Source organism: Rhea pennata, chromosome 14 (genome assembly GCF_028389875.1).
Source record: "Rhea pennata isolate bPtePen1 chromosome 14, bPtePen1.pri, whole genome shotgun sequence".
NCBI classification, from domain to species: Eukaryota; Metazoa; Chordata; class Aves; order Rheiformes; family Rheidae; genus Rhea; species Rhea pennata.
In genome coordinates this window covers 20,134,470-20,196,511 of record NC_084676.1, presented here as the reverse complement: position 1 = coordinate 20,196,511, position 62,042 = coordinate 20,134,470, and the positions used below count along the sequence as shown (strand labels likewise).

The 62,042-nt window shown below is 41.4% G+C and overlaps 1 protein-coding gene across 5 annotated transcripts; it reads left to right on the top strand.

Annotated features, from left to right (window-relative positions):
• The first annotated feature begins 9,133 nt into the window (after nt 1-9,133).
• Nucleotides 9,134-39,271, top strand: P4HA2 (prolyl 4-hydroxylase subunit alpha 2). 5 transcript variants are annotated; one of them, XM_062587209.1, is made up of 17 exons: nt 9,134-9,192; nt 11,443-11,546; nt 17,800-17,899; nt 20,046-20,142; nt 21,111-21,262; nt 22,702-22,839; nt 24,073-24,312; nt 25,597-25,796; nt 26,556-26,732; nt 30,770-30,840; nt 31,089-31,188; nt 32,292-32,345; nt 34,627-34,686; nt 34,753-34,818; nt 36,846-36,914; nt 37,377-37,473; nt 38,744-39,271. In XM_062587209.1, the coding sequence occupies exons 3-17, from the start codon at nt 17,818-17,820 to the stop codon at nt 38,812-38,814; spliced, it is 1,674 nt and encodes a 557-aa protein (XP_062443193.1). In that variant the 5' UTR covers nt 9,134-9,192; nt 11,443-11,546; nt 17,800-17,817; the 3' UTR covers nt 38,815-39,271. The 5 variants fall into 5 exon arrangements, with proteins under 5 accessions (XP_062443193.1, XP_062443195.1, XP_062443192.1 ...); XM_062587211.1 differs by lacking the exon at nt 9,134-9,192 and adding an exon at nt 9,602-10,023 and having other exon boundaries at nt 22,702-22,827; XM_062587208.1 differs by lacking the exon at nt 9,134-9,192 and adding an exon at nt 9,603-10,023.
• Nucleotides 39,272-62,042: the final 22,771 nt, after the last annotated feature.

Genomic DNA, 62,042 nt, shown 5'->3' with positions numbered 1-62,042 from the left:
GCAGATGTAACTGCGTCAGCGTGCTGGGAGGCAGCAAGCACTCGCGCCTCTGCAGTTCTGCTTCCTTGGCCCGCTGAGACTCGTCCCTGCAGGGCAGGAACGATTTACCCCGGCCGTGCTGAGCCAGCCCAACGGGCAGCACGGAGACGGGCTTGTTCTGAGCGCCTGTAGCAAGACAAATGTTCGTTATTTCAACGCTCAGTTTCAACCATGGAAACGTTTGTGTGGGAAATGGATGCACGGAAATGACGGGCTACAAAAGACATCTAGTCTTTCGCTCTGCTTCCCAAGGTGAAAGACTCAGTTGATCCCGCTGTTTTCGAAGATGCCAGCCCAGCCCCTCCGGGAGCTCGTACCGGGGGCCGCGATCTCCGCGGCTGCAGCGCGCGGCCCTCGCCTCGCTCCGCCACGGCTCCGCTGCGGCTCGGCAGGAGCGGTCCGGTTCCCGGCTCGTCCCCGCTGTGAGATGCTCCCGGCGCCTCTCAAAGCGGATCAGCCTCAGTGTTGCTCCGGCTCGGTGGCAGAGAGCCGCAGAGCAGCTCCTCGCCTTGCAGCCTGCAGCCCGGCTGCTGCCGCGCGGAGCGGCCAGGCCGGCGCCGCGCTGGTCTCGCGTGCTCTCTCCTGGCCGCGCCGGTAATCGCAGCCCGAAAGCACCGGAGCATCCGGCGAGGCCCCGCTGCCCGCGGGCCCCGGCGCCGCGCCGGGAGCAGCCTGGTGCCCACGCGAGGGCTCCGCTCTCCCGCCCGGGTGCCCCAAACAGCACCGGCGGCCGAAGCGGCAGCTTCCAGCACCGCCTCGGCCGAGCCGTCCCCTCGCTCCCCCCGTCGTGCGCCGCGTCCCCGGGTGCCGCAGCTCCGCGGGCACCGAGTGTAACGGGGCCGGGGGGGCAGAGGAGCCCTATTTGCAGCCTGCCGGGGGGAGCGGGAGGGCGACCCGCGCTCCCGGGAAGGGCAGGGAGCTTCCCTGTGCCGGCGCGGGTATGTTTTCCAGGCTGCAGCGAGCGCTAACGGGCCCCTGAGGAACGCAAAGCTGAGCTGTTTGGTGGCCCTGGGGTGAAGATTAGTGCCGGCTTGCACAGAGGCACAGCTCCGAGAGGCACAACTAATGAGGAGCTAATAAAGCATTAGGAGCTGTATTTGATTTTACACCGTGAAAAAAAAAAAAAAGAGGCGTTTTGCCCTCCGGGAGAGGGGCGATAGGCTGCGCTGGCCAGCAGCCGGGGCCTGGGGGAAGAGCAGCTCCGACACCTTCCTCGGGGGAGGAAACGCGGTGGGGGCCGCTGGCGCTCGTTTCGGAAAGCCCAGCGCTGCCTTGCGCGGGTAGCGTCGCCGCAGCACAGCGAGGGCAGCTGCTTCGCCCAGCCTAAGGGCTCCGAGGGAGCCCCCCAGCAGCCCAGGGGCACCCTGCGATTCCCCGCGGCGCCGTGGCCCCCGGGGCGAGGAGGACCGCGGCTCGTGGCGCGCGAGGCGCTCGCGGAAGCGGGCGGCTGCGGCCTGGCTCCTCTGCCGCGTTTCGCTGCTGCGCGTCCGGCCGGCAGGCCTCGCGCTGCAGTGCGAAACCACAGCTGCTAAACTGTGCCGTGAGTCACACCCACAAAGAAAACCTAGGGCAAGTACTAGTTTTGCCCAGGGTGATTCATTTAATACTTGGCTCCTCAAATCACTTCCAGGAAAGCGTGTCAGGCAATGGTGCCGGGGTCTGATCCGCGGGGGATTAAAAAGAGCTGCGCCTCTTGATGCGTAGTGGAGCTCCGCTGGCTAAAGCATTCATTCTCCTAAAACTAATAGGGGTTCACAGTTTGTGCTAGTTGAAAATTTGTCTGTTGGGCCAAACATTTTCTCATTGTAGTTTTTTCCTGTCACATGCATGCATGTAGTAAAAGCAAGATTCTGCAGCCTGGAAAGGTTAATGAAGGCTGTTTTCATGGTATTTTAATGTTTGTTGAATTACAAAAGAGAAAATAGCATTTCATTTTCTTCTGAGTTTCCAAATAGCTCTAGAGAAAGTGAAAAAGCCAAGGGACATTTTAATTTTTACAGCAGATTTTGTTATTTAGCATCTTTGTTATTTTTTTCTACCTATTGGTTGTATTTTCCAAACATACTCTTTTTCTGCATTATGCATGAACCTTTAAACCTTCATTAGTCATAATGCCTCAGCTCAGTGCTTGCTAAATAGAGCTGAAGTAAAGACTGTAAACAACATATAACAAAGAGCAAGCTAAGAAAAAAAACCCCATGCTCATATCACCATAATTATTTCAGGAATTATGAAAATTGCTATAAAATAAAGAACTCTTGAATCTGCTCAAATTTCAGAAATTTTTAAATTTATTTGCTCTTTACGGATATGGAATTAGGTTTCCTGCAGCTGCAATTTAAACCCTTTGCCTGTCTGCTTTTTTATTTCTTTTTTTTTTTTTTTTTTTTTTTTGATGCTTCTGCAATATAAGGGAAGAACAGCCCCCATCCTGTTTTAAAGCTCTTTGGTTTATTCAGATTTACTTAGGAAATGAGAAGCTGTACGCTGTTTCCACCACACACTATTTACTGTATAAGCAGGTCCTTCAGGAGAAGATTTAGATTTCTACACTTCCACTAGATTACACCAGAAATGAATTGGCTTTGTCCTAACATTGCCAGAGCAAGGAAAAATACTTGCTCTGAAATAACTCTAGCAAGTGCACAGTGTGGATTTACTTGTGGAAGTGGAGCATGGAGCTGTGCAGAAGATGTGCTTTCCCCTTCCAGCAGCTCAACTGAAAGGAATTCACTGCCTTATTTAATACCTCTTTGTGAATGTCCATGCTCAGGCATTCACTGTTTACTTATGCTGAGTATACAGTGCACACGGTCTTCTACTGCCCAGGAAGGAATAAAGATCTACTGTTCAAGTCAGCCAAATATTCTTAAAATCCAGTGACATGCCAGAAGGGATTTCTGGAACTCTAAAAGTTAGTAATTCCACCACTGCATTTTGCTGTGCCGATGTGACTGCTCAGAGGAGGGGCTGAGACCCACGCGGCCAGGGTGGCAGCGCTTCAACACTGAAGAGGGAACTCAGAAAAGGTCCTTCGCGAGAGCAGCTCCTGATCCGCAGGGAGGGGAGGGACTGCTAGGAAAAAACTTACGCGAGCACCTCGCTTCCTAGGAGGCTGTGTGAGAGCTACGAATGATGCGAAACACAAATGAATTCTCACAAATGTGTGAGCATGACGAAAAGCTGAAGGACGAAATGCTCTGCAGACGGAGGAAAGACGTGTTCCCACTGCTGATGGACCCAGAGGCTATGGGTAAACGTTGCTCCATCAGTGTGGAAGTGACACCTGTGGCCAGTCCAGTTGAGGAAGGATGTTGTCATACTGATCTGATTTCTCAGAGCTTGCACAAAGCTAGCGAGTCTTTTGCATGAACATATTTTTGATCAGCTGAGTTTTCCTTCTGGGGCGTCTGTAAAATATGTTGTGTGCAAAGAAGGGGTGTGACAAGACAGCACAGGCTGATGCAGAACGAGTAAGAGTGTGGAGCTAATAGTTAACCCTGTAGCTAGTTGACAAAAAAAAATCCAGCAGAGCTGCTAGCAATGCTTGGCTTGGCTAGTCTAGTATAAAAAGAGAGATGCAATGACCCTTCCTTGTTTATGAAATCACTTCTGGAGAAACATGCCTCAGCTCCGTGTAGAAAACCCACGCAGACCAAAAGACTTAAGCCCTAGAGAGAATAGCCACGTACCCCACAGCGACTGCAAATTATCCTCTGTCTGGAGAGAAAGGTTTCTTTCTGATCTGACATCAGCCTGGTTCAATATGTTTTGTTAAAGCCTGGGTTTTCTTTTCATCCACTAATCAGAAACCTAAATAAAATGCAGGTTGGGCTTTTTTTGGTTTCTCATGGTCTTGTAATGTCTTTTACCCACATTTCTTAACTACATCTTTCCCTGAACCTAAAACGAATAGTGTGGCCAAGCGGCCTTTCCTATTTCTGGATTTGATTTATGCTGGAGTCTGCAAAAGAATGACTCACAGAGTCTGTTTTACATTGGCTGCACAGTCATGTATGAAATCTATGTTAAAACCCAGGGTAAGTGGGGAGGGAGGGCTGCACAGCACTGGATTGCAATTCTTTTCCATGCTCCTCCTTGGATTTTCTCTGTTCTCTGTCAAAACGTGCTTCACGTCTCCAAATCCCCATGTCAAAGGTGCTGCAAGGCTAAACCTATTGCAGGTTGCTTTCTGAGCTTCGGCTGGAGGTGGCCTGGCCGCGCTGCTTCGAGACCTTTGTTTCTGTGAGTTGTTATCAGTGAAAGTCGCTATTACACAGCAAACACACAGGTCAGCCAGACCATGCCCCGTGCTCCACAGCTGCGGGCCTGCCAGCGGCCCAGGCACGCTTCGTGCCACTTGAAGCCCCGTGTGCAGTGACACAAGGGGATGGGAAGGAATCCTTCTGCCACAGCTGGGGCTGCTGCTGAACTTCGCTGCAGCGGCTCCCCCCGAGTTCAGATGCCTAGCGGTATTTTCCCCTGAGTTCAGGCAGTGGGAACACAGTGATTCATCATTCCGGCTAGCCAAGTTCACAAAAGAGCTTACTCATTTGCTAAGGAGGAGACTAAACTTTGACTTAAAAAGAAAAATGGGTAAGATTTAGAAAATGTTTCAACCTGGACAGTGCTTGCTGCGCACGTAAACTATCTGCAGTTGCTCAATGCTTCTGCAGTGCAGTCCGCCTCTTTGTGCCTATTTACAGACTTAGAGGCAGAATATTAAGAACATCTTTTATAAAAGCTGCCTTACTCCCTGCAGGCCTCAGCAGTGCATAGTGAGGGCTACGATTTGCATCCCAAAATCCCTTAGCTCTTTTGGGCATCCCTGGGTAGTTTCAAAAATATTTTTAAAATATGGCAGTGTCATTTAAAATAACAGAAGAGGGAGAATACATGTGTCTTTCCCTTCCCTGTAGTCAGACACTTCTAATTTTGTATGGTTGCATTTAGACTGTTTAAAATAAGCTGGTCAGGCAATTGCTGGTTATTTCTATGTTTCCAGAAGTTTAAATGACCTTGTAAACGTGCAGCTGGGCACGGTTCAGAGCACTGCCAGCGCAGCCTTGACTGTACCATAATTACGTTAAATAGGAACACGAGCCGCCGGATTGCTCCCTTGGCTTGTCCTCCCGCTTCTCCTAGTGAATCCGTCTTCAGTTTTCCAAACCTGGCACAGAGACAGCTGGAGTTACTGCTCTGCATGACAGACCTTTTCCATCTGAACACTGTCCGTTTATCTCAGATTAATTTTCATCTAGTTTATCTGCAGCAGAATTTAACAAATAAAATCCGTCTTTTCTTCTTTTTTTTTTTTTTTTTTTTTTTGATTGCACTTTGGTGTCCTCAAGGGGTGCAATCCTGAATAACACTGAACGCTGTCTGCAGCATCCCTGCATCCTCAGCTCGGCTGCACACCAGTGTCAGAGAGGTTCAGGACCTCACCGGACTGAGCCTCCAAAGTGGTGTAAGTGCAAATGGTCTTTTGCCCATGCCAGGAATCCCTGGTGCAGATTTGACTTCTTGGAAAAGCTCAGAGCAGGGGTTTGTTCGCAGCAGAGATCTCTGAGTTCTGTGAGAGGACAAAACCTGACGTATTTGACACATCATTGTTTCATACACCGTGGGTTTGTTTAGACTATGCAATGCAGCACTGTACATACCTGAGCTCTGTCTGAACTAGCTGTTGGACTCATTTCCTTGCAACGCAGAGAGCAGCTGCAGAGGGGACGATCAGAGTGTTCACTAGGAGCAGTGTGGCGTTTGGGCTGTAGCACTGCTCCGCGTGTGTGCAGGAACCTGGGGTAGCTTTCTGTTGCTGCTGTACACATACATCATTAGAAGAGGAAGTTAAATTAAAGGGTGTTCATAGTAAGGTGTGTATGTCTTGCCACGCAGCCTCTCCTCTGGCCAACTTTGGATCTTATCCATCCACACACCTTTTCCTAGTGATGGCTCATGTCTCTCTCACGCTCAGGGCTTATGGCTTGGGATGGCTCCCTGACAAATGCCCGCGGAGCAGAGCAGCGCCTGTGATTGCGCTATCAGATGGGTATCAGATAGTGGCTGAATAACACCAGCTGTTAAGCTTGCAGGTGCAGCCAGAGCACAAGGACAGTTTTCAGAGCAGGAGGCTTGTTTGAATACTATTCCAGCGCTCTCCCTCACTTCAGAAAACCTCCTGCTTCTTCACATCATCCACAATGGGATTTGCCTACATTTCCTTTAGTGCACCCAAATCCTCACTCTGCATGCTCTGAAGTAATGCTCTGACCAATAATTAGATGATACTTCAGTGGACACCACTTTCTTGGTGTAGTACGATCCTCAAGTTAAGGTAGTTATAAAGACATGGTCAGATTTTTGGCTGGGTCTTTGAACAGCAGAGAGATGATGATGGCATGCATTGGCTTCAATTCCCACTCTTCTAAGCTGTAATGTGATTTTTTTTTATTCATAAAAAACATAGGAAAAGCAACAGGCACACAGCAAAATTTAGAATTTGTTCTTGTACTAGCTCTTTTTACAAACATGCTTTTTAAACTATGGTTTCAGTGAGAAACCTGAGCTCTACTGAGGTCAGAAAGAGTTCTGTTATTCAGACATGTCCCTGCTTCCTCAGTTTTGATTCACCACATTGTTTTATGGGAAACCCTATACCGTATTATGCATGTACTCTTAGGCAGTTTTAATGTTTCCTCTGCTAAGAACTCAGACAAAAGCCTCGCAATATGATAGATAAGGAATGCATCTAAAAATATTTCTGAGTGCATCTGGCAGCTAAGCTCTCTGCAAAGTGATTTTCACTCTACTTTTAGGGAAAGTAATGCCTTGAAACACTAGCAGGATGTTGATGCGTCTGTTTTAAAACCAGATCTCTGTGTCCCAGCTCTTTAGATGCCAGCTGGGACTGTACTGAAGGGAGATCAAACTGGATCCAGCCATTACTCCCTCCTCTCCCTAGACCTTGGCTGAGTGGGCAGTGTCTACTCCTCCAGAAATATCTCACGCTTGTTCTTGGGGCAGAGGCAAAGGAACTGTTTCTAGCTTGGTGCATGCTCCTGGTCCCAGCCCTGGCCATGCTGCAGGCTCAGGCTAGCTCCTTCAGGGCCGAGTGCTGTTCTCCAATTCAGAAGAGAGCTCACAAAAAGACCTCTAAAATGAACCTGCCCTGCTAGCGCTGAGACCTGTTCCCATGCCTGCCTGTTCCCCTTAACGAGTTCCCTGGCAACTCTCTCCCTGTCTCAGACCCTCATCTTAAACCAAGGCAGAGATACAAAAATTCATGTAGAGAATAAAACTGTAAAAATTTTGAATACTTATTACTAGTCTGTATAACACTATACTCTGGTTTCCCCAGACATGTAAGTCCATCAAGATGAGAATTAATTTGTAACATGCTGTAAAGCACATACTGACTATCAAAGTGCACTGCATATATGGAATGTTAATAAAATAAATCTGGTCGCTCCCACATCCTTAGAGTAGGTCTGGAAATTCACACAACTGCAGACCATCCAACATTGCATATCCATGGTGATTTACCTTGAAAACCCCCAGTTTCCTAAAAGAGTACATTACGTGGATGATAACTAACTAAATTTAACTTTGTGTTTTGCAAAATTCATTAGAATTCATAAAAAAGAATTACAAGGCAAACATAACTAAAGCAAAACTGGTACTTTGTATGGACAATCTTTCATACAGTGCTTAGAAACACGAAGTAGTCAAGGCTATGCCAATATTACATCATATGGTCTAGACATACAGTTAACTGCACGACTGGTTATTCACATGAGCAAATACTGCAGATTCATGTCCTAATCCCTTTTAAATCCCTAAACCCGCTTTTAGCCCTTTCAACTAAAACAGAGGAGAATACCTATTTCTTTATTAATAATATGAAAGCAAAAAGTCTATCATAAAAATAGGTAAAAAAGAGCATCAGAGCTGTATAAGAATTCTGTCTCTGTACTGTCTTTTAAGATATTGCTATTATTGCCTCTAAAATGTGCTAGTATCTTTAGGGCTGTCACAGACTTACAGATTGTTTATATCATTGACAGTGATATAATCCTTTCTAAACAGGAAATAATCTTATCCAAATGAATTGTGACGTGTAAAGTATACATATGTACAATGTATAGAATTTTGCTGGAAGCTCTGGTGACAGATGACTGGACCCTTTGATTATGGTTCATGATATTCGTAGCTGCTAGAAGCTTCAATGCAATTATATCTGTGGGTTAGATACTTTTCTTTTTTCCCACTTTCTCTGTGAATTCTGATATGACTTATTTCCATAAATCTTGCTCTCTCAGTGCGATATATTGTATATACAGTTTGCTAGATCTCTGTTCAGTGAGTTGCTCTTGTGATGGTGGAGTCTTCAATGTAAGAGATCAGCCGTTCTTCGTGTCTTGCACGGTCTGCTTCAGTTTCTGATCCTACTTCATATTTAAAAGATGTTATTTTTCGGCTGAGAGAATCATTACCATGATGTGTAATGAAGGTGGTCACCGTTAACCTGTGCGTTTAGGGGAAAGAAATCAGAACAGATGAATGTCCTGGGGGGGGGGGGCTTATTCATGCCCTCCTCATCTCGTAGGGGTATTTCAGTGTAGAAATCGCCTTTTAATCTACCTTTTAGACACCGGCTTCCTCCCCCCCGCGGCGCCAGCGGCTGCTCGAGGCCTGGGGGGAGGCGGGCGGGGAGTCGCCCCGGGTAACGGGCGGCGGCGGGATCCTCACATGGAAACCGCCGTTAGCGTGCTGAACGGCTCCTGCCAGCCCGAGGGGGCAGCGCGCCGGTTCGCCGTCCCGGATTTTCCCTCACGCTTCATTTCCCTGTGAAATTCGCTTCCCAGCGGGGAGCCCCGGCGGAGAGCGGCGGCAGCGCTGCCCAACGGCCGCCGCCTCAGAGGGGGCGCCCGGCGCGGCGCTGCAGGAACAGGGTGGGTAGAAGGGTGTCTGGCTGCGCAGCTACTCGTGGCACTACGGCGTGCCCGGGCGGCGCCTGGCGGGAGGCGGCGCTTCCGACGTGGCGGCGGCTCAATAGGAGCGGGGCCGGGGGGCGGGGCCGGCTCGGCGGCGGCGGCTGGAAGGGCCGGGGCGGTTCTAGAAGCGCGTTGAGAGGGGTCGCGCGCGCCGGTGGTGAGCGGCTGCATGCGCTAGGGCGGGTGGCGGGAGCGGCGCGCGCGGGGGTCTCGCCTCAGGGGCGGGTGGCGGGAGCGGCGCGCGCCGGGATCTCCCCTCAGGGGCGGGTGGCGGGAGCGGCGCGCGCGGGGGTCTCCCCTCAGGGGCGGGTGGCGGGAGCGGCGCGCGCGGGGGTCTCCCCTCAGGGGCGGGTGGCGGGAGCGGCGCGCGCGGGGGTCTCGCCTCAGGGGCGGGTGGCGGGAGCGGCGCGCGCGGGGGTCTCGCCTCAGGGGCGGGTGGCGGGAGCGGCGCGCGCGGGGGTCTCGCCTCAGGGGCGGGTGGCGGGAGCGGCGCGCGCGGGTCTCCCCTCAGGGGCGGCGCAGCCACCGCCCGGGGTGCCCGGCCGTTAGCGCAGCTCTGTGGCGCGGGAGGAGCCGCCCGGCGCCGCGGCAGTGCACGGGGAAGGAGGGCAGCGGCGGGAGGGAGGAAGCTATGTGGTGCGCTCGGAGCCGGCGGTGCCGCCCGGTGCCCTCAGGGTTTTTCTTACGGGCTCCCTCGCGTCGCAGGCCCGTTCTTTCTGCGCTGAGGGCTGCTGGCGGGTACCACGCAGCGCTGCACGCTGCTGTTTCGGGTGTAGGTGCGCGATAATCCGCAGCCCGCCCTGCTCTGGCAGCCCCCGGTGAGACGGGGCTCGGCCGTGGAGCGGCCCCGGCGTTGCGGCAGGGGGCAGCAGCCGGCAGCTGCTCTCCCGGAGGGCGTTTCACGGAGCAGGGAGACATAAACGGCAAGTCTGGCCTCTCCCTCGGGAAAAACGCAGGAGGTAGCTGCCAGCTCTCCGTAAGAGAGAAGGTGACCTGCAAGTTCCCGAGGGAGTTGAATATCGGGCCAGAGGGTTGTTTGACAGCGAAAGCAAAGCTGTAGTTCGAGTTGCCTGAAAACTGAGTTCCAGTTTTAAAAAGTAACTAAATAATCGACCAACTTCCAAAAAGCGCATTCTGCGTTTGTGTGTCTGTAAATCACGACCAGCTGCCTCTCTGAGCAACACCCATAATTTAACTGCTAATTACTGGGTTTAGCTCTGGCGTTAGCAAGTGAAAGTCTGACCTCTGTCCTTGTGTGGTTGTCGCTCGCTGTAGCTGCTCCAGCACTTCCTCTGTCTCCTGTGGGGTGGCCTAAGCCAGGAAGAAGTTCAAGTTCCCTGGAGAAAGCCAAACCCACCATTTGTTAATAAAAGTTCGATTTTCTTCCTCCCCCCCCCCCCCAAAAAAAAAAAAGTAAAGAAAAAAAAGAAAAGAAAAAGGAAAAAGAAAATGCCCTGCAATAAATGAAGGTCCACTCCTAAAAAAATGGAAGAGTAGAATCCTTATTTCCTTGCCTTTGAATTTAACTATGACTGGTATTGTCACAAAACTTAGAAAAATTACTGCGTGTGGGTTGCTTTAACAGGCTGTATGTGTGTTAGCTTTCAGGTAAAGCAACTGTTGACTTAAATGTCGTATGAAGGAGTTCAAAACTCAGTTGTTCTGTTTCCATCTTTGATGGATTAAGAGCGTGCGCACAGACCACTGTAGCAGCTCAGCTGCTGTGCAGTAACTTTTCTGAGCTCTGAATCGTAACAACTGGGTTGTCTGGAAAGTTCCTGAGTCACTTCAGAATTCCCGTTCTTATCCTGAAATAAATCTGCATCGCTAGAGATACTCAGAACCATTGACATTATTTTAAATAACTCCCAATTCATTTTAATGTTTCAGTATAGGTAAACTGTTTTTCACCCTTACCCAACTTATTTTACCTTTTTTTTTCCCTGAAAAATGTTTTACTTTTTTTTCCTATGTAAAACACAGATGTGCAGTTGAATTCTTGCCTATCAGTTGATCTGTGGTGATAAGCTAGAACACAGACAATTGTGAATTTGTGGTACAGTGCAGTTGTTCTAAGCCTTTGTGAAAAAGGCTTGTGCAAATACAGTCGAAGTCAGGTGGGCAATGTGAAACCTAAAAACATTACCTAGAAGGTTACCACAGCTCAACTAGGGGACAACAGTGTGCTAGGCTGTGGTAATACAAAACATGCCTTTGAGGCCAGACAGGCATAACTTTGCTTAAAAGAGCACAGAACGTCATTATCTTAGAAGAAAGACTTTGAGCTGCTTGGCTTTGTAGTATTTAGTATTCATAGCCAGTAATCACAGATGTTCCTGAATAGTAAGCATTCAAAGCAGGTTTCTCACAGAAGACCTTTTACCTAAGGCTTCTTGTCTCTTTATAGGTGCTTTGTAAGGACAAAGCTGAGCTGAAAGGACACCACAGCCATCTTCAGCAGGTTAATACTTTGACTTTCTGACACCAAGAACCTAGGAGATAATCCCTCAGGTATGTAAATACATAGCAGTCGATAACTGCCACCCCTGTATTATAGGTTGGAAATCGGTTAACAGCTGTAAATTAGTGTTGCTCAGACACTAGGAAATGAGAACTTTATTTCTTGTTTGCATACCTTAATTTCTTGTGTGTGTGTGTGTTTTTAATGTAGCTCTTCAGTGCAGGAATTACATACAGAGTATGATGGTTTATTTCAAAGTCAGTAACTGAAGGAGGAGTGTGATTTGCCCTTTATTAAAGGAGTTTTTCAGTCTAGGTTTAAGTCACAGATCCAGCCTGTTTATTATTTCCATGCTGTTATATTGGCAAACTTCCAAGGGAGCAAGCTATAAACATGTAGATGGATATTTTTCCTATGACTAGTTAAGATTTTTTTTGTGTATAGTTTTCCATATGCTTGAGAATATAAGGCGTGTTTGGAGGCACATTCTAGGGTGATTTTAGAATATATTCAACCCCCAAACCTTTGAGATGGTATCTCAACTTTAACTCAATTTCTGATGTCAATTGAAAGAAATAGTTCATTGACAGTAGACCTGCTTTTGTATAAAAATTATTTCTCAACACGGAGATTGCTTTTAATGTTGCGTGAGCATATGGAAGCTTATCTGAAGCTCTTGATATGCTAAAATTCTAGGCTCTGTGCAGTGAAGTTCAGCCTAAATTTCAATGATGAAGAACATGCTCTAGTAGGAAATGATAAAAACATGTTGTTTCCTACAGGCCTGTCTTCACTAACAGAAAGGGATTAGATTGCTTCATATGGGATGAGCTTACTGATACTGCAGAGTAAGATGCAGGAAGATTTGCTGTGCCTTAGATTAGCATGAATTTTCTGTCCCAGTGCCAAAGTTGGTTTCTTTTTTTGCTATGCTTTTAGGAGCTAATCCAGATGCTTATAGTTTCTAAGCTTGTATAACTAAGGATAATGAGATCCATTTTACATTAGAGGGAACACACCCAATTTTTACTAAAAGTACCGCTTCCTTGTTGATGCGTGCAAGCAAACAGCTTTTCCTTTTGTCTTTTGGCCTGCCTTGAAAAATACAATCATGTTTTATTAGTCGTTAGGCAATTATAATTCTTTTCAGATGCACATCAAGTGCTTTGGCAAGAAAGTTAGTGATGTAGGCATACATTGCTTTAAGCTGTAAATCTGAAATATACTGGAGGAAGGAGCTGAAAAGCAGTTACTTGATTCATAAGGGAGAAGAACTCATGTGCTGAGGCATCTAATATTGAAAGGAAACAATGCCTTGAAATCTTGGGTTTGGGGGAATCTTGGAAAGGGGAAGAAGTCAACCATGCAGTCAGTTTGGTACTCCTTGCTGCTTCTGCAAGCAACAAGACAGTAGGTAGAAAGTGCTGGCATTTGGAGAAACCCCTAATAGACTTGGCTCATCCAAGAGCCCAACTTCAAATTGCTGTTTGCATAAGGATAGACCGTTCTTCAGAGCCTGGCGTATGAGCCTCAACTTTGATGTGTACACCACGAGCCAGTCTGTGACCAGAGGTGACTTTGAAATAGTGATTTGTTAGACTATTCTGTAATAGTTTAAATTTAGATTCAATGTGGAAGCAGCTTTCTTAATTGTGGTTTTCTAAGTGGATTTTTAAGCATTGGCAAGCACACAAGGAGAGCCAAATTGTAATCCTTATTTGTCATCAGCTTGAAAGTAGTTATGCAGTGCTGATTTACTGTGTAATTCAAAGAAATAGTGTTGATGAGATTTTGACAGCATCTTGTTGCAAGGTATTTTGTTTCACAAACTTTTTCTCTGTAGCAAAGTCTGGTTATGGGACTGCTACTGCCTATTTATGTTCCATTCTTCCTCTTGTTCCCTTACAAATTCCCTTATAATGCACTGTTGTACCAACTGACTAAAACTTACTGGGAGTCTCGTGTGTGAAGGAGGAGGAAAAGGGATTCATGTTCCTAAGTAACTCTAGCTTTGGCTTACTGTGAAATCCAGCCTAATGGCTCCAGTACTCCCAGGGGATGGGGGGCAAGTATTGTAGGTGGATTTGCTGCCTCCTGTTTGAAGGAAGGCTCCTTCCTGAAGTGTGAGGGTCACACTCTTGTTCTGTGGCCTACAAAGCAGAATGAGGCAAACTATTTGATAAAAGGTAACAGGTAAGTTTTCGTGTCTGACCTGAAGAAAGCTTCCTTTTGGCTCTCATGGAAGCTGGCTTGAACCCCTGTGACTGGATATGAAATACAGGATGGGGAAAAAAATGAGAGGCCTGGTAGATATGTAAACAACTTTAGGTCAGATCAATTCTTTTAGTATTACTGAACAAGATTTTTTTTTTAGAAGGACTATTAAATAAAGAATTTAGTCTTTAACTTTGAAGAAAATTCCATCCTTGTCTTTTTTTCCTTCTGCCAGTGCTCTCTGAAGTCAGACGGCACTCTTTCCAGAGGGAGCAGTGATTCATTGAGGTCTTTCATTCCTAAAGAAGTGAAATGTTTGTACAATATGCATTTGGTTGGCTTTTTAGCCCTGCTAGCTAGGGATATTCAGGAAAGGAGCAAAGCAGTTGGCATCTGTTATGGTATGCAGCAAAGTTCAGCTCAGTGTTACTAGAGTAGTTTCTTGCCAGAGTGAGAACAGTACGACAGGTAAGGCAGTGGTATAAATGCTCCTCTAAGAGGAACGTGCTATGCTGATCTTTGTGCAGACAACACTTAACACAGCTGGACAGGCCAGGAGAGAATAATAGTTGTCTGGGACATTTTATAGCCTTAGCATAGAGCAGTGTGTGAACTGTCTGCTCTCAGTTCTTGCATGGGATTTTTCTTATAAGCGCAAGATTGAAACTGAGCCTAATGGAGACTCAAGTTTTTTCCAGTTAGTATTTCCTTTTATTTATGTGTCCAACATGACATGTTCATCTTTTAAAGATGCTATTGAGGAAAAGCCAGGAAGGCAGGCAGTATTTATCCTACATACATCTATTTTCTGCAGAGTTTAGGCATTTCTATACAAGTAAGTTCTTTCAGTCTCTGTTTGAATAGAACATACTGGATTTATAATCATTTATTTTAATCTCTGTTATTGAGGTAGGAGGTGTTAATGTCCCTTCTTCCTCTTTCCCCTCTGTTAGCAGATGGTTATCTGTAATGGGGGTGGGCATGCACACATGTGCTCACACATGCTTACACTCTCCAGAAACGTGGTTGTAACATTGTGCTCGCTCTCTTGTAATTCATTATTCATGCTGTTTCTCTGAGTAACAGCTGTGAAAAGAATGTGTATAAACAATCTGAAAACCCTACAGCCAGGTGTCCTGCTTGTTTAAGCAAGAGCTGATTTCTCTGTTTACTGAGAGTTTCTGTTTATTGACTCAAGTAAATCTGAGTAGGATGGCAAAGCTGTTAAAGATCTGCTATAAAGACAAGCTGCTGTAGTAAATGTTCTTCTTGGCAGATTTCCTGAGCCATGAGAGAATACGGTGGGGAGGTGCAGAGGGTGTAGAATCATGGTGTTTCAACTGGAAAATTCCCTTATAGTTATTTTGCCAAGCTTTGCATAGTGCGTCCAAAAAACTGCTTCATGAAACAAGAACAGACTATGCAGATGGACAGTGGTGGCTTAATATCCTTAAATCTATGTACTACTTGAATGTTCTTGACATGCTGTGCTTTCTGCTATATCACTTATTGTAGCTTTTAGCATTGGCAGACCTCTGTGTGGTAGTATTCATTCAGCTTTACTCATTTCTCAGGTTACCCTTGTACAGCTTTGAACCAACTTAAACGAGCAGTTTGGGAATACATGGTTTGAAGGGTGAGAAGAAGAAGAGGGGAGGAGAAGGCATTATGATGCTATGAGTTTTTCTTGCTTATTTGTGCTTGTATACTGTTGCAGTAAATGTTTCTGATTTCTCATGTAGACTTCTTAAAGCAAGCAAAACCAATAATTTGAAGTTTATCTCACAATGTGATATAGCAAAAAATAGAGCTATTTGTAACTCTTACTGGTGGTCTTGTGGACAGTTTTTGCTGTTTATTTTCATGGCACCTAGGAGCTCATTAAAGGGTCATAGTGCCTGTCATGCTATATGCTTGAAAAACCCAGAAAGAAAAAGCAGCATCTACCTGCCAACTTCTGTTTCACATTGTGCAAGAAGATGTGTGGAGGACAATACGTTGGGACAATGTGTTTTGAATAAGTAGAGTTGGTAACTTTCTACTTTTTCAACCTTTGCTGTCAATTCTACTCTGAAAAATGCTATTTTTCTTCACTTGTTTTTCATTATTTCTATTCCTAGAAAGTTTTTATGTAACTGAATTTCCTAGCATGCTGAGTCTAACTCATCATAATTTAGGATTTTTATTATTATTATTGGAAGATAGAACAACTTTGTATACTCTTATTTTCCAGCTATAACTATGTGAAATGGAAGGTATTGGGCTGCACCCAAGGAAAGGCTAAGTGGAAGACTATTTTTGAGGGCTCAGTACTTCTGTGTTGGCTATGTGAAATGAAATTCGTTGAAGTTATTAGAGAAAATGTACACTATCTTTATAAAACCAAAGAAGAAAAAGTTGTGCTATGTTTTGTTCTATTTTAGCATTAATTTTGAAGAGACCAATCTTCTTTTTCTTTTAAAAAAAAAAAAAAAAAAGGGGGGGGGGAACTCCCACAGTAGAGGGATTTTCTTCTAAGTGTTACAGGAACACATTTTTGAGCATAATTCTTCCTCTGACATTCTCCCTTATGTTTTTTACTTCTACTTTGTTGTAAAACATGTTACAATTGCAGTAGTACTTCAGATGCTTCGTTAATGTTCTAGGAGAGACTTGTATGTGCTCTTTGTTTGAACCTTCTAGTCCTCATCACTTGCTGCATATTGGCTTATTTTTTGGGGTGTTCAGGAAGAAACTGGTGAGGAAACTAACCCAGAGTCTCTGCTCCGAGCGCTTGCTGAATTCACTGAAGGAAAACACTGAGCCAGTGATTGGACCTACATACAATTCCAAACCATGTGCATGGGTGGGGATGTTCAGTCCAGGGAACTAACTAAATGAGGTCTTGAGTAATCCCCTCTCTGCCAAGCCACAGATCTTGTAGACGTAAGTGTCTCCATATAAAAAGTGCTGGTCTGCTGTTACGACACCAGAATGCTTGCCAGTGTTGATAAGACATAGTTACCTCTTACTTTCTCTGTTCCACTGCCTTGAGCTGAGTAATGAGGAGTTAAGTGCATGTGGCTACAAACTTCCAAAGTGTTAAATGTGCCAGTGAATTTTTTCACTGCACGCTGTTGTAACAAATGACAGTGGCATCCATCTAGTTCTCCTCTTTCTCCTAAGAGAGCAAAACCAAGCTTTTCCAGCTAGTTGTAGCTGCTTGCATCAGAATACTGAGTGGAGAGATCTAATGAAATTTGCAGACTGGATTTTATGATAGGAAAGGTTGTCTTTGTTTCTGATCTCTTGGGTGTGTTTTATTTATTTTTTATTATTATCATTTTTTTTTTTGAGATCCTGATGTAACTGGTCCATGGAACTGGACCTCAGCACAACACCTGGTCCTGAATCTGTTCCAGGCTTTGTTAAACTTTGCTCCTGGCCACATACTTGTTAATGTTTGTTTAAAACTTTGAGAGATGCAATTTTCTTGAAATACCTCCTTCCTACTATGTCTCACTACTGGGGAAATCTGTCTAACTTATTGATTGGAAACAACTTTAGTTGCTATATGTGTCTTAAATATTGCATGATACTGAGGCATCTGTAATGTAGTTTCTGGGCCTTAGTGTGTGCACTTGTCACATGGAGTAGCACCTGTAGTGTGCAGATAAGCGTTAGGAGGATAAGAAGCCAAGACACCTTATGGGCTAAGCTGAGTGCTGGCATTTGTGAAACTAAGTGTTGATCCTATCATGCTGAATGAACAGAAGTCTTTAACTACTACCAACTGTAACACCCTTGTTATCTGTCTAGGGTCTCATTAAGCTCCCTTTACTGAAACTTGTACAACTAGATATCATCAGGTGGCACAGTTCTAAATAAAACTCCTAATTTTACAAAAGAAATTACTTAGATTTTTTTCCACTGTCTTAGAGTTCAGTATTTCAAGGACCTAATTCATTTTTCACCTAATTTAGGTTCAATTTGACTGAAGATGGTGATTAATGCCTTGTTGGTGTGGTGTGTATATGTGATTCTCCCCTTGCTATGCACAAATTGGTTAACCCTGTTGACTTTTCCTCTTCCTCTTGTAATGTATTACAGGTTAGAGCCGTCTTGAAGATGAAGCCCTGGCTGCAATTGGTGCTCTTGACCTGTTTTTGCTTGTTCTGGCAAACAGAAGCCGAGTTTTTCACCTCTATAGGTAATACACAACATTGTAATAATGCAGCTAATACAGTTGCCAAAACTCTTTAAGTTTCAGTTGAAGCATGTGAGTTTGTTCATATAGCCCTATCAAATACTATCCTCATTAGGAAAAGTTACTCTTCTTCCTTCTCAGTGTTACTCTGTGTTGCAGATCACAGAATCACAGAATGCTTGAGGTTGGCAGGGACCTCTGGAGATCATTAGTCCACCCCCCTTGCTCAAGCAGGGTTACCTAGAGCATGTTAGACAGGATCATGTCAGGCAGATTTTGAACATTTCCAGAGAAGGAGACTCTATAACCTCTCTGGGCAACCTGTTCCAGCGCTCTGTCACCCTCACAGGAAAGAGATTCCTCCTCATATTCAGGTGGAACTTCCTGTGGTTCAGTTTGTGCCTGTTGCATCTTGTCCTGGGCACCACTGAAAAGAGTCTGGCCCCATCCTCTTTACACCCTCCTTTAAGGTATCTGTAGATGTTGATAAGATTTCTGCCCTTCCCCCTCCTCCCCCCCTTTTTGACAGTTCGGTATCTTAGCGTATTATGATCAACATAATGCAAACTTCTCTGTGGGCTCTGTGAATAAAGATGCACAATTCCTGATTTTATTAAGAACTGTGCACCTGATTTGTCTTGAGCACAGCAGAGATTTTGTGCAAAACTTATTAAAAGCAATATCCAAAACTGCTGACTCATGGAGAAAACCTAGTGATAAAAATGTGAAGTACTTTCTTTCACAAAAGCTGAAATCCCTAATCCTCAATAAAAGCTAGGGTTAGGAATGGTAAAGGAAAATTAATATCCCCTTTACCCTGTGGGTGTTATATAAGACTTCAGTAAATCCCAGAGAATTCTCATAGAATTATTTTAAATCCTGAAAGTTATTTTGATGTTTTAGTTCTTGAGTTCTAACAGCTGTGATGCAATCATTTGATTGTGGTACACCATAAACATTTAAAGACAAACTGAACTCTGCTGTGTCTTCAGATCTAGTGCTTTCCCTTGGAACAGTGTTGGGAATTCCCCTCATATATAAAAAGAAAAATGCAGATTCATTAAGTACTTCTGCCTGTTCTCCAGAGCTTAGTGGAGCTATATTTTTATAACGGCAAAACTCAAACTTTTAGCGGTTTACTTTGTGCCTCTCGGTGGAAAGGTACCTCAGTGTATCTGCATCCCTGTGGAACTTTGCAGTCAGGACGAAGAATGTTGTTTGCTACGACCCCCAGCATGTACTACCCTCGCTCTAGAGCTGGCTAGCTAACATTTACCTGGACATGCATTACTTGATTCTCTCTTTTCTGTAAGTTAAAAGTAGGATTTTGTACTCACTTGGCCATGAATCATCATCTTTACATTTACCCATTCCTGTAACTTACCTTAGGGGGTAGACTGAAAATAGAACTGCCTGCTGACTTCCATCTGCTTCATTATGCTTCATTAATAATTACTTTGGAATGCTGAAAATAAAATCTGTTGCTGTATTTCTAAATCTCTACTTTTCACAGGCTAAACACTGAATGACCCAAAGTTTTGTATAATAATTTGGATAGATATGCTAGCAGTTTCTGCTAATGTTAATTGGGAGAGATTTTGCATGTTAGTCTATAAAATTAATCTGAAATTCCTCTGCACTTTAATATTAGGTTGTGTTTCCACAGTTACCCATATTGAAAAGATGTAATTTTGTGTGATGCCAGTGGTTAGACTAATAAATTACTGGTATGACCTAATCTGTATCCACATGTGGAACAGATACTATGGCAACTATTTGGATTGTTCATTGCTTTGACTCTAGCTGTATTGATGTCAAACCTTTCCATTGATTGCATTTTATGTAACTGCAGTATTAAAAATAATTCAGAGATGGTAAAAAGGTCATAGCAAATCCTTAGCCATAGCAAATGAGCCATTAAGGTTGAGATTTTTAAAAGCTATGTGAAGTTTTTGAGTGCCAGATCTGCTTATATAATAGCTTTTGTGGCTTGCAGACATCAAAAAACACCAATACTCTGAACCTTAGTTTGTCTGTTCTTTGTGGTGGCTTTAACAGCCCTAGAGCACCCGAGGTCAGCCTTCTGTGCTGTTGGAAAGTGATTTCTTGTTTTAGTTCTGATTAACTTTTCCTCATTTTCCATTTTTAGGTCAAATGACGGATCTGATTTATGCAGAGAAAGACTTAGTGCAATCTTTAAAGGAATATATCCGAGCAGAAGAATCCAAGCTTGCTCAGATTAAAAGGTAGGAGGAAAGGATTGCGTTAACCAAGATGCCTAATAAAATGGCTAATCCACTGTGCTGATTTATGTAAGACCTTCTTGTCGCAGTCTCTGTCACTGGATCTAGTTAATGCTTCCTCATAGACAATTGCAAAGTAGGACTATAGGTAACAATAACATGGTTGTAATTCTCTCTAGTAGAACTAGAGAAAGGTGTGCCTGCTTTAGAAATGTATTTAAATTCTCTGCTTCTTTAGTAATTGTCACTTGCTGGGCTTTTTCCACTTCTTTCCCTGTTCTTGTACTACCAGAAACACTCTGTGTAGAGTGACCTTGTGAACACTCTATGTAGAGTGACTCTATGTAGGAGACCTTTTCTGATAAGGGATGGAGGGGAACAGAAATTATTACTGTAGTATTAGTAGCATAAATGGCAGTTCAGATACCCTATAATGCAGAGCGTAAAGTTTCCTAATGTTAATTTGAAGTTGAAAGAATGTGTTCTCGTCAGTGGACAGCACTGCTATTCTGTTACCACAGAGCATTTTTCAGTCTGAAAAAAAAATCAAAGCTTTGGGTTTGGTTTCCATAAAGCTAACAAGTTATTGGGGGTACATAAAGGTTTGTGGTGTTACTCCAAGATGAATAAATAACACTTGCAGTGGTTGTGTGTTGTATATCGTTATCTTTATTTTCCAAACTGCAATAAGCTGAAAATTGGTGGCTAAGACTCATTGCAGGTGAGACTTATTTCCTTATCAGTAGATAAGTAGTAAGTTTTAAACTTACTACAACAGAAATACATTTAAGTTGTGATTAAAAAATTGGTTGTACTTCACTTCATCCCTGTGAAGTTGAATGCTCAGCAACGGGTTATAATGGCAAAAGGAGCGGTAAACTGGTTCTAGCCGTGTAATTGGGATGACTTAATAAGGAAGATATGCATTCATAAATCTGGTCTCAGACTGAGACATGTACTTCTTTTTCCAGCTGGGCTGAAAAAATGGATGTACTGACTAGCAAATCAACCTCCGATCCTGAAGGATATCTGGCACATCCTGTAAACGCATATAAACTGGTGAAGCGTTTAAATACTGATTGGCTGGAATTAGAAAACCTAGTTCTTCAGGATACAACAAATGGTAAGGAGTTTTAGAGGAGAAAATATTGGTAGGGGGTAGCCTTACAATACAGTTACTTCTCTTCCTTGTATTCTGAAAAGGTGCAAACTCAATAGTGATTTAAATGCTGTTGCCAAGTCCGTTTGAAACTTAGGGTAATGACTGGCCTCTTGTTACTGGCTACCTAGGAGTGGCAGTTGCCATTCAAATGCTTCTGAGTAAAGACTCAAAGTTGTCACATGACTAAGATGGGTAACATTTTGTCTTGTGCTGCATGGGAGGGGAGACTAGGATATCCCCCAAACTTTCAGTTTTGTTGGCAACTATTGTTTTATGCTTTATCTTGAGTTTTATGTTCCTTTAATTAAAACTTATCCTTCTGCCTTCATGATCTACTTCCTCCCTCAGCAGTTGTTTTTGATCACTTTGATCAGACACTGTACTGTATTGGTAAAGGAATTTCTGTCAGCTCCAGCATTAACAGTTGGCGAATGCTGTAGTCTGTCTATTGATGCAAGTGCTGTATTATCCTATTATCTATCAAAATGTCAAATATGTCAAAAAGTCTGTATGCCTAAATCTTGCTTCCTTAAGCTTATTCTTAATGTACATTTATTTTTACTGGGCTCTATGAAAGTAAGGGGGAAGAGGGAGTATTTCATGCGGAACACCCGGCATGATTTCAAGGCTTTTTCCAGCCAAGATTTTTTGGATGGAAAAATCATCTTAGGTGAAAAGAAAATAGACAATTGTATGAGGTACCTTTCTCTTAATTCTTTTTCTAAAGACTTTCTTTGAGAAGTCTGCTTGCCACGTGACTAGAAATAAATACTTTCTTCCTTCAGCTGCTCTCTCCCTTGCCCCTCAACCTGCTATACAACCTTGATTTATTTGCATAGCGCATTTAATCTTATTTCTTCATGTGTCCTGCCCTTTTAGTTGCTAGGTTTAAAGCCTCTTACCAGATAGCAAGCCCTTTAAAATCCTGTGTAGGGGATTCTGGTTCAGGGTCTGTGTTGCCTGAGCTGAGACCCAGATCTCTTATGTCTTAACAGATTGGTGGAGTGCAAAGTAGAAATCATTGTGGAATGCCATGATCTGCAGTTGTCTTTGTGGATATTGCAAAAGAACTGAGGGAAGCTACTAAGCTTTCATACTGGAAAGTGATGTTGCAGGAAACTGAAGATTTAGATGTACATTATACCTCAGTAACTGCAGCACAAGAAAATTGCTTTTTTAGTTTTTTCTTGCCTTTTTCTTTTGTCTCAGCTGTAATTCTTTAAAATGGGGCAGAAAACAATGTTTCTATAAATCGAGCCTGATATGAGGCTCTGATTCTTACAGAATTCTAAAAACAAACCAGATGTGATCTCTCATGTTAGTAGTGTGGTAGTATGTGTCTGTGTTCTTAATTCATTCAGACTCCGGCAGTAACAACTTCTTTCCCTTTTGTTGCAAAGGCTTTATTGCAAATCTCACAATTCAGCGTCAGTTTTTTCCAACTGAGGAAGACGAGACTGGAGCTGCAAAGGCTCTGATGCGCCTGCAGGACACATACAAACTAGATCCTGAGACTCTCTCTCGAGGTAACTTACCAGGTAATTGCACTGGGGTCCCTTCTGCCCTTCAGAAAAGGAGGTGGCAACATCTTAGCACTTTTGAGATTTTTATCTGTTCTCCTTCAGTGATGGACTATTTAAGAGCCATGGAATTAAAAATTTGAGATATACGCTTGGATGCATCTATTTGAATATTTGAGAACAACCTCAAAGTTGTTTCCCCTCAGGCCAAACAGCCATGATATACAGTGACCTTTTCAAGTAGCATGTTTTTTTTCTCATTACTCTAAAAAGCAAATGCTTGTTTCACTAATTACTAATACTAAAAATAAAAGCTTTCTTGTGCTGGCTGATGTAGTCTTCACTGTGCCAGTTACAGTGTAGGCAAGTAAAAGGGGCGCTTCCATGTCCCAGAGAACTTGCAGTCCAAGAGGGGGAAAAAAAGTGCTTCGCAACACATTGCTGTGCTGGCTCTTAGGATGCATGGCTCTATTTCTTCCCTCTGGTCTTCCAGTGGGGCTTTGCTACTGTTGTCATCTGTGAAATGAGGGTTAACAGCATATGCCACAGAAAGGTGTTTTGGAATCTATATAGATATTTTGTAATGCTTCAGTGTTTTGGCAGTTGAGCCCAGATAACTGTTCATAGTTTCTGCTTATAAGAGATTTGTTAGCAATAAATAGTAGTGTGGGTAGATGACTTCACAACATACAGTTCTAGTTGTTACCTGCAGGTGATTAACAGCAAACTCCTTAATTCTTAAAACTCATTTACCTATGCATCTGCTTAGCTGGAGCAAACAGGAATCTGCACAGTGAAAGTCAGTTGGATAGTTAGTTTGTCTGTAAATAACAATCAGTAGGAAGCTTATGCATAAACATGTTCCTTATTAAAATCTCCTGTAAAAAGCAAAAGGTATTTTTAGCTAGCTCTGTGTATGGCTGGGCTTCTCTGATCATCTAACTCCATTAATTCTTGGATTCAGCAAAATCAGCTAAGCTGTAATTTCTCTGCTTTTGTCTGCAGCAGAATAACTTAATGCTAACTTATGTTAAATTTCTCTTGGTTTGCATAGGAATTAATGTCATAGAATTATGACAGAATGTAGCCTTTAATTCTTGAAGGTGATCTCTTTGGTGTAGAACTTCAGACAATGTTTGACAATATTTTAGAAACCTTTTTAGATGATCAGTGTTTGTTTACAGCTGCTTCTCCTAGGTTTTGAAGACAAGGATGTGTTTATAGACCACTTAATTTTCTTTTTGTTACCAGGAACAAAATATAGATCCTCTTTGACAGTGGGAGACTGCTTTGGCATGGGCAAAACTGCTTATAATGATGGAGACTATTATCATACAGTACTCTGGATGGAACAAGCCTTAAAACAGCATGATGAAGGGGAGGATACCACAGTCAGCAAAGTGGAGATCCTAGATTATCTCAGCTATGCTGTTTTCCAGTTTGGGGATTTACATAGAGCCACGGAACTCACCAGACGTCTGATATCTCTTGGTAAGAACAAAAGATCCACTGTGCCACTAAAGCAACAGAGCCAAGAATGCTCACAGTCAACACAATAGTGAGTTAACAGGAAGAATGTTTTACAATAAGCATAGCTCCTGGGGGAGAAAGTCTGCTTTTGCTTGAAGTGTCTTCAGCAATGTATCCTGTAGTCCATGCTGTTATTACCTGAAGACTAAATTAGTCTGACTGAAGTGCTGAGACATTGTGTTTAGTAATTGTTAAAACCTGGGTTATCTCGTTCTCAAACTGGAATTCCTAGATTAAAGTTTACAGGTATATGAACATGTATTGAATCCAGCTCATTTTGCAATGGGGCAGTGCACTGATAGCAGTACACAAATCCTTATCAGCACCGTACAGTGGAATAGATTTGGCATTCTCTTTTGGAAGCAGCAGCTTCCTCTGCTCTGGTTTAACCTTCCTTATCTAGCTAATACCAGCCTATGTTCTATTGAGTGGTTACTTCTATGGCCTTCTGGATTAATTACATAAGATAAACACAGTAAGTTTGGTAGGGTGAAAGAAGAAAACTGTTCTAGGTACTAATAACTAAAAATACTTAGTAGTGAACAGGGAATTATTCTTTAGTTATGCTGGCTAAAAAAAAGAGATCTAGTGTTTATTGATTCATACAAATATCCAGTAATAAATCAGTAATGGTAGGTCTAATAATGCATAGTGATCCATGATACCTTCTTTATAAAAACTTATTATAAACCTCTAGAAATGGATGTTAGAGCTAGGCTGCTAAGTGGTAGCCCTCACCTCTGAGCTTTCTACCTTTAGAGGAAGCCTTTGGGATTGAAGTCTGCCTCAGGGCTCCACTACAGTCCTTGTGCAATATCAATGAGAAGCAGTGGAGGAATGGGGAGGATGGGAGGTGCAACAACTAGATTGATCTCTATGTACAAGCGCTAAGGTCTGCTTATCCTAGGCAGAATTGGACAGATGAAGCTTGGAGGAAAGGAGGGATGTGAAGATCCCAAAATTCTTTTTCCCCCTGAAATTCAAATTTTTGTCATAGATTCATCCAGAAACTTCTCTTGCAGGATTATACCTAGCTTCCCTTTGCAAAGAAAAGGAGAAGCTTGTCCAGTGCTGGTTTTCAGTGCAGGCTGGAGCTGATGTCTTTGGCCGTCTCATGATGCTTTTTGAAGGGGGGAATTATTGTAGCGTCTTGATGAAGACTTGTATTATGCAGTCTCAGTAACTGCTTAAGTCACTAGTTCTGTCATTTTTGTTTTATTTTGTTTTTTTCCCCTCCTAACCAAGACAGTACTCATGAGAGAGCAGGCAGTAATCTCCGTTACTTTGAGAAATTGCTGGAGAAGGAGAGAGAAGATAAGTCATTAAATAAGACAATAACTACAACAGAACCTGTGGTGCAAGGTGGGGCCTACGAGAGACCTCTTGACTACTTACCGGAGCGTGATATCTATGAGGCCCTCTGCAGAGGTGAAGGGGTGAAAATGGTAAGAGACTGTCTGTATTGCTGCTGCTTAAGGGTAGGGTGATCAAGCTTGATAAAGCATGTTAAGTTAACTGGTTATTTTTTGGAAAAAGGTGTAGTTCTATCTATGCTGAGATTTGTACCCAGTTATATCTTGGCCTCTGTATTGTTAGCTCTTAACCCAAATGGAAAAACAGTTCTCAACTGTTCTTCTTAGTGGTTGCTGAAAATTAATTCTCCTGACTGTCTATTCAGACATTTTAAATGCTACTGTATCAATATACTACAGGCTTTCTCTGAGAATGAACTTTGCAGCTGTTACAGAATCACTTTAATCCTTTCCCGTTTGCAGGTCTTAAAGACATCCCTCTGGGTGGCCATTTTGATCAAACAGTTTCTAGTACCTCTCTTCAATTATGGCTTTAATTCTCAGTTCAGGGAGAGGAATTGGTGATTGTTCCATCTGCACAGTCTTACTTAAAAGATACAAAGTTTTTACAGCTGTATGCTTACATAGTTGCTGAGTTTCTCTAATCTGTAACAGATTATGATTCTATTCTAGAGGTTAGTAGTCCAGGTGTTGCTCAGTGGCATCTTTTAGAGAGTAATATACGCTAGTTTTTACTCACAGGATTAATTGCATGCTTAATTCTTAAATTTGATAGTCAACTGACACGGTTGCTTTTCCAGTGTGTTTGTATAGTGGTATAAGACATCTCGTTTATGCTCATGAAAAGTGGTTGAGCAAACAATGCATCTTGCTTGGCACTTTCCATTTCAGACACCTCGAAGACAGAAAAGGCTGTTTTGTAGGTACCATGATGGAAACAGGAACCCTCATCTGCTAATAGCTCCCTTTAAAGAGGAAGATGAATGGGATAGCCCTCATATTGTACGATACTATGATGTCATGTCTGATGAAGAAATTGAGAAAATCAAACAACTAGCTAAGCCAAGGGTAGGTTTTCACCCTTTTATCTCAATGTGAGTTGCAATTCAGTGTTGTAGTCTCTATTAGCAAAGACTGGGCAAAGGATTTGAGAGATTTGGTTTGATTCTACAGATGATGCACTGCAGCTGTGAGCCGAAGGGAATGATTTTGAAGTTGCTTGGTGATATACAACCATAAATATCTTCAGGAGCCTGGGCTTTATGCAGTATTGCACTTAATTAAGTGAAGTTTTCAGTATATAGTTTAAGAACTTTTAGGAGACTAGGGACCAGACCTGACAAGGTAGATTGGTGCCTGACTGGCTTATAGTGGTAGGAGTTAGCTGTCTAAATATTTTCAGTTTCATTTCAGCAGGTAAACTTAACTTTAAAACAAAATCAAGAAGACCTCAGATATCAACAATACCTGATGTGTGGATTTCTCTCAAAGCCTGTAGAAGAATATCTAGATGTTTGTGGGTTTTGCTTATTGTAAACTGAAATCTACCACTTGTGTGTTAAACTATAGTCTAGACCTGCTTAGAGCCAGACATTTTAGATGCCATGGTTGCATGCAGGAATGGAACTGCAGTGTTCTCCTAAAGCCACGCGTTGTGTTCATTGGCACTAATGCAGTATAGGTGATGTACAGTGGAGCATTCTTTTGTGCTCTCTAGTAGTTGACAGTTTTGGACACTTAGGAATGGCAGAGTACTTCCAAGGATGAATGCATAATGCAGTCTTTTTCCCTAGAGCACTTTGGATCTGACTTTTCCACCTAGATAGTTGCTTAGTGGGCAGCAGAGAAGCAGGTTCAACAGCTTGTCTCCTACATGTAGATCCAACTCAAAAGGCAACAGCTTTGAATGAGAATTTCATTTTTGATGCAATAGCTCTTTACCAGTGCTGTGAATTGTAGTTGCTCTGTACACAATAGGAAAGCACCTAGCTAATGGAAAATTTAGAGATTGTATTTTGTAGCTGTTTGTTGTGTGCATGTGTATAGGGGTTCTTCCCCCTCCTGGAAGTAATCGGTGTTACTCTGGCTTTCCTTACCAGTGGAAAAAAAAAATTATGGCAGCTCAGGGTCAGTAATAATGTTATGCCTTGCTCACTACTACTTGTCAGATTAGATAAATTAAAACTAAAAGCATATATAGTTATGAATGGTTCAGTAGCATTTTTCATCTAGCTACTGCTATAAGCCACGGTACTAAAAGTCCAGGCCACAGATACGTGCAGAAGGGTAATTCTTAATGTAAACATAAAGATCTAGTTAGAAATGGATTGAGAAACTCATACTTCCTAAGCACAGGAATTTATTTGGTGTGCTTATGAAGTTGGACTTTCGTGCGTATCAGCTATGAGGAGTGCTGGCAGAACACTCCTCTCTGCATGAGGACTCTCACTTCCATAACAGATTTTTTTTTCCTATTATGTCATACTGTAAAACTATTCCTGGAACTTTAGGAGCTTCAAATAAAATGGAAGCATCCAAATGGAACGTGTCATTTAATCTAGTTTATCAAATTAAGCACACTCTAATTTTGTTTGATGTGCTGTGTTCAAAATTTTATTTGTGGAGTTAACTTTGCTCACTGTGAATATTGATTATTATGTCATTAATGTTAGAGAAGTTCTTGTTCATGTCATTAATGTTAGAGAAGTTCTTGTTCATGTGACCTGTGTAGTAGAAGACGCGGATAAGTCCTGGTGAAAGCATGTAAATACTATAGTCTTTGATCTCTTGCCTTTCCTGCTTCTCTTCCTCCATCCCACCACTTCCCCAATTGATCTATAGCTCAGTTGCAGGAGTAGCTCTGAATTCAGCAGTACCACTGAAAGAATGGAAAATAAAATCCTGTGATGAGATGGTACTTGATAAATGTAGCTTAATTTCATCCAGGAAATTTTAGTTGGTAATCATGGAAGCTTTCAGACAAGACTCAAAGTAGTTTGTTAGTTTTGGGCTTGGAAAGATGAAGACGTCCTTTGTACAAAAATGTAGTTACAAGAAATCTCTACTTCTGGGCCCAAACACTTTAACATTATCTGCAGTTTACATTTGCCAGTATTTTTGTTTTGCTGAAAAGTAACATCTGTACATGATTGAGAGTAACTGTATTCAACTTTGGTTTCATGCTTGTTTTTCAAAATGCATTTACTTTTACATTTCAAAAGAGCAGTTCCAACTTTACAGGCTTCACAGCTTTTTCAAGGCTGACTTGTCAGCTGCTAGCAATTGGGAGGGGTCAAGAAAATTGCTAATTTTATTGGTGTGGTTAGCATTAGGACAGGTCTATCATGAAATTATGGAAACATCCAGAATTTCAGCAGTGAGGTTGCATGTGATATGGGCATGCCTGAACAGAAAAAGATAGAGCATGGAAGGACTCTTGGAGTTCTGAACATTGTTATAGGTTTTCAGCAATACAGAATTTTATAAGGAAAAGGTAGTTTTAATGGACTATGCTAAACTGAAGTAAACTAAGAGGAAGAAAGGATGAAGCTTTTGACCAGTGTGGTGTTTCATAATGATTCTTCACAGCCCAGTAAACATCTATAAGGCTCCCTGAGAGAGGAAACCACACCAAGGAGCTTTTTTTGAATCGGTGTGTATTATCATGTGAGCTGTAGTTTGGATACTTAAAATATGTTTGTGTTAGTAAGTGGAGAATACTACATCTCAGAAATGAGATGTGTTCTGTTGTCAGACCAAGGAGCTAATATATGAATGCTCTTGTATTGAACATATTGTAGTTTTGATTTATTTAGATCAACAGCTAGGTACAGAAAGCCAGCAAGCATATTCTAGCTCAAAAAATGGCATCATAACAAAAAATTTGGAAAGACAGACTTTATCCCCAAGAGCTATGCTTCATTGTACGAATGAAATACTTTCAGTCAGCCTGGCCTCTCCTTTGATTTATACAGGAGAAATTTGGAACAAAATACCAGATTGAATGAGAAGTATGAGAATAGTTGTGCCAAGAACTCTTGTACAGGGAGAAGTTAAAATGAATTGTAAAGCTGATTGGAAAGGAGACTCACTTGAGGAAATGTGAAGGAAATAACGATAGCATACTGTGATGAAACTATGAAAACGAAAAAAGGATTGTTTGTGACCTGTAATTAAGTGGAAGGAAGCAGGCGTGACTTGGAGTGTTAGTGGTTTGCAAAAGAGAACTTAAAGATGGTCTGAGCTGGTGCAGTCAGATTGCATGATTCTTGTTCTCAGTTGCAAGTATAAATACAAAGTGACCTATTATCTTGTGCTAGCATTAATCTATCACTTTGACACTGCAGCAAACCTAATCAATCTTCTAATCAAGTTTCAGACTTCTGCCACAAATAGTGATGTGGCAGAACAGTGGTGATTTTTAAATACTGATCAGTAAGCATAAGCAATGTCCTTTTGCGTTGTGTCTTTGTAATGTTATAATACTACCTCAGACTGTCTCTGTGAATTAGCTGTTCCAGATATCTTGCAACTGGAAAATCTGAGCACAGTGATGTTAAGACTTGTCCTAAGGAGCCTCCTACTGATGCAGATTTGTGGCCCTGTAACTTAATTCATTTCATAAGTTATCATCTCTTTTTCATCTCTGAGAATGAGGATGAGCATGAGGCTCAGGCTGGCTGTATTTATGGAGTATCCAACCACTTACTTTCTGCCCAGGATTTAGGATTCATATATTGTTAATTTTTGTTGCAGTTTCCTTTTGCTAATATTGACTCCGGTTGTCTGAAAACTACCTTCAAAACCTGTTCAGCAAGCTGTGTCCACTTGTGGATTTAAAGACTATCGTAGCTTATGCAGTCAGTCATACTCTTTTTCCAGGATCTACTAGAGGTGATGGGTTGCACTTGCATTTCTGCGTGCACCATTCTAGAACAAAATCCAACTCTAGATTGGAGCTGTGACTTTCTACTAGTGATAGGTTTAAATTGGATAAACCTCAAGTGCTGATTTTGGTTAGGATGAAAAATAAATTTAAGAAAAAATAATTTTTAACCTGTAGTTGATGGGTTTTTCCCCGTTGGGATTTTTTGTTTTTGACACAGCTGGCACGAGCCACAGTACGTGATCCCAAAACCGGTGTCCTTACAGTGGCTAGCTACAGGGTATCAAAAAGGTAAGCATACAGAAAAGTTAAGCGTTAAGCTTTTTGTACCAACCAGTCCTTATCTACTACCTAGAACTTAAAACTTTAAATACTTTACTGGTAGCAAAAGCCTGCAGACCAAATGCATGTTAAATGGCTTTTTTTAGCCATGTGATTGAGGGCAGAAGTAATCCTTCTCTTTTGGGAAATGAGTAGTTCTGGCTAATATTCCAAAATTACATATTAAAATCCATTTTCCTTTTCTTTATCCTACCTAGCTCATGGTTGGAAGAAGATGATGATCCTGTTGTGGCCAAGGTAAATCACCGAATGCAGCAGATCACTGGCTTAACAGTAAAAACAGCTGAACTATTGCAGGTTGGTATGGATGTTTCTTATCAGGATGAAATCTGCTCATTAGCTGTCTGGATGTTGTTTGTACAGAAGTAACTACAGGCATGGCTTTTATTCAGTCCCTCTTAGGGATTCTGTCTGCTGACCAAACACCTATGTTCCCATGAGTAGGTGAGGAAGGTGGTCATGAAAAGTGCAGAGATGTTTTCAGCTGTATTTAGCCCTAATGACCTGACAGATGCATGTTTTGCAATTCTGTGGCATACAGAGAAGGATGGAGGCCATATAAAGGGTAGGAGATAACTGTGCAGGGATCTGAGGTTTACAAAAAAACCCAAACTTTCTAAACTGTAGCTTGTTTTGAGCAACATGCTCACCGTTTATTTTAGTCTGTTAAAGTTGAGCCTTCTTCATAGACCAACCTTTCGAAGACAAATGTTTTTCATAGTCCTGCTATATTCTAATGAGTCTGATCCTTAGCATACTGTTGGAGTGAGAGGAGAGAGCAAGTGAAACAACTTTACCAAAATAGTTATGACATGTTCTCCTTCTCTATGCTCCTTGAATTCCAGCTTCAGAGTATGACTGAAGTGCTGTTGAATTCTGGCTGTTGTCAAGAGCCAGGTAACTGTGCTTACCTGGGAAGCATATTAAGTGCAGCCTGAGAGTTGTTCTGAATTATGAAGTATGTGATCCTCAAATAGCTTAAGTGAGCAAAGAGGCAGTTTTAAACTATCTTGTACCTTCTGTGTTCTAGATTGGCATGTGTATGTGACAGATCATGTGTGTAATATGGAATCTAATTCTAGGCTGTTCATCTCCTAGACTGGATGCATGCACTAGAGAAACACTTGTATTTTGCCTTACAAGAAAGCAAGCAAGTGTGAAAGACTTTCTGCTTTTCCTTTCCATTTTTCTGCTTATTCATATTGTGAGAGATCATTTAAGATGATGCTTCTTGTCTGTGTACCTTGTTGCTGGCATTTTTAAGAAAAATGAAGTGAAACATGCTGTGGTGGATGAAAACCTTGCCACAAAATGCTGTTTCTTAAGGAATGTTCTGAGTCTTTGAGAGAAAAGTGTCTGATTTGCAGTTCAATGTTTGTTTATGCTCCCTTCTTCAACAGGTTGCTAATTATGGAATGGGAGGGCAGTATGAACCACATTTTGACTTTTCTAGGGTAAGATCACACTTTCAGTTACTCTTTGGGGGGAAAAGGGATTTCTTTGGGAGAAAACGGTGTGAGAAACCTTTTGTATTGAAATGTATTTTCTGTTAAAACAGTAATCTAGAGCCCAGTTGCGTGAGGTAGATGGTGACCTTTGGAAAGCCTTCATAATACCTTGTCTGATGCTTAAAGTTCAGAACAATGAACAAATCAGACTGCCCACTTATTTTTGTCATCTTGGTTCCTTGCACAGTATAGAGATAATGAGTGCAGCAGTTGAATATGTTCTTTCCATTACCTTACCAGGAAATTGAGGTCTGGGAGCCCTGGACTGCAAGTGTACTGAGTTGTTCCATTAAGTACTTGAGTTCAGCAAGGCTGTCGGAATTCTCCCTTGTTCATTTGGCTACTTGATGCTTTGCTGGAGACTACGAAGCATTTAGCAGGAGGTGCCTGAGTTGTCTTCCTCCTCCCCTCCCCCAGCCTTTGAGTCTCGGAGCCAGGCTGGCAAAGCCCTTAGGATGCTCGCAGCCCTACAGGGTGAGGGGAGCTGTCTCAGCTCCCTGTTCAGGAAGGCAGTGCTAAAAATGAGAGCATGAAAACTGTTGATCTACACTAGGGGGCTCTACCTAGCTAGCCACCACTCTGGTTAGCTGCAGCAGAGGGGAAAGTACAGGGACAGATTCTTATTTGTTGTTTTAAACACTTTGTGAATGCAGTAATAATACTGAAGAGCTATGGCAACTGGCAATTTAAAATATATAATCTATTTATGATAGATTCCTGCACCCAGAGAGCAACCCAGTAACTTTGAGCGCATGTCAGAATGGAAGCCACCATACTTAACAGTGTATTTAAGGGGGTTGGGTGGAGGAGAACCCCTGAACTTCAACACTGTGGAACCTCATATTCACAGCTTTGGCCTGTTGAAAGCAGTTTCTTAACTTTAAGAATGCCTGATATCCTGAGTCAAGCAAATACTCCTAGATTTTTTTTTTCTTCAAAGCTTTTGAACACAAGGAGCTCAGCTGTCAAGTTGGCCAGCATAGTCTTTACTTTTGGATTAGGCAACTGGGGCAGAGCTCCACTTGGAACATAACCTTGGCTACAGTCATCAGTTAAGGCAAGGCAATCATAAGATTTGCTGTGGATTTGCACTGGTCCTCCAGGCTCTGTGTGCATTGCAGATTTCACTATTGAAATCCAGAGATGTCTGTCTTGCAGTCTCTTGATCAGCCTTGCAGGTTTTTATTCTCCTGCAGGTCTCAAACAGACACTTTATGTTACAATATTGCTCAATGTTGTAGGAAGTCTTTTCAGTTGAGGTCTAGAAATGTATGGCTGAACCTGAGTTTTGCAGTGGTTTAGAGAGGCCAGGGAGTCTCCTGTATTTCAGTGCTTTTATGGTTGACTGAATTTACATATACAAAAGCAAATCCATTTGAGGGAAGACCTTTTAATAAAACTTACTCTTCAAGCAGATTAAACCACAACACTTTAGAGGTGGTGGCTGCAGGGTTTTTCTTGCTATTCCTGTTTTTCCCTAATCCTGATTTCTGATGTTCAGCTTGAAGTTAACTACTGCTAGCAGTATAAACAAACACTCCCTTGCATCTTTTGAAGGGAACAGGGACATACTAAGATTCCAGATGTTTCCCCTCCACCTCTCCCCTTCAAGCTGGCTCTTGCCTTTCAACAAATGAAGCTGAAAGCTTCTTAAAGTAGAATAAAGACAATTGTATCTTTTTGATGTGATCCTTAATCCCAGACAGGCACCCACCTAAGTCCATTATTGCTATTCTAATTCATCGCTGTTGGCCCAAAATACATGTGGTGTCCCCCCCCCCAACATTGACACTGTTTCTAATGAGCATCAGTATTGTATGGACACTTTATGAGAACGTAATTTTATCTAAAGCATGCTGAAGTTAATAGGAATTTTCATATTGACTTTGGTTGTCTTTGCATCAGTGTTCAGTGCAATAAGCCTGTTGATAATGTCATAAGACTACTCAGATACCAGCTATGCTGCAGGCTCTAAAAGCATTGCTTCTGATCTAAGAACTGCTTTAGGACTACTTTTCCTTATAGCATCCAAATGCAGTGTGCATGCATTTGTGCATTTTGTTTGGCTGCAATATGTAATGGCTTTAATACTGCCCTATATGAATTGTCCGCTTTTTTAAAATTCAAGCCTAAATCAAGCTTGAGGCTCTTTTTGCAGAGAGCTACACAAATGTAACGCTAGTGTGAGCCTGTTTGGAACTTGGGTTAAAGTTGTTGTCTGTTACAGCGACCCTTTGACAGCACACTCAAATCGGAAGGAAATAGGCTAGCGACGTTTCTTAACTATGTAAGTACCTCTTTGTCTGCTGTCTGTGAGCTTGAAGTTTGCAGTTATTCTCATTTAATTTTATAGAAAGATGAACCAGATGCTTTCAAGCGGTTAGGGACTGGAAATCGTGTGGCCACTTTTTTAAACTATGTAAGTATGATGATCCTTTTTGCATTGAGTGCAGCTTCTAGTAGTATCTTGTTTACAGCTTGTGTAGTTGTTTTTGTAGAGACTTCCTGGCATCTGGAAGTAGGGACTTCATTGTTTTTGCAGCATCAGGTGCTGTCCCATTTGAATTATTAGGAATCTGATGTTCTTTAACCTCAGTGCTGAAAGTCTAATTTGAATAGAGCTCAGTTGCTTGTTCTGGTGTCACTACTGTGAAGTCTTTGACTTTATTGGATTTCCATTGGTGAGAGAGGAGAATTTGGCTTATTTCTCAAAGGTGAGTGCTTGGAGCACTCCTCATACTGTACTATGTTCACAGTATTGACTATTGTTCAATTACTGTGGGATAGTCATGTTTTCTACCGTGGTTTGGCAGCACTTGATGTTGTGATCTGCTGGCAGTCTCCATTTTAACAGTTTGAAGAAAACTAGAATTACTCTGGCATAGCTGTCACTAGGAAATGAAGACAAAGCTAACAAATTCAGTGCAACTGGGGAATGGGGTCCAAATGCAGAACTGAAAACATTAATTAGTGCCTGCATTATACAGCCTACAGACGATGTACACTGGAATCATAGACAAATACCAGTGATAATAGTGGCATAACATTCTGACAACCATTTTGTTCTTACAACACTTTGTCAGCCAGTAATTGGGATCACCTAATCTGGTATGTCTAACTTTTGAGTGGAAACAACTTCAAATTTAAAATTTCATGAAGTAGTATTTTGCTGAACTGGCATTTAGAGTGAAATGTAGTTCAAAACATAACCATTCTCAGCATATGAGTGAAAAATATCTTATTCTGACTCTTGTTTTAGGTAGGTAATAGCAAAATAGACTACTGCAAAGAGGCTTTGTAACATGATATTGCCACAATCTGTATTTTGCTTATCAGACTTTCAGACAAGCCTTGATTGAGATTGCTCTGCATCTTTTTCTCCACCAGTTGTACATGGTCAAAGGCAGCTTATCATTAATATGCCCCATGTAGAACATATCACACATCCCTACTAAAAAAGTGGTTTGTTGCTAAGATACAGGAATTAACTTGCAAAGTTGCATGCACATGCTTTCTAGTTGGAAGAGGGGGGAAAAAATGTGGCTCTGGCATCTTATACCCTCTTATTGTAGGTACCAAGCAGAAGGACACCAAAGTGGTAATAAAATCTGCTTTAAACACAAATCCAAGTTAAGATAGAAAATATGAAGACTTGGCATGTATTAATGGTAGTTCTGCTGTTAAATTTGGTGGGAGTAGGATCTTGATACATTTGTTTCTTTTTAATTAGAACCTGATCAAAAACTAATTGAAATCAGGGCAAGAAGTTCTATTTCAGTGGGAGTATTTCTGGGAACTTCAGGGGTCTTTGGATCAAGCCTGTAGAATTTATAGTGAATCCATCAATAATGAATTAAAGTAAAATTCCTTCCAATAGAAAGGGGCAAAGCAGAGAGGCATTCCTTTAGAGGCATGAAGTCCTTGAAGTAGCATAATGCTGTTGAACTTACAGGAAACACTGCAGAAAAGTGAGGTTTTCTACTAGTTTGTATAGTGACTGAAGTGGTTGAGAGAGATGCATAAACCAAATCAGGAAAGTCTGTTCTAAAGACATGGTTTTAATTTGTGAGGAAATGTGTAGTTTAAGACACTTATGTTTTTCTAATTGGATCATAAGAAATTGGAATGAAATTCCAATGAAGTCTTCTCCCTTGTTCTAGAGGAGCTACGTTATTAACACTGCAGGTACACAACTGATTTTGGCTCTTTCTGTGATAAGTTAAACTAGATGAAGTGCTGAACAGAAGTCTTCAGTTGAAATAAGACTTCAAAAGTGGTTTCTGTTCTGCCTTTACGGTTCACATTGCTTGCAATGCATCCTCTTCTCATTAGTGCCTATCAGAGGTGTGGGTAGAAATCCATCTCGTTAGGGTTTGGGGCACTTGGGAGGCTGCATGCACAAAAAGCACTGTAAATGTATGGAGTGTATTGACCTTGTTTTCTCAGATGAGTGATGTAGAAGCTGGAGGTGCTACAGTTTTCCCAGACTTTGGGGCAGCAATATGGCCTAAGAAGGTAAAATTTTTTGATACTTATTCCAGTTGCTTTCCACTCATTTTCCACGTAACAGGCATCTAAAAGTAACCTCATATAGCCTTACATACATTTAAAAAGTCAACTAATGTGGCAAGTGTTTTCCTTCCCCTTACCTCCACCAATGACAACTTGATCATGTATCAAGGCAATTGTATCTGATTTTGTAGACTGCGAGGGAGTTTACCTTGTTCTGTGATGTATAATCTGAACAATTTCTTCTATGGAGTTCTTAACAAAAGACTTGAACAAGTAAGGCAACTCTTTACTCTGAACATGGCTGAGATAATAAATTTGGACTAAGTTTTTCACGGACTGTCAATAGGTGACCTATATTCACCTATTCACTCTGTTACTGAGTTTGTAAGTATTTATGACCTATCTTAACTATAACTTGAATAGTTAGGTTGACTAAGTTCTGACTAAACTGACTTCACTTTTCAGGGTACAGCAGTGTTTTGGTACAACCTTTTCAGAAGTGGTGAGGGTGACTATAGAACGAGGCATGCAGCTTGTCCAGTCCTAGTAGGGTGTAAATGGGGTAAGTAATACTCATTCCTAAATAAGTCCTGAAGGTTTGCTTGTATGCAGAGGTGCTGATGTACTGAATCCTTAATAACCTGGATGTTGCCACTTTAACTGCTAGAGTTCTTTGGCCGTAGTGAAAAATAACACTGTCAGTATCGTGTTATGTTAAGCTGGTACATTGTTCAACTGTGGTGTTTGGTAGTGAATCTTTTTCTTTGTGTTAGTGACAATGCAAAGCATGCAAAAATGTCACTAGTTCAGTGTAGTATATCTGCATCTGAGTGACTTGAAGTATCATTTGATTAGAATTGTCTGTTTCCACAGAAACTGCTACGTAGCCTTAACTGTGTAAGGGGAAGAAGTCCTTGTAAGAAACATTCACGTTGCACACCCTACAGTTTAAGGGCATGTGTGTTTTATGAGTGGGGCCTGAATACTTTCGGAGAGAGCCCTTAAAGATCAAGTGCAGAGGGAGCCCTTTCAACCATGATAGTAAGGTGTGCCTGTTGCTGTAAATAAATTTTTGGTTAAACATTGACACTGAAGAGCATAATGAAGTTGAACAGCGGATAAATTTGAAAGATCTAAGAAATACTGTGCAGAATAGAAGAAAAATTTTATGCGCGCGCGCACACACACACACACACACACACACACATATATATATATATATGTAAAAGGGATAATACTATTGATGTGTCTTCAGGTTCCTCCCTTTAGCACTTCTCTTCTAGTTTGCCCTGGAAATATCTCTTTTCTGATCATGTTATCTGACCAGATGAGTGTTACTATGCTTCCTAGAAGCAAGCAGTCTGATATTGTACAGCAAACAGGAAATAACTGTCTTGTTGTTTACACTGAATATCCATAGTCTGTGAACAAGGGATGATGTTTCCCACTTTATTCAACTGGTTTTGGACAGTGAAGAAATTCTGCTGACTGCTGAAAGTAACTTATGTCTCAAGCTTCATGTCATCTACTTGTATGTCCACCACCCTCAAGCTTTATGGCATTCCACTGAAGTTCCAGAGCACACAGATCTATAGTGATGGTAGACTAGAATACACTGTTCTAGTCACTGTTGGTCCTGGAATTGAGCAGTTGGAAAGATCTTATCTTCATCTATTTGAATCATATGTCTTTTACATTGAGTGGGAAGACAAGCAGTATAAGCAAGGATCCTCAGATTATTTCAAGTAAAATCTTATCCCTTAGCCTGGGTGGCAGTGATATACACAGACTGGGTACGCAGTGATAACTAATTTGATGTCCTTATTTCACAGTTTCAAACAAATGGTTTCATGAAAGAGGAAATGAATTCTTAAGACCTTGTGGGAGAACAGAGGTCGATTGAGATCCAACCTGCTGTGGACGATCATTTTTTCTTTTCCTTCCATCTCCTTTTCTACTGTTTGTTCTTCCAGTTCATTTCTAAGAAATGATCCATCTTTTATTCTCTAAGAGTCCTAGCACTTTATCCAAAAAGGACAACAAAATGTAACAGCTGTGAGTGAAAGCAAATGGTATGTTACACATCCTTGTGTTTTGGTTACTGTTAATTCTCCATCACTGTTCATCCCCCAGCCATCTTTCTCATTTTACCCTTCAATCCTTACAACTTCCAGCAGAAGTGGTGCAAACAGTGCTGTGGGTGATTCACATGTTTGGGTGCCTGGTCTTGTGCCTTTGTACCTCAGAAGTTTTAGATGTTAAATATTTCTTTGAACCAAAGTTTGTGTACATGTTGATTTTATTGTATTTCTGTGGATCACAAGTTTTGAAACAAAAATAAAAGCTCTTTACAAAAAGCAGTTCTTTACTGTGTGCCCTTAATGGCTGTACTATTGCTTCATTTTAAGGGACAGTGGACCTTTGCTTTACCCTTTATACCCTTTGACCATTTACTTTGTTGCCCTTTACTTTTAGAAATATGTTACGGTTTTGGACAATGCTTTACTTAAGGCTCCAGCACATGATACCAAACTCTTCCACTTCCTACTGAAGCTGAAATTTTGTGTGTTGAAACTACAATATTTTCTGAGTTGTTAATTCTTGTATTGTGAGGTACTATCTAGATCTGATGCAAGAGTTTACAAAAATCCACTCCAAAATGGAAGGCCTTCTCCACAGTGAGTGTAATTTTTTACTCTAAAAGTTGATATCTTTGCTGATGAATAAGTCTTAGCTACCAGATCACCTGATCTGGCAAAGAGCTTAATTAACATATATTGAACTTGAAGTCAGTAAGAAGATTGCAAGCAAATTTAATAGACTATGTAGACCAAAGCAGGGTTTTGTCTTGCCTTGCAGACAGGAGAATAATCATGCCCTTTGGATGCAAGTATCTGGATTCTTTGATAGGCCACTGTGTGTGGTGTAGGTTGTCTTCAGAAAAATCTCTTTCTGGGTGCTACTAGTATGGGCATAATTCATGGTAATAGTAGTGATTTGAAGTGAACCCCACAAAAGAGGGAGTAATTATAATGCCTTTACAAACAAGTCATTGCTTGAAGATTGGCCTGGACTACCAGTCGTATCCTGATGTATGAAACTGGCTTGAGTAAGCAAAGAAAACAGCTGTTAATGTCCAATTGCAGTCATAATGTGGTGAACATATGAGGAATATTGATTACTTTATTTTCCTGCATGGTCATGTGCTGTAGAAAGACAGAGTGAGCTGATGCTTAAAAGAACTATAAAGCAGAATTCTTTGTTAGAAGCAATGCACCTCTGTCCACCTAGGAGAACACTTACAGAACAGAGGGTTTCTTTTACAAGATAAGTATAACAGACATCAGTTTAGTTTACTGGTAATGCAACCTACATTGATAATATGGAATATGTGGAAATGATACCTGTTGCTTGGTAGTAAACTTGTATGCCCTGAATTTTGAGGGTTTTATGAATTTTTGCTGTGCTTAGGTGCAGAGTACCTTGTGCCAAGGTACTCACTAAAGCTTTTTCCCGCCCCTGTGGCGTATCAAAGAATCCAGATCCTTGCATCCTTGCTCTATTAAACATCTGCACATGACTGAAGAGAAAGCTGTTAGATTGTCCAGGCAAAGATCTATTCAGCTGCAGTTGTGAACAAAATTGAAGTGAGGAGCATCTGATTTTATGAACAGGCTTTGTGCAGAGTTATGGTAGGGAGCAATAGAAATTGCAAGATTTTCTTTGACTCTTATTAGACTCATTTAAACTTTGTTTCTCTTTTTGAAGATGATCAAGTTGTAGTCTCCTAAGTCTGAGCTGAGCACTTGAGAAATAATTTTGTGTAGTTTCCTTTAATCATGCAGAAAAAAAATCCAAAATTACCAGACTTAGGGCAGTTTGATAAGTTTTGTTTCTGCACAGCATAACTTAATAGCTGCTCCCTACTTGAGGGGCAGGTTTAGCTCAGTTGGTTGGAGTGTGGTGCTGCTAATGCCAAGGTTGCGGGTTCAATCCCCATGTGGGCTACACTGAGGGTTGGACTAGAGCAACCTTACCATTCTATGATTCTAACTCTTACAGCACTCCTCTTTCACTTGCCATGAATGTTGTGGTTGTTGGCTGGCTGCTCAGAATATTTCACTGTGACCTCCAGTTTTCTTAGCAAAATCTCTCGGCATAACATAAACTTGGACAATAAAGAGTTTTGCTTTGTAACAAAGCATTCAACATATGACAGCCTCACAGATGTTGAGAAGCTAGTGATGAGCCAAAACCACAATCTCCACTTGGAACGCTTTGAATCCCAGGCAGAGGGAGAGGAATCTACTTAGACTTTCTGTCAACGTGGTATGTTGACAGATAAAGTTCACATAGGGACTCTGGCCAAAAATCTGTACATCTGACCTCTGAAATCATGTAATTGGCTGGGAAATGCCATTAGTAACTGTGTTTATGATACTAAACACTTGTACCTGGTTTGATTCTCTTTAGCTAAAAGCCTATCCTATTCTATGAGTTGTCTTCCACCTTGATTCAGCCTCTCCTGAAAATATTATGCAATGATTGTGCAAATGGAGTTGCTTGAATTACTTTTGATTACTTTTTTTGTGCTGTAAACAACATTCTTATTATCAATCTGGTCTTTAGAAGGGCTGCTATTTTTCAGAAAATTTCAGCATATATGAAACTCCTGGGCATTCAGTAATCTCCCAGGCATGTTTGTGTAGTTTGTTAGATTGTGTCCCCTCTTCTGCTTTGTATTGTTCTAAATACTGGACAGAATATAACAATAAGCCTAAAATTAAGCTTATGGGATGGTGTTTTGACCTAAAAGAAAAAAGGTTCATAGGCTAGAACTAACAAAGCCTCCCTCTCTACCCCCTGCCCCCAAATATTCAGTTTGCATTGAATTTGCCAATAGTTTCAGCATATCAAAATATTACCATTGTTTGTCAGTGAATAAACTGTTGGAAAAAATTCAGGTGTATCATCATCAGAAATAGCACAATCTCTTCTGCTGTCCAGATAGAAGCTGTGTGACAATACTGCTGTGTGCATGGGTCCAATGTCACTTCTATAGTGTTGGAAGAAAACACGCTGTGTTAAAGATGTCAACAAGGCTGCAGTGACATAAGTATTGTAGATCAATTTCCAGTTTTTCAAGATGTTATTGTAAGCAGCACTTGATGGCTGGAGGCCTGTCTCTGTAAGTGCTAGATCTAAGCAATGCGATGTGGTTTCTCAAAAATACTCCAAAATTACATATAGCTTTAGAACTTTCAATAGTTTTTGGTCCTCTAGGCTGTTTAGTGGAAAGAAAATACTGGAGCATATGGAGGAAAAAAAATAAATAATCCAAGGCCCTCTAACCTGTGTAATTAAAAGATAAAGTATGCACACTGGTGCCAGTACTCTTGTCCTTGGGGGACTGTTTTTATGATTAACTCTTCCGATAGCAGAGGCTACAGCTGACTGGACCTGGAGCATTCCCTTGGCCCTTTGCCAAGTACAGGGACAGGTCCATCTTTACAGTACCATGTACAGTCAGAAGAAAGGGGGAAGGAGGGCCACTGCCTACTGTCTGCGTGGTCCCTGCCAGAGTTGGCCAGGCAGAGGGAAATGGGTTGAGCTCTTCCAAGGAGGGCATGTGTTAATCCAGTCCTTACCTAATGAAGAAACCCTGGAGGGAGGTGCAGCTCCTGGGAAGTCTCCCAGGAGTGGCAAGAATCCACACTTTTAATATGGGCAGATGGCTACCAGGCACAGTGAAGTGCTTTGGGAGTGTTGGGGGAGGTCTTCAGGTAATATCATTCTGCATAGTAGGCACTGATGAAAGCTGATACCATGTGAGCTCTCTGTTATGAAAAGATAGTCTCTTATCTTGGCCTATGTAGTCATAAGAAGAACAACCACCCCCAGCCCATGCCAGTAATCCACATCCAGTTCAAGCATGTGGTTTCTTGTCACCTGGCCTGAATACTACTGTGTGGACATATGCTGTGTCACTGAATGATTATGCAGCCCTCTAAATGGGTTAGGAAATCACCTAAACTGTAGATGTTCATGTATGTATAGCCAATGAAATATTTGGTCTTTTTTCTTCAGCATGTGAAGTTACTTACTGCTATTTTCTGTTCCTGTTAGCAGCAAAAAACACAGGAAGGTCACCTATTGAATTGCCATAGAGGAGAAAACTAACATTCAGGCTAAAATAAACGGCGTGTGGAGAAAGGGTCTAACTTTGTAGAAAGGAAGCTGTGCAAGTCCACTAAACTTTTACTTTTTATGGGAGAGATTAATTTTGATTTCCTATTAAGGAAGGCTGTTCACATTATGCAAGCTAGCCGGGTACCTCAGCTGAGCTATACAATCTCTAGCAATGGGAAGAGGAGTGGTTCTTACAATGATGCTAGGTTTGATTTGAAGTGGGGATTAAGTGTGTGTGAAAGAGTCTAGGATATAGCTTTCCCCTCAAGCCTTTGCCTTCTGTTTCTCCTGTAACTGGTGAAGATACTAGAGGTACGGTTCCAGGTAATGTATGTTCCTTTGGTCCAAATAAGAGGTTCCTCTCTGTTAGGGACTGTAAAGATGGCCAGAACCTGACGCCTGTGAACTCTAGATTTTAAAAGATCACTGTAATCCTGTATCCAGTCCATGCTCTGATGAAAAGACTGCAGTGAGAATCTCTGTGTTGAGAAGGTATTTAACCGGTATTTAACCAGTATTTAGCGATTGTTCTCTGTCATCATTCAGGTAATCCTTTCCTAAATGCTTGCATGATTATTACCTCTTTGTGTCACCCTTTTGGGAAGATTGTCTCCTCTCCCTCTGAGGTGGAGGTGAAACAGAAAAGGACAGCTTTTAGCCTTTCCAGTTAACTGCCTCCAGACCAGTGCTGTCCCAGGAGCCCTTACGTCTGATCTGATTCCAGCTTCCCTGACTCCTGTCTTGGCCTCATTTCTCACTCTTGGTTTCAACATTCCCTGAATTCAAAAGAGGCATCTGTGTGGCTCTGCCAATTTTATACTGCTAGGAGCATTTTGAAAGTAAAGCTAATACCTAGTCTTCCAGATGGTTTGCAGTGATACACGATACACAGATCAAGAGCTGTCTGGGGACTGTCCTTTTGTAGTTGTATGTGCTGCCCAGCAAAATAGCATGCTAATTGGGTGTGAGCTCTTTGGCCCACAATATAAAAACCATACAAAGTATCAGTAACTGTAAGGTATGATTAACCTGCATGCACCTTAGACTTTAGCTTTGCACTTAGGTAGTTAGCTGATGGCTCTTGCATCCCATAAAACAGGTTTTTGGTAATTAGAGTATAACCAGAACTTTGATAGGCGTTTTGATCGTATTCACAGCTGGGAAGCATTCAGCACAGTGTTCATGTGTTTACCTGCTGTGTAAGAAGAGCGAATAAAACATACTAAGGAAAGGATTTTGAAAGTGTGAATTTTCATAATGATTGCATGAGAAAGGCTGGTTTTCTTGCAATGCCTGAAGACGTGATGCTAACCGTAAGGCTTTGTCTGTGCACACTATCTGCTGTTCTCCAAGAGCTCACAACTAAATCAGCACCTTATACGGGAAATTACATTTCTGGTGATCTGAGCTCTCTCCAGAGCATTTTGCCATGTGTGTGGGCAGGCATAACCAGTGTACATAACAGCACACAACTTTTTTCATAAGATAAAGATATGTAGTAACATTTTAAAAGTTTCTAGCTGTCAGGGCAGTAGCTGCAACAGAGATGCTGGTAGCTGGCCAGGGGGAGGGGGTGAGCAGCCCCATGGCTGCAGTTTGTATCACTGGTTAAATTCTTGCCTACTGTGTACACTCTTGTGAATATTCATACAACCGTTACATCTCTGAAGCAAAACCACGTGAGGCTATTTGCTGGCAAATGAGAGCATATATGGAAACTGTTTTGCAACATGTTTCTTGGCTAAAAATATATTTTGCCAGGTTTTGGATGAAGATGTGGGTCAGCAGTAGCAGACCCTGAATGTGCCCTTAGTGTCATTTGGGACGTTTCAAAGTCGCTCTTGTTTATTCTGTAGCAGCACTGAGAAGGTTCTACTAAATGATCACTTCGTGTGTAAACGTACTCTCATTTTTTCCTCATGCAACCTGAAAAATTTTAGAATGCACACCATTTTTTCATCCTATGACCTGGGACAGGTTTCAAGTAGAGCAATGGTAGCAGCTTTGCTGCAGTTACAGCTGTCAGGGTGTTGTGACTGTTGCTTCCTGCTACTTCTGTTGGAAGATGAAGAAGGACAGAAGAAACTTCAATGCAGTGATATTTGGTTGCACTTTTCTTGAAAAACTGATTAACTAAATCTACGAGGAGACGGTTCTTTGACCCCAACGGGAACATGGCCTCTCCTTCAAAACAACGGTGCTTCAGGCCCCTCCTCTGTAAGACAGGGCCTGGATTTGAAGATACCTTTTTAGAATTGTACACTACCGTGGAGATAGAGTGTCTTGTTATCCTTCTTCAATCTTAGTCAACATCGTGATGGTGATGTAAAATGAGACAGAAGTGAGCTGAGCAAGAAACAATGGACAAGGCTAATCTTCTAGGCCCTTAGGGCTTTTTGCCATTCCTTACAGCTGCAGATGATATTGTTATCAGTGTCCTTAGTGTCATATCTATATCTGCAAAGATCTTAGAAAATTAGACATCTCATATTGCACATCCAGAATACCAGCCTGGGAGAAACAAAGCTGAAAGGACCTGATGAACTTTCAGAATCTTCTCTGCTTTTCCGGGCCAAGGATGGAGTGATTCAGCTAGCTGTTGTCTCTCCAGTTTAGCAGTACTTTTCCCCTCATCCATCTGTAGACCAGGGTAGAGAGTTTCCAAGTGACTCATCACTTTGGAAGAGGAGTTAGAGTAGTGGCTCGGTTACCCTATTAGCAAAGATTAATTGAACCTGTGGGACTGCTTGTTCCTCTGGCCACAGTAGTATGTGATTTCTTTTGAAGGCAGCAGCTATACTTAGCTAGTAAATATCAAACACCTGTGTTCCAGATGCACAACTGCACATGTGGCATTGCTGATTCCCGTATAAAATGTGACGTGGTTGCTTAATCTGAGATGTTCTGGCAGTACGATCTCTCTCAGATCCCACAGCAATTAACTTGCAATACAGTGTTTTCTCTTGGTTCTACACTGATTTCCTTCTCCTTATGTTAGTTCTGAATGTGAGGAAAGAAATGAAACATTTCTGACTCAGAGAAGTATATGAACTCGTAGGTCTTAATACCACATCTGGCCTTAGTCTGTCACTTCCTAAAGAGTGTTAATTTATTGACAGTGTTCAGTTTCGTTTCATCTTTTTGTGTGTATTTGTGTGTATTGCAATGGGACGTACATTGCTAAGGCTTGGTGTGTGTCCGAAATGCTCACCCTTGTCTGTTTGGACAGGGCAGGGGAAATAACTGAAGGATCTGATTTGCCTTGGAACTGCATGCCACAAAGCAGGAGAGCCAGGATTGAGCTGGGATTCATGTGGTGCAGGAAAGGTCTGTACTGGGCTGTGTCTGACAAGAGAGGCAGTGCTCTCATGCCTAATTGCTCTGTTCCTGGAAGAAAGGAAGGATCTTTGCACGTATTAGTAGGATAAAGAAGAAAACCCTGACTGTTCTAGGAGTCCTCCTTTATCATGTAAAGTTTTCATGTTCTTTCAGTGTGGCATTTCCCAGTATCTCTAGCAGCCAGGAACATATGCTCTTTCTCTTGACAAGCAGATCACAGTTGGCTCCAATCTTCTTTCCACTGTCCCTCTCACATGAATTGTTCTGGATCTGTATTAGAAGGGAATGAGCTGTTTCTAATTAGCAAACAAAGAGAATGAGGTCATTGAGCTCTTATCCACGTAGTTTTACCCTTGCCAAAGCAAATGGTAGAAATCTCTTACTGAGTCCATCACTGCAGCTGTGGCTCGGCTTACTGACCAACCTCCCACAAGAGTTCTCTTTTAAACATACTCACGGTCCTGCATAACTGGGTTCTGCACCCTCACTTGGAAGAAGTGTCCCTTGGAGTTGCAGAGCTACCCTGCCACCGCCCTTGTGTTCAAGGCAGGGGAACAAGCTCTGTGCCTGGTCGTACAATATCGTAATTCCAGCCGTGGGACAGAGTTGGAAAAGCACAGGGACTGCACTGTAACTGGTTGAGAACAGAGCAGATGAAAATGAACAGTGTGGGAATAGCTAAAGCTGGTCGCTCCATGCATAATCTGTTGCAGGAGATGGTATATAGGATCCTATTGGATAAATGCAATCCTACTGGATTTATCTGAAGAAATAAATAACTTATTGAGAAGTGCTCATGCAAATAAGGAGAGAGGCTGAGAAAGCTTTAACACAAATGCACAGAACATTTTTTATTTGACTAGGTCTTTTAATAGTGGTGAAAATGAGTTTCTGTTAGTGCTTTATGGGTAACTGATTCTGTTTAACTTGTAATGAAACATCTGTCTCTTTGGCATACATTTTATATTCAGAAGGTCTGAGATTTCTAACTACTTGATAAATACAGTTTTAATATTTTTTGCATCCTGCAGAATTTTACTTACCATGTTATTGTCTTGGGGACTGGGAGGATGCAGAGTAAGTTCAGAAACACCCAAGTTTTTGCAGAAGAACCGTGTATTTATAGCAGCCTTGTCTAGTATGTTTTCAGGGCATGGTTGCTGGATGGGAGGGTACTAATAATTCACTAAAGGGTTTGTGCATGTAAATCATTAAAAAGAGACCAAAATATCTGTATTAGCATGTTGCATAGTCTTATTCAATTATAATCTTGAGTCACTGAGAAATTCAGATTTCTCAGTGACTCAAGATTATAACTGAATAAGACTTGAGCATCTGAACTGTTCCATGTTCACATCTTCAGATATTCCTTCCCAGAATGGTTCACTTCTAATTGCATTGCTTATGATGGAAAAACAGCAGCCCTCTCAGTATTTTTAGTAAGAAGCTTTGCACAGGCTATATCATTGTGGTTTATCGTCTGTGTGTTTTGCTCTGAGTAAATTGTAACTTGGATTCTCTAGATAAGTAGCATGGTTTTACTAACAGGAAATAGGAAATGGCAAGTTGTATTTGGTTTTGAAATAGTACATAAGAAACACTTTTATAAGCTCAGGTGCATTCAAACTCAGAGGAAAGTGTCAGAAGGTAGTAGATAGTGCTCTTTTAACGTGCTTTTTACAGAGCACAGAACAGAGATCACATCTTGCAGCACTTAGCGAAATAACAGCAGAGAGTAATTCTTGCTCAGTCCCTTAGTTTCTACAGATTGACAAGATCTGCCTCAGCTGGTTGCTGAAGATATCTCTGATCTTCCAAGTGAGAAAGCTGATGCCATGGATGGTTTAACATGATTTCAAAGTAATATTTCAATCCTTGTTCAATTTTGCCCTAAATGGCCGCTGGCAGCAAGAGTGAAACCAAACATTTAATCGGTGTGCTGATTTCTAGCTATGAAGGAGCAAGTGCTGAACAAGCATGCTGGGGTGAAGGTGTCATTCTGCTGGTCATGGATGCACGGTGGGGATTTGTTAATTCATTAATCATTGGTATATTACTGTGTGTTGGGAGAAATGCAAGAGCAACATTAAATGACAACATTGTGATGGTCTGCATCTGTGATGTAGACTTATACTTTATGTCATGAGATATTACTGTCTAATCTTTTTTATATGTAAAAATCATGTACAATGAGTAAAATTGTGGATAGCTGACTCTGCACAGTGATTAGAATTGCTAGACGAAAGTACTTTGAGTTTCTTTAAAACTTTGAAGACTTTACTGTATAACAAAATGGTAATAGTTGTCTTTGTGATATCAGTCCAAAAATACTGATAAACCATGTTATAACTTTCAAAAACAAATGAAAACATCAGGAAGTAAATGTAAATACTGGGTAAGATTTAAGAACATTGGACCTTACGATACTGATTCTTTCATATCAGTTATGAGAATAACTTTTTCTTTGAAAGTAGTGTTACTGTGTTTCCTAACTTAGAAGAAGTTAATCCCTTGGACACCTGTAGCATATCCTCATCAAACTCATGTTTCCATGCTGTTTGTGCATGCCTTGGTGGCTGTTCCGGTTGTTCACAAAAAAGCAGGCAGCGTCTAGGTCACATTTGTATCTCCTTACAGATTCTGAGCTCCTGGAGGTGAGCTTTGTTTCTAGGAAGAGGAATTTGTATTTGTAAGCCTCTTATAAAAGCAGGGGGGACATTTAGATTATTACATCAATTCTGAAAAAAAAAAGAGCATGCAAACCAACAATGTGGAGTGCAACGAGAGTGAGTGTTTCCTTTCTCACTTGACTTCCCTCTGCTCTTTTGAAAATGCATGGAAAGGAATTCCAGAGTGGCCTTTTTGAATATTACATCAACTTCATTTATTGGTGTTGTTTGTTATGATAAATAAAGTCAATATTACACAGAATGAAAATATGTTGGATTAATGTGTCGAACTTTCTTTTTACTGTCTTGAAATTCATTATATATTACATCTCTGAACAGTTATTTCAGTCAAATCAAATTGCGGGAGCTGAAAGATTTTACTTTCTAAGTCAAAGTTTGCCACTTCTGCCCAATGTCATCCCTGTCTTTGGAGAACCTTTCTTGGGAACACAGAAGAGAAAATCTGCAAGTTATGGTCTTTGTGTGCAAATACTCTGAACAGCATCTCTCTTTGCCCAGACTTACCAGAAACATGCATGCAGTCCATTAAAGTGGAATGATGCTGACCATTGAAATGTTACAGAATCAGTAATCAAACTCCATCAAATTCTTATCAGGTGTCTCTGAAACACTGAAGATCGTTGTTCTGGGACGCAGAGCGCAGAACAATGCCTGCAACAATGGGATTTCTGTTGTTGGAAATTTCATGTTGTTTTTGTCCTGTTCAGTCTTTAACCTGTAAATCCTTACGTATCTGCTAAACCTATGAGCAGATCCAAGATCTGTGTGAATGTCTGCATGATGAAGTTTTGCCTGTGTTCTGAAATATTAATTAATAAAAGAATTGGAAAGCAGTTAGGAGGAAGTGATAATAATTGAAAGCCATTTTTAGATCTTACTTGGGAAACCACAAACTCATAGCTTCACATAGATCAGAAATTGCTTACTAATCACCTTTTCAGTCAGTGTCTCTCTTTCTGCACTTGACATTCTTTTCTCCCAGCAATGTTCTGTTCTCAGTCTGCGGTTGCATTTGGTGTTTGATGTGTTTCATAAACAGCAGCTCCAAGTTCAGAAAGTCAGAAGTGTGTCTTCCAGACTACCAAGCTAGGAGATGCCATTCCAAACAGCCTGTCAAAACCCAATTCCCTGCTATTTGAAGTGGGGATAGTGCACGCAGAAGCCTTCTTTTCCCCTCTACTCTCAGTTGTTCAGGTAAAAGGTATCACTTGCCTCTCTAACACTGTCTGGCTTGTTCGTGTCAAACTTGTTTGAAGCTGGCAGGGTGGGATTCGTTTCACCTAGTGCCAGGTGCCTGCAGCTCTCTATTCTCTTTACAGTCGGGGGAGACAAACAGGCACTTCTGGGCATGGCAGGTCTGATTGCTGTGCATGTCTCCTGTAGCAGGAGACGATCCATGCCCTGGAAGTGTCTGTTTCTCTCCATTGACTAGAAAGGCCTTTAGGCGGCTAGTTCAGAAGTTGGCGTGTTGGGTGGATGAAGAGAAATTTCTGTGGATACATAGAAATTCAAAATTGAGATGGAACAGAGCTCTTGACTTCCTTGGTAGGCCTAGTGTCCCGCTGGGTTTCAACGCACGATGCCAGCAACCCTGGTCAAAGAAGGAGCCCGCTCTCGGGGAGCCACCCGTTGGTAGGTCGCAGATGTGAAATCCAGCTGCAACAGCTGCTGCCTCGCAGGGGCCTTTTAGCAACTTGTGCAAAACAAACAGCTCTCGCTCACTGTAATCAACATCACGTGAAGGATAAAACATGACCCTTTTCGGTGATACTGAAGTTGTAGGGGACAGCAAATAGCTTGTGAGATACTCTACCATCTGTTCCTTTAAAACAGAAATGACAGCAGCAGGATGGTGTGAGGAGGTAAAGGATGATTCTGCCTAACCTGTGACTAAATCATTTCTGTGATTTCTAGGGTGACTGAATGACAGCTCTGTGTTCTTTATGAAAGTGAGCTAGCACAAAATTATCACAGGAACTGACAGCAGATAAAACAGGTGAGGAAGCTTTTTGTTTCTAAGAAATGTTTCATAAAGCCAGCTCAGCATGGGGTGTTTTTATTCAGGGCAGCCACTAATAGAGACTAAACGTTCTCAAAGGCACACAACAGCGTGGCTCTCCGTCTTGATACACGGATATAGGCAACCCGTCTCCCACTGATGTTGGCTGAAGCTGGGCAAACTCCGCACTTCTTAATAGCAAGATCCAGGTACGTAGAGCAGAGTACACAAAGCGAATGATTCTGAAGTTAGATAATTTTTGTAGCCTGCCGGTGAGTTTATCAAGGTTGGAGGAATGAAGCTGCTTCAGCTGATTACCTAGGCCGGTAAATACACCCAGAGCTGCTGATCCGTTAATTTCACTCCTCTTCTGAATATTTGCAAGATCAAATCCCTCCTATATCTTAGACCAATCTGGCAAGTCCTAATGCCGGGATTGATACAAGTTTGGATAGCTGTACTGAAACAGATGAGGTGATTTACCTCAGTATGAATGAAAGTAGAATACACCCCCTTGTTCTGACACCATTCTGCACAGTATTTCCAAGGACTAACGGGAGAAATTAACACTGAAGAAACTGCCTGTCTGCTTTCCAGTGTTTTTACTTTCAACAAGTAGAAGGAAGCATTGCATAGATACCTTGCAAAAAATAAATGGCTAAGAAATCTATTTGCTCTACATAAGGATTTAGGAAACCATGCTAGATACTCTGGAGCTAAATTATTAAATGCAAAGTATATCAGAAAAAACTTCCTGAGCTCCTAATAGATACACACCATTGCCTGTTAGCTGAATACTTGACTCATCTATTTTCAGTGTTTAAAGTCACAACTGGTCTGCAACTTGGGGATTATTTTTGCCATGTCATTATTTACTGTGGTCACTTCCTTTAGAGTTAGTTCTTTTCAGGTTAAAATTAGTTATTTTCCAATGTTAAAATTTATTTAGTTCTTTTCCAGTGTTCAAATTTTTCATTTCTACTGTAGCAGGCCTGATTTTGAAAAAAAAGACATTTGAATAATTAATAGGAACTGACACAGAGGCTCTATGAACTAAATGACACAAGTGTGTTTTCATGCTGAAGAACAAAGTTTTACACTGCTGCTTCAAACATCTGCAAAAAATAGACTCTAGTAATGAGAGTGGACTAGTGGCTGAATATATATGGAGTTTATTTGTACTCCTGCGTATTTATGCTTGGACAAATATTGAGAGAGCTGTACATCCTTGTGGCTTCCTCCAGCGATGCATTTCTGCACCAATGATTTTTAGCTGGAGGAATCTAGAAGTATTGACCTGGAGGTGAGGACTAGGGGACTCAATATTTTTAAGTCTACTAATTGCAGCTGTATTTCTCTTAGGTACACTAGATATAGTCTGGAGAGCATCTCTGCTTCTGCTGTTGTCTGTAACAGAAAGCCATTGGTTCATTGCCTTTGTGTGATGACCAGCAGCTATGCCATGAAAAGGAAGAGTGAAATGCTTCAAAGCTGGGACTGTCGAGTGACTTCCCCTCCCTGGACTTGATTTCAGCTGTCTTGAAGTCTTATGGTAGAGGTGAAAGTGAACCTTGCTGAGGTTCTCACCAGCAAGGTAGAATATCCTCTGCTAGAGGTTCTCTGTAGGTGCAAGTGCCACTGAAATACATTCAGTGTGCCACGTAAACTGAAAATGCATCTAGAAAATACCACGGTCTGTGGTGACCACGAGTGACCGGAGTGTTGTGTTTGATCACATCCAGCTGGACTAGCTGTTAGCCAAAGCATCGGTTGCAACTTCAATAGTTTGAAAAAGTGTGCAGTACTTGGAGGGGAGGAATTATTTCCTAGAAGTCAGCTTTTTTCTAAATAAAGGACTTCTGTTTTGAGCAAAACTCTTAAAATATCTCAAGTGATATTAGAAACAAGTTCTTGGTAATAAAATACTGACTACTCTTACCTGTGACTGATTCTAGTGCCTTAACTGTCTTAAAATAATTGGTGTGTTATTACAGAGAAGAAGCAGTGGGTAAATAAGTCATGCTGCCCCTCAAGGGCACTACATCTTTTCAATCTAAGGCTGCTTGTTGCAAGCAGAGGGCATAGCTGGTGCTGCTGTGTGGGAGGCAGGAGCAAGGAGGGCCCCACAGTCACAGAGCTCAAGGGACATCTCCAGAGACTCCCCCCAAAAAGGGAGAAAAAAAAGTCTGAAGGTGTTCTTCAGGTGTAGGGAAAAAATAGAGGTCCTCTCTGAACTGGCAATAGCTCCAAAGAACATGAGAAAACAGTGTCCCTAATGGAGAGGAGACCTTTTTTTTTTTTTTTTTTTTTTTTTTTTTTTTTTTTTTGCATCTAGTAGCAGCCTCAGCACATGTGGAAACAATTTGGGCCATTTGCAGATACGCAGCCACTCAGCTGTGCCATGACGGACTTGCAGCAGAGGGAGAAAGGGAATGAAATGGGTGAGAGGAAAGAGCTAGAGTCCTTGTGTCAGCTGGGAACAGGAGGAAAGCATCTCGGAAAAGGAGCCTGCTGCGAACCTTGCGGGGGGTATTTCTGTCTGTAACTGTCCTGTAAAAGGAGGTTGGATGCAAGAGAACCTGGTGTGAAGAGTGACAAGCTTTGGAGGGAGGGCAGACAGAGCAGGAAAGAGAGCCAGCGAGGAGGGAGATGCTCAGAAGGGCCAGAGATATTCCCTCCTCCCAGCCCTGATGGGAGGGGAGCATAGGAAGAGAGTGGCAGGAGAATGAGCAGCGGGCAACCAGAGAGAGAGCTTCAAAGGTGCAGAGAGGATGCCGGGAAGCAGTGAAGGAGCCGGGATAACTTCCTGGGATGCCAGGGAGCACAGAGGGAAATGTGCGCTGGCACGGTGCGGGGAGATGGGCAGAACATCAACTGAAAAGCAAACGGTGAATAAAACTGAGAGAGCAGTGGAAAATGAGAAAATCGTGGTAAAAGGTCATTGAGGACAAAAGAAAAGAGAGATGATGCTTGTTATTGGTCTTGTTTGTGCAGCAGCAAGCTATGGCAGCTGTGTTGCAGAAAGCACTGAGGACCAGGTGCTTAGTCAGGGGCAACTGCAGTCCAAAGCGGACAAGAGAAGAAAGGACCGATGGACACCAAGAGCAACAAACGCAGCTCAAGGAGGGAACAGAAGGTGTGAGATGTGATTCGTGTATTTTTTTTTTTAAGACTTTAGTGATTTAATGTTTTTGTACAATTCCTGGTGCTAAATTCTTGTTCTGATCCATAGATACTTTGCTTGATTTTTGGTGGCAGAGTCCCTTGGCTGAAGTGATTGTAGGCTGTGGTTTGAGTCATCCTGTGGTGGAAGCATGCTTGAAACTGATGAGTAGGTCAACTTATCAAAGGAAGGCTTTAAACTTTTAAAAACCTTTTTCACTTCAAAGATGCCAGCATCACTCTCTTTAAACACCAGATACGTGTTTCTGTGTTCCTGGAATACCTGGACTTTACTATTTCATGGAATTTACTGAAATAACCTTTCAGAGATGTAACATACCATAACAAAATATTGCTTAACCTCTCTGATAAAACCAAACTGGTAAGAGGCAAGTTAGTCCAATGTGGGATGCGGTAAAGATGAGGTGGGTTGTGTAGGTGCCTTCAGTGAGGATTTTTTCTGTGTGTCTGGACGAGAAGGCTACAGAGGCTGCTCTGTGCTCTTTTTCAAGGATTTAGTCGTATTCTTTTCCAACAGCTGAGTTCCTGCTGTTTGGTGCAGGCCCACAGCTTAATTTCTAAGCGTGGCTGTGGTTTACATGTAGCGGCTGCCTGGGGAAGCGTAGCCGCAGCAGCCACCTCTAGCCAGCGTGAAGCAGCCCCGCAGCGCCGGGCTCCGCTCGCACGGCAGGAGCAGACAAGCCCCGTAGGAACGGTTAGCTGAGCGTGGTGCCCTGGCGCGCGCTTGGGGCGCTGCGTGCATCCTTCTTGGTATGGAATTTCAGTATCAAGAGCTCTAGTTAACAACTAGAAAAACTAAAAAGCAGCGTTTGTAGAAAGGCTTTGGAACTTGCTGCAATATTTTTAAAATGGCGTTTTGTAATAGCGGTGTGTCAGAACAGAACAGCCATTAGTTCTGCAAGTGTCAGCTGTGACCAAACTTTTTCACGTGATGTTGAATGTGTGTCTAAGTACCTGATATGTCACTGTCATTGATAAAAATCATTGAATTGATAAACTGTAATTTTAAACTGTTTTGCAAATGAATAATGGCGGTAGTGCAAATAGTTAGTGCCTAGCATTACATTTTAATGCATTTTAACATAACTAAAGAAATGCCCTCTTAGCTAGAAAGCTGCAGAAACAGAACGGTTTTTGAGTAAAGATGAGTTCTGCAGAACCGAGAAGCTCCGCTGACTAACAATTGTCTATAGGATGTTTCTGATGATTGATTTGGATCCCGGCTAGATCATAGGACAAAAAAGTCATTTGAACTTCTGGAAACTGTATTATAGCTTCTAGTGGATTACCAGCCTGCAGAGCAAAAACAGCTTTACAAGACGCACCACTTCCTTTGCAGCCCAGCAGAGAAAGCAAGTACTGGGTGGACTCTGCAGCGAGACTCTTTGGGTTAGAAGTGAGGTGATTTGAGGAAGGCGATCACGTTAGTGTCCTGTTCCAGGAATGCAGAATTCCTTGTCCGGCGTAATCAGTCTTGCACCTTTCAGCAACATTGCATTCATCTGAAAAACTACGGTAAGATGTATTTAATTTTATCAGGCTTTTCTGGGAATTATGACTGGACTGCACAGGAAGCTGAGGCAAAGCAATGACCACTATACATGTTTTTTTTTCTCTTGTTGCTCTTCAACCACAATTTTATCTCACACTTTTATCTGAGGGAGGTCTCTGTCAGAGTGTCACATCTCTTTCTTTTTTTATTTTCTGGCTAATAGCCTTCCTTTATAGCTTCTCAAAAGCTAAAATATTTCTTAAAGTTTTTCCATCATGGGCCCTGTTTTTAAGTAGATGATCACAAATGACTGTTCTATATAGCGTCTTGGCAGGAAAAATGAAGCAAAAAAGGTATGTGTGTTTCCGTGATGTAATTCCGACTTTGCTAGGTGGGAACTAGTGGGAAAACAATTTGCATTGATAGTTGTTGAATTAAAAACAAATCATTTTAAATATGCGATTATTTGAACATAATATTTAAGCTGAGGGGGAAGAACTATTATTTTCTTATGTTTGAAATTAAAAACAGCTTTGGAGGGACTTGAAGTTTTCGAGGATAGTATGTCAGGATTTACAGACAGTAGATGCTTGTTATCAGTGCACAAAAGATGTGACTTAGTACTGGCCTTCCAGCAGATTCAGTGTGAAGTGTCTTGTGTGTATCTGAAAGAGCGCAATGACTGGATGGAAATCTAGATGGGTTACTGAGATGATGCATTTACAGATAATTGAGGGAGGGGGAGGACATTTATTCCATTTATTTCTTTTTTATTTATTTGTTGATAGTAGGCGGTTAAAACTGTACTCAGCAGGATATTCTGATCAAAGAGGCCCTTACTGAGTTCTCTGTAATACGTACAAAATTATTACAAAATAGGAACATTTAATTGCAAAAAATAATTAAATTAAAAGTTAATTTAAAATTAATTTAAATTAAAGAATAAAACCTTGCATGCAAAATTTATCAGAGATGAGACATGCTTTAAGATATGAGAGTCTAGTACTTATGGAAGCTATTAAAATGAAGACTGTGCTTCTGCTGAGAAAATTAGACCCAGACTTCATTTATTTTCCATAGACTTTGAGGATACTCTGAGTATTTGAACTTAAAAAGTTCAAAGTCTGAAAGAAGATTCAAATAACTTAGGAAATTGGATATGGAGAATGGATTTTGGTTCAGGATTGTTTCTGACCAGAATTAGATTGTATTTCTGTAGATCTCAAGTCTTTGGGAAATAAATTCTTTTACCTTCTATATAAGGTTTAAGTTATTGGAAATGGTAACTGCAGTTCAGTCTGTGGGTTATTGATGAGCCATTAGCTCAAACAAATAATATATTCCATGTTATTTCTTCCCTTGACTTTTTTTTTTAATCTTAGTCTTTATCATGGTATTTTTCATGATCATACCTCACAAAAGAAGCAGAAAATCATATACATAGTTGTATTTTAAAGGATCATTCATTAGATTAAAAGTCTTCTGCAGAAAATGAAGGGCAGATCTGATTAAGCCTAATGCAGGAGGCTTGTGGGATGCTTGGTATATTGTTTTTTGAATTAGTTTAATTCCACCCTGTCTTTAGTTCTATTATTACTGGAGAAAGACGTGACAGCTTTTAATAAATCTGTACTTTTAGCCCACTGCAGCTCATGACATTCATCGTTCAAGGAAGTGGCCAGCAGCTCTATGCATCTTTTTTAAAAAATCAGACAAGATAAGTAGATACTGTAACCTCAGTACCTGCAGTATTTCTTTACCCTTTGATATATTATTGGGAAGAAATAATTTAAATGCTGTAGTTCTCTGACTGTATCTCCATTGGGTTAAATCCTGTAGGCCACTAGGCTGAGATCAGATTAAGCTCCTTTGCAGTTCTGACAAGGACTTTATTAGTTTGCAAGTTGAGATTAAGTTACTGAGTATTTTATTCATAAGCCTTGTGTAGTGAGCTGAGATTTCACTGTTTTCCGTATGGCAGCTAAGCTCTTCTGTGCTTTGAAGCCTTTGAGGCTTATGAATGATAGCAAGATTGGGTTCAGAGAGAAATAATATCTTTTAATAAACAAATTAGTTGTTTGTGGAGGAAGAAGATGCAGACTTTCCAAATGGCAGCTGGTCCTCAACAGCGTGCCCTTTGGTTGGGCTAGGAGAAAATACTGTCTTTCTCTACAAAACTTGCAGTTTTGATCATGTGTGCTTGGGATAGGGCCGCTCTGATTTCCCACGGAGATCAGCAAGGAGGTGCTGTTTATGAAAGATTCCCATTTTCAGAATTAGATTTTGGAGCACTTTGCGTTTGTTCTGTTTGTTTACGTGAACTTTTTGTGAATTGAGAGGTTTGCAGTAAGGGTCACTGAAAGGACGAGCCAGCTGTTTCATTTGCTTGCTCTTCTATTGAATGTTTTCTAATAGTGTGAAATTTTTTCTCTATGTCCTGTTATTTAAATAAATGTATATATCCTGGCTTTTTTTTTTTTATGGAAAAAAAAATGTATTCCAAATATTCATTGTTACTTCCTATACCTTGTGGAATGAATTAATGTTTTTAGTGTTTCCATATATAGGAAACTAAGGTGCTTGTGTGATTGCATAGCTATTGCAGTTCTTATATCATGGAGAATATCTATAATTGGATAAGCAAAGACTGAATATCATGATCTGAAGTTATCTTATGTCATGTCAGTGATGGAGAGGCGGCCTGGCCCTGTCAGAGGCAGTACCTGGTACATGGAAGGCAGATGTTTTGTGTACAGGAAATGCATTTGAAAAATGTTGTACCTTCAAAGTAAATGCGTTCCTAAAGTGAATAAATTGCTGCTAGATACCTAATTTGAATAGTTAAAATTTAATTTTGAGATTATTCCCTTTCCTGAATTTATTTGATATACAGGTTGCAAGCAGATGTGTAGAAAAGTAAATACCTATACAAGAATTAAAGTTAAGAGAGGACACAGTAGGAGTGAGCATAAGTGATATTTTTTCCCCTTTATGGGCTTAACAAAATAAATATGAGTCATCATGGGGGTGATACGGGGCTTTTTGACAAAATGGAATATTGTAACTTTGAAGGTAAGCCCAAGTGCCATGTTCAGAATTTTAAAAATTAATATAATGGAGAAGCTGCTAGCACAGGCTGAATGCTTGGTAGGAAAACCCAAACTTGTCTCACCAAACCTGACCACAAGAGGTACTGGAAAGACGTTCTCAGCTATGAGCTCTTAAAAATCTTCTCTTTCAGAAAGAATCGTTTTCTGATTATAACATTACTCTTGTATTTGTCTATTTTTGACATATGTGATTTTTAGGAAATTGATGTGAAAGTAATACCAACAGATTCTGCTAATACTGATTAGCCTTTAACAAGTATGTTGGTGAACAGACCAGCTTCAGAAATTCTTGTGATCTTACTCTGTTTTCCTCATGAGATTGGATAGAAGGACTTGGTTCGTGGTTTTGTGACTAACCTAAGTCGAAGTTTTGCAAAGCTAACCTAAGTCCTCTTCATTTCAGTTGCTTTTTCTCTTTTAGACAATTATTCTCTGAAGTGATGGGACTGGGTGGGTGAGGAAGATTCATCTAAAAACTCAGAGTAGAGCACTAAGACTGTGGTTTCAAGAATGAAAAATAATGGAAGATATTCGGTCTAAAAGTAATTTGTTTTCAGCCTGATGGTCTTAATGCCTTCTGGAAGATGAGATGGAGCTGAGTGTATGAACAAATTCAAATATTACTCATCAGCTGCTGAGTGGAAGGCTGGTAGCTGGCTGCAGTTATTGTACACACCGTGAAGAACTCGGTTGCAGTAACTCAGCGGGTTTGGTTCTTTCTGTAGGTTCCGGTCTGCCATGTGTGGTGGCAGAAACTTGTCCTTTACTTGGTTTGTGGAATAGAGCACTTCAGAATACTGCTGCAATTCAAGTTACATTTGTCCTTTTAATATAAATGTTTTCTTAGGCTTTGAGCTTTGATTAATTAATCATTTCATTTTGATTTTCAAAAGTCACTGTGATGTTGGTGTTTCCAGAGTGGTCACCTTGGCTGGGTGTGGAAAGATGCGGACAGCTGAACTGAAAACCCTGAGAGCCCATTTTGGCCTCTTTTTTAGCCTGAGGATGCCTGATTATTCTGGGTCTTTACAGCATCCTAGAAGGACTTATGTTTGGACTCAAGCATGACAATACAACGGGTTTTCTTTATGCTCCACTTGGCTTTTATGAATGCTCTCTCTTTCTCCATTTGTCATCTATTAGCAAGCTGCAAAAATCGGTTCTCGCATCCAGCTCTAGACTTGCTGTTGCTTAATGTTAAAGATATTACAAGCAGCCGTATAAACCTTCTGGGGTTTTTTTTTTTTTGTATATATAAATTTTATATAAATTACATTTGTGATAAATTCTATGTTCATAATAAGCAGTTTCCGTTACTGTTAATGATTTTAACACACTTTCCTTATCCTACAAATTCATAGAATACCTTCGTTCTACGAGTACAAGAGTGGTGAAGCTCATTCAGTGGTAGCAAATGTCTGAGCACCAAGATAAATCTTATCTTGCAAATTGATGTCTGTGCTGTTTCTGAGTTGAAGAACATTTGATGACTCTGTCATGTTTTACCACAATAGGTTTGAATTCCTGTCTCAGCCTTCTCTTAGGCTGAGAAGAATCATGGATTTTTTTTATCTAGCCGATACTAGTCAGATTCCTTTACGATATATGCCTACTGTCTTTTGAATCAACTTTATGGCAAACCGTATTTCTTTCTGTATTTAGAGATGCTAGCTCTGTAGCATGAGACCTTCAGTTTGGATTCCTCCATCTTCTTTATGTCTTGAGGACTAAATTCTTGAAATCTCTGTGGCGCCTGGGAGTCCTACTCCTTCGCTGTGGCCTGTACACGCAGAAGTGGTGCTCTCAAGGAAGCAGCCTTTGGGAAAGCCATTGTCACGCTGCTCTGGCGCTGGGAAAACTAAACGATCCCTTCAGAAATGCGAGTCCCACTAAAAGGAAATCTTGTCAGAGTCAACGGTTTCACCTTCCAGGTAACCTCAGAACTGCTAAGATTGCTTCACTAAATCCAAAGTTTGCAAAGTCCTCCCTGCTCCTTAGTGGATTGCTCTCAAGGGCTGTGTTGGGTCCTTTAAGTTTATGCTGAATTTTGTTAGGCTTGAGCTGCCTGGCAGCACGTGGCCTATGGAATCTGCTTTCGTAGCCCCAATTAACAAAATATTTGAAAGGTCTTGTGATCTATGGGTAAAGGTTATATATTCTTTCCCCACATGCAAAATAACACAACCTTCATGCCTGTCTATGCGTCTCTACTGACATAACTAACTTGCGCTTTCAATGACTGTGAATGATATAAATCATGACGCTTGGCCACACTTGTTATATAAAGTTTTAATTACAGTTTACAGTATTAATTTTCCTATTTGCTTTAACATTTGGCAAATATTCTGATTTAAAAAACCCATCTCCCTTTTTTTCCCCATCCCACCCACCCTTATCATTGCAAAGATGACTTCTTCTTAGAGTGATCCTTTCTGATATTTTCGCAGGTCAGGACAGGTGCATTTACCCTCTGTGTACAAATCCGGTTCACTTATCACAATGCTGCTGCATTCCTTACTCTGGTTGACCCATTTCAAGAAGTCTTCTAGACTCTTTTTAAATCGTTGGAAATTTGTAGTCACCACCTCTGAGCACTTTTTGTCATGGGGTAAGGATTTCTAAGGGAAAAGAATAGATTTTTTTTCTGATACATAAAGTATGAAAGAATTCCATCCAAATGTTACATTTTCTTTATTGCTCCCATAACATAACTAGTGCAGAGCATAAAGGCAAACAGTTAGCCTTGGAACACGTAACTCCTACAAATCATCAGTGAAAGAAAACCATGCTATTTGTCTTCAGTTGGCACAGTACTGCAAATTCTTTTTCTTTGTTGTGGGGAGCTGAACGGAAAGATAGGAAGTCAAGTCAAAACACCTTTCCTATAGTGTGCAAATCCTGGGTTCTCAAAGCACGTCCTGGGATGCACTGCATGATCCCAGCAACATCATATTGTGTTTGTTCTTAATGCTAACATGTTGTTGCTTTCTGCAAGCAGAAAGACCATTCGTTTGCAGTAGGATGGTGTTCAATGTGAATTTGAGTGACACTGATTGTGAATAGGTTTAGACTTGCATTCTTCTGCAGCTTGCTATAGATAGCAACCTGGTGCGTATCTGCTTTTCCCTC

Coding starts and splice junctions, on each gene's coding strand:
- P4HA2 (XM_062587209.1), top strand. CDS start 17,818: ATGAAGCCCTGGCTGCAATTGGTGCTCTTGACCTGTTTTTGCTTGTTC. Junction 32,346..34,626: donor CACATTTTGACTTTTCTAGG/GTAAGATCACAC, acceptor TGTCTGTTACAG/CGACCCTTTGACAGCACACT. Junction 37,474..38,743: donor CCTAGTAGGGTGTAAATGGG/GTAAGTAATACT, acceptor CTTATTTCACAG/TTTCAAACAAATGGTTTCAT.